Genomic DNA, 60,948 nt, shown 5'->3' on the forward strand with positions numbered 1-60,948 from the left:
TAGCCAGATCCTAATTGGTATGTCAAATGTTATGTTCCTTTTGATGGCATAGATGTCCCTTCTTGCCTGGTCTCTCAGATCATTCACAGCTTTGTGGAAGTTACTTGTGGCCATGATGTTTAGGCTGAGGTATGTGTTCTAGGTCAATGGTGTCTAGATGGAATTTGTATTTGTGGTCCAGGCAACTGGACCTTTATTGGAAGGTCCAGAATCTGTGCAGAAGATCTAGGTGCTGCTGTAGGCCCTCCTTGGTTGGGGAGAGAAGCACCAGATCAGAAAGCAGTAGACATCAGATTCTAGGAGGGTGAGGACGGGTGCTGCAGAATGTTATAGTGCCCTCGCCAATTCACTGATATATATGTTGAAGAGGGTGGGGCTTAAGCTGCATCCCTGTCTCATCCCACAGCCCTGTGGAAAGAAATGTGTGATTTTGTGCCAATTTTAACCAAACACTTGTTGTTTGTGTACATGGATTGTATAACATTGTATGTTTTTCCCCAACACCACTTTCCATCAATTTGTATATCAGACCCTCATGCCAAATTGAGTCAAAAGCTTTTTTGAAATCAACAAAGCATGAGAAGACTTTTCCTTTGTTTTGGTTTGTGTGTTTGTCAATTAGGGTGTGCAAGGGGACTATGTGGTCTGTCGAATGGTAATTTTTTACATTTGCTCAGTACATTGTTTTCACTGAGGAAATGTACAAGTCTGCTGTTAATGACAATGCAGAGGATTTTCCAAAGGTTGCTGTTGGTGCATATTCCATGGTAGTTATTGGGGTCAAATTTGTCTAAAATTCTGTGGATTGGGGTGATCAGTCCTTGGTTCCAAATATTAGGGAAGATGCCAGAGATAAGGAGGATGTTAAAGAGTTAAAGTATAGCCAGTTGCAATTTGTCGTCTGTATATTTTATCATTTCATTGAGGATACCATCAACACCGCAGGCCTTTTTGGATTGGTGCGTTTGTATTTTGTCTTGTAGTTCATTCAATGTAATTGGATAATCCAGTGGGTTCTCGTAGTCTTTAATTGTTTATTCTAAGATTTGTATTTGATCATGTATATGTTTTTGATGTTCTTTGTTATAAGGCCAAAAAGATTGGAGAAGTGGTTTATCCATACATATCTGTTTTGGATAGACAACTCTTTGTATTTGTTTAGTGTGTTCCAATTTTCCCAGAAGTGGTTAGATTCTATGGATTCTTCAATTACATTTAGCTGATTTCTGACCTGCTGTTCCTTCTTTTTCCATAGTGTATTTCTGTATTGTTTTAGTGATTCACCATAATGATGGCGTAGGCTCAGGTTTTCTGGGTCTCTGTTTTTGGTTGGATAGGTTTCTCAATTTCTTTCTTAGGTTTGTCACGTTCTGACCTTAGTTCCTTTGTTTTGTCTTTGTTTTAGTATGGTCAGGGTGTGAGTTGGGGTGGGCAGTCTGTTTGTGTTTCTATGTTGGTTTTTGAGTTTGGCCTGGTATGGTTCTCAATCAGAGGCAGGTGTCGTTAGTTGTCTCTGATTGAGAATCATACTTAGGTAGTCTTTTTCCACCTGTGTGGTGGGTGCTTATTTTCTGTTTTGTGGTATTCACTAGACAGGACTGTTTCGTTTGTTCGTTCTGCCTATTTGTCGTTTTGTTTAGTGTTCAGTTTTGATTATATTAAAAATCATGAACACTTACCACGCTGCACCTTGGTCCTCACCTTATTCCACCGACGACGGCCATTACAAGGTTTTTGCATTCTTTATCAAACCATTTGTCATTGTTGTTAATTTTCATAGGTTGTCTACTTGAAGTTTTTAGATTTGATAAGGAAGCTGAGAGGTCAAATATACGGTTTAGGTGTTCTACAGCCAAGTTTACACCTTCACTATTAAATTGAAAGACTTTGTCCAGGAAGTTGTCTAAAAGGGATTGAGTTTGTTGCCTAATAGTTTTTTGATAGGTTTCCACACTACTTTCCTTCCATCTATAGCATTTCTTAGTATTATTCAGTTCCTTTGGCTTTGATGCCTCGTGATTGAGTATTGCTCTGTTCAAGTAGACTGTGATTTGATAGGGGTGTCAGTGGGCTGACTGTGAACGCTCTGAGAGACTCTGGGTTGAGGTCAGTGATAAAGTAGTCTACAGTACTACTGCCAAATATGAGCTACAGGTGTACCTACCATAGGAGTCCCCTCAAAGCCTATCATTGACTATGTACATACCCAGAATGCAACAGAGCTGCAGGAGCTGTGACCCGTTTTTGTTGGTTATGTTGTCGTAGTTGTGCCTAGGGGGACATATTGGGGGAGATGCTGTCACCTCCATGTAGGTGTTGGTCCCCCTGTGCGCTGAGGGTGTCAGGTTCTTGTCCAGTTCTGGCATTTAAGTTGCCACAGACTAGTACATATCCCTGAGCCTGGAAAATAATGATTTCCCCCTCTAGGATGGAGAAGCTGTCTTCTTTAAAGTATGGGGATTCTGGTGGTGGGATATAGGCAGCACACAGGTGGACATTTTTCTCTGTTGAGATTATTTCTTTTTGAATTTCTATCCAAATATAAATTGTTCCTGTTTTGATTAATTTAATAGAGTGAGTTAGGTCTGCTCTATATCAAATTAGCATACCCCCTGAGTCCCTTCCCTGTTTCACACATGGTAGTTTGGTGGACGGGACTACCATCTCTCTGTAACCTAGAGGGCAACCAGTCAGTCCATCTCCTCGATAAACATGTTTCTTGTAGGATGACAATGTCTGTATTTCTGATTTCTTTGAAGTCCAGGTTCCTGCTCTTTAGGCCAAAGGCAGATGACCTCAGGCCTTGGATATTCCAGAGATAGTGAAGGCTTTGTGTTCCATAAAGTGTCCAAAGTTAGTCATGTGGTTTGGCCTCAGACCAGAAAGTGTGAGCAGAGCCTCTCTCTCTCACTCCCGATCATTCTCTTTTTACATTCAATTCAAGGGGCTTTATTGGCATGGGAAACATATGTTAACATTGCCAAGGCAAGTGAAGTAGATAATATACAAAAGTGAAATAAACAAGTTCCAAAAGAATAAAGACATTATAAATGTCATATTATGTTAAATACAGTTAAATACATATTAAATATTAAATACAGTGTTGTAACGATGTGCAAATGGTTAAAGTACAAAAGGGAAAATAAATAAACACATATGGGTTGTATTTACAATGGTGTTTGTTCTTCACTGGTTTCCCTTTTCTTGTGGCAACAGGTCACACATCTTACTGCTGTGATGGCACTGTGGTATTTCATCCAGTAGATATGGGAGTTTATCAAAATTGGGTTTGTTTTCGAATTCTTTGTGGATCTGTGTAATCTGAAAGAAATATGTCTCTATGGTCATACATTTGGCAGGAGGTTAGGAAGTGAGCTCAGTTTCCACCTCATTTTGTGGGCAGTGTGCACATAGCCGGCCTTCTATTGAGATCCAGGTCTGCCTAATGCGGCCTTTCTCAATAGCAAGGCTATGTTCACTGAGTCTGTACATAGTCAAAGCTTTCCTTAAGTTTGGGTCAGTCACAGTGGTCAGTTATTCTGCCACTGTGTACTCTCTGTTTAGGGTCAAATAGCATTCTAGTTTGGCAGGGGAGGTCTGTCTAGTATTTCTCTCTCTAGCTCTCAATCATTCTCTCTCTGTGTTGGCAGGGGAGGATAAGAGAGTGGAGGAGATAGTGAATTTTTCATACTCTAGATCAGGGGTCGACAAATATATATTGTTTTTGTATTTTGCTAATTATTATAATTATGTTCCTGTCCTCTGACCATCCACTCTGACACGGCTAAATCTAGTTGCCTACCCCTGCTCGAGATACAGCTAATATGTGTGGGATGGTGACTTTTCCTGTCCCACTTGGGCCTCATTTTGTCTGCATTTCCTTTCTATTGAGCTCTCTGCCTTTTTCACTTTGTCTGTACTGTCTGCTGCAACCACTTGCAGGTGCTTTGTGGGGTGTGACACTGTTGAAAAGTCACTAAAGAGTTAAATGATGATGTGCCATCCATCACTGTTTATGGACTCTCTCTATGGCGCTGTGGAGAGTCTCTCTCTCTACTCTGCTGTAACACAACATTCTGTCCCTCCCTATACCCTGGCTGGGCTGTGTGTGTGCATACACCTGCATTTTTGTGTGTGTCCAGACTCCCAGACTGTGTTCAATGAGCCTTCAGTATACTATGCCCTGATACTGTATTCCACTGCAGTAATATTTCACATTTTTGCTGTAACATTATTTTCTCTATCATATTCCTTTCAGCTAGCTTCCTTACATCAACAATCTTTGTACCTCGTTTATTCTGTCTCTAGATTTCTCTCACACACCCCTCCCACTGGAAGACCCGCTCACATTTCTCTTTGTGTCACCTTTCCACATGGAAGAACAATCGCTCTGACTATGTTCTCTATCCTCGCCTCTCCTCTCTTCTCTGACACACTCTCAGATCCTAAAGGAATCTCGCTGCCTGAGCCAAATGCACCGCAAACATGTCAGACGGTGTTTGCGTTTTTCCTCTTGTCTGTCCCTCTGTCCGTCTGTCTGTCTGGACATTTTCTAGGTCAGCGTATCAACAGAATCCAAGTTGCAGTCGTATGTAGTAAAGGCAAAATTGCGATGCAAAATGATCAGTATCTGGCTAATAGTGGGGCCTCAAGGAAGGAAATGAGCCGGTGTGTTAGAAATCCTCAAACCGATTTCTGGTCTCAGTCCACCCCTGTATAGGTTTGCTTGAATCTTGCTGAAGCAGGAAGGGAGTGAAAGATACATTTTCCTTAACGTTTGCAGAGAGCGGATTAGGCTGTCTAGAACTGAGCCGGATTGACAGGTAGCCGGATTGACAAGACGGCCTTACATCAGGTATGTAAGGCTGTCTTTTCCACAGTCAGAGGATCAGATACCCTGTGTCTTCAGGTTAGGAAGGGTTCACAGGGGTCATATCACCCTGACTTTAACTCACACCGCATGTTTTCTCCATGTTCTTCAAACAGCTTGTTTTCTTGCTAAGTAATTTAGTTGATCTCTGATCTGAGAAGGCTGTATAGATGAAAGCCCTGAGAATGAAAGAACAAAATAAAAAAATTAGTAAGGAAGAAGGGGAAGGAAGACAGCAGAGTGAGAGTCTTGGAACAGGGCTACGTGAGAAGAGTAGAGGAGACACCCACACCCATCAGCTGTAGGCACACTTCTAAGATGCACTTCTAGCTTCTCAAACCTTGGCAGGAAGTGGCACCAGCCCAGCCGCAGCATCCTTTATGAATGTCACACCCTCTGAGAGGAAAATGAGTACGTTGCAAAGGAGACAGGGGGTTGGAACAGGAGGGGGGAGAAGAAAAATCACTTTGATGGATTACGCTCCTCGTGGGACAACCTTGTAACGTTTTTGGACGGCCACCCAACTCTTCCAGATCCTCGATTTTTGTGATGATTCCCTCCTTTTTTTCTTTCCTTTTGTCATCTCCTACATGCCTTGGCTGGGAAGACTGTGACTGTGCTGATATCTGATGATATAGCGCTCATAGAAATGAATTACTACGAGTGATTAAGAGGGGAGACTTGGTCCTACCACAAATGTTGTCTTTGGGGGCTACCTAATTGTCTTTGCCAAATAAATGATGGCCAAAGATGCATGGACCAGCGATTGTTAATGGAGTCTCAGGCTGCATCCCAGAAGGCACCCCATTCCATACATTGCACACTACCTTTGACCAGAACCCTATGGGCCCTGGTCAAAAGTAGTGCACTATATACGGATTAGGGTGCAATTTGTGATGCTGCCTTAGCGTTGCCGTGGCATAGAGGGATGACTCCATTGTGACTGGCGCCCCAGCACACACAGATGGTGCCGCTTGTTCACGGCGAGCCGCCAGTTGTTGATTGGCGTGTTAAAGGCACCTGCGAAATTAAACTGACAAATAAATTCCCATTGGCTGCAAAATAGAAAATTTGAGTTTTTGAACGATTGCTTAGTTATGTTAGCCTGTGTTCCCGGCAGTTTTCACGTTCAAGGATAATTTGGAGTTAAAGGCTAAGACATTTGTGACTGACCGCCTTGATTCATAGCAGCAAAATTAGAAACTGTGTTTTTTACATTGGATAAAAGTAGAGACTCGGAGCTAGAAAATGGTATATCCTACACTGCATTTGAGGAATAATAGTAAAGTAATTCTGCTTTGAAAGTTGATAAACTTGTAACCCTACTTTTGAGAAAGTGGCCCTTAAATGTTTTGGTACAGCTACTTGAGAGCTCTTCTTTGTTAACACCCATTCATCATCGTTCACACCCTCTTAAGCCTTGGCTCCACCCATCTCTTTAAGGATTCACATGTGAGGCCATGTGGTAAACACGCTATGTCAAATAAAATCTAAGTTTATTTGTCATGTGCACAGGATACAGAAGGTGTAAACGGTACAGTGAAGAGGTTACTTGCATAGTATTGGCTGTGCCGGATTAATTGATAAGACATGCTATTCTCTAAAATACATTCTCCGTAATTAATATCACCTGATTGAGCTAATCATGTAAATGTAATTAACTAGAGAGTCGGGTACCACAAAATCATATTTATAGAGCTGTTATCTTCTGAATAAACTCTTAAAGACCTAGTAATGTTTTACATCAATAGCAGTCAACATTAATCTTCATCTTACTTCAGTCTCATAATCTGAAAGATGTAAATTCTTGGTTATCTGCAAGAACCCTGGCTAACCATTTGAATCAGCAATACAACATTGGGTTTAATTATTTATTTACTAAATACCTAACTAATCACACGGAATTCACATACACACAATTAATCATAACTTGATTACAAATTACGTCATAAAGGAAAACGTCCCTAGCGGGCGGAACAGATAGGACAGCTTGTTACACAAAGGAAAAGGGGCTGGGTTGAGTGAAAGAGCGGGAGACTGAGGAACAAAGGGAAAAAGCTGTGCTATCGTAAATACAGTATCTTATGCATTCTAAATTACCGCCCATTTGGAAAAGGAAAATGCAATAAATATTTACTCTGAGCTGCGCTTCAGTAGGTTGGTGGTAGATGGAAGACCGCGTTGCCAAACCGAGTCCTTTGTCCTTTGAAGAATGTCTCTGGTGGTCAATTGGATATGTTGTAGTAACGTCGTTGTGTGGTAGATGGGATACTCTGTCTTTTCCTTCCTAATCTGCGTTTGCAGCTGCGGTCGCTAACTCAACGGCTAGGAGGTATCACTTCTGTCGTGAATAAGAGTTCAAAAGTTCATACCATTCACAACCAAAGCTCATGCAGATGTTGGCTTCGTTCTGTAGTTATTATCTGAACCATTCTGACATAGGACCGTCATCCTACCTCATCTGAACAGGAAGTTCTATTGTCGTCAAGGCTTTATATAGGAAGGGAGAAGAGGGTGTGATTGAAAAGTTTTATAGCCCATGTCCCTTCACAGAGGTGGGCCACTGAGTGAGCAGCCCTAACTTGTGAAAACCCACATCTCACATTTTAGAAGCTAAAATCACATTTCATCCCTACACAAATAATTTCATATTCAAACATTTAAATTGAACAACAATTCCATGTGAATCCGATAACTCTGATGTGTAGACTTTCCACTGTGGAGTTTGTCATCTTGTCATTGATGAGAATGTCTCAGATGACAACCGAACTGACATCATATTCATTAAGTACCACCGCAACAGTTCAATTGTTCGGATTACCAGAATCTAGTTCATTTCCCCCACCTACTGAAGTTCCCAGAATCTCTATGTTAACCAAGGGTTTTTTAAATGTAACCTCAGTAGGGTAGAGAGAAGAAAAAAGGGGGGAAGAGGTATTTATGACTGCCATAAACCTATCCCCCAGGCCAATGTCATGGCAGTATCAATATCAAAAACAGAAAGTGTGTTTTATCATTATTAGATGAGACACACTTTTCTAAATTGATGGGTCATGTGAAAATGGGTCATGTGAAAATGCCATAACCACCTCCCAGCCACATCTAGTTAAGGTTCCTGGCTTTTTCTGTACGACATACGCCTAGTTTCCTGAAACAAGTCACTTATGAGGCATTTCAGTTAGAGTTAGTTTATGCTATTTTTTGTTAAAGGTAGACAGCAATGTGACCACTGTTTACTGTGTTGCTAATGTTTTAAATATCACTAACCTCAGTCAAAAAAGCAGTTGGGGTGTTTTAGGCCAAAGTAGATTTCAAGTATAAAGCAAATTTCACTAGATGCTTTTACATTCCAGGAGGGTACCTCACCTCATTCACCACCATTGTTATCACACACACATCAGCCATTCTGTGTTGACCAACTCGCTGTAATAAAAGTTGGAGCACTGAGGCCATGTTATCTCACCCTTGGGAAAGGTAGTTAACTTCACTTTCTCTATGAGCATTGCAGGGGAATATATAATTACGATAGGGATCGTCTATCTTTAGATCTTTCGCAAACATATATGGGGCGGCAGGGTAGCCTAGTGGTTAGAGCGTTGGACTAGTAACCGGAAGGTTGCAAGTTCAAAATCCCCGAGCTGACAAGGTACAAATCTGTCGTTCTGCCCCTGAACAGGCAGTTAACCCACTGTTCCTAGGCTGTCATTGAAAATAAGAATTTGTTCTTAACTGACTTTCCTAGTTAAATAAAAAGGTAAAATATGAGCTTTGTGTGGCCCTGATTGAAAGTGCCTGCTACTAGGCAAACAGAAGTGATCTAACTGTTTTCTCACTTTCCCAACATCCATCAGTCATCAACCTCTAGGAGTTGGTGTCAGTGCTTTAGGCCCCTAAGGGCTGGTCCAGCCAGGGACAGTTTTGTTACGCCTGTAATAGTTAGAGTGAGATTTAGGAGTAGGGAGACCTGATACCAAATCAGTGTTAGGATAGAGTCAAACATCAGTTATGTGCGGGGTTATGCATGTGTGTCCGTGTGCACGTGTGTTTGTTTACAGATTGAGTGCTGAGCCCACAGTAAAGACATATTTTACTCTCAGTTTCTCGCTCTTCATCTGTCTTCCTATCTCTTTCTCGCTCTTCATCTCTCTGTCTTCCTATCTCTTTCTCGCTCTTCATCTCTCTGTCTTCCTATCTCTTTCTCGCTCTTCATCTCTCTGTCTTCCTATCTCTTTCTCGCTCTTCATCTCTCTGTCTTCCTATCTCTTTCCCGCTCTTCATCTCTCTGTCTTCCTATCTCTTTCTCGCTCTTCATCTCTCTGTCTTCCTATCTCTTTCTCGCTCTTCATCTCTCTGTCTTCCTATCTCTTTCTCGCTGTCTTTTTTCCCTTTCTCTCTCCCTTTTCTCTCTGTTTCACGCCGAGGTCCTGGAACTATGCTTTTCATTCATTTGTTCTGCCTATCTCACACATGGGGTGGACCATTGAGACTATCTGGCAGCTCTCTGAACAGCAGGCAAGCTGTCAGGTTTCAAAGGAGCCCAGATGTTGAGAATCGCAGTTGAATTCTATGAAGATGTTCACATTCCTTAATTAAACCTTTGATTTTTTTTTTGTGTTAATCTTTAACTAGATCGATTGATGTTTTAACAGTTTTTATAGGTCCGTGTATTCAGTTTGGCTGTTTTTCCCCTCTTTCCTTTAGTGTAATAACTCAATTTTATCCAACAGTCATATTTTTGTCCTCAACTGGCTAAATGTCTCGTCAACTCAAATAGCCTTTGGTCGTTAGAGTTGCATACTGTACATACTGTTGCCCTTGGATTGAGTCGCTGGCTATGTCCTGTATATGTCTACCAAGGATGAAATGGGTGTGCCACTTTAATGCTTCTCTCTGGAACCTTTCTCTGCCTTTAACATTTAGGAATCTTTTACAATACATTTCATTACCATTTTGGTTATGACATGAATGTTCCCGAAACGTTGTGTGAACATTTTTCTGGAAGGCAAAACTGCAATCATACCAATACAAAACAACAGCATTTAGTCCATCTCGGAACTCATGGCTCATGGTCTGTTCTGGAAATTAAAGCAGCATTAACAGCATTTTGGAGACCAGAACCAATTCATTTCCGAGAGTATTCGGCTTGAATTTTAACATTTGTTCTTGGAACATTCTTAGCCCCCCAAATAACATATTTAATTATATATTTGCTGGCTGCCCAATTATATTGCATCAGCCATCACCATTTGGGTGCCGGACAGAGCCAGCCATCTCCTTCAGCCTCTCTTTTTCACGGCTGGATGTCATCCTCACTCAGCAACTGGGCTGAGATGTGGCGGTGTTGAATTATTGATGCTGGTGATAACTATTGTGCTCTAATTGCATGTCATTACCACAGTGGCACTGTCTTCATGTCCCCATAATGATATTAAAGATTCATAATTGTGTAGTTATTAGCTTAGCTTTATTATGCACAACACTAAATCCTTCTAATTAGCCATACATGGCAAGCGCTGTCCTCCAATTGGGCTGCTGTTGATTCATTATTTTTCTTCATTGAATAGAGAGACAGGAAAGTTGGAAGAGGGTTTGTGTTAGAAGGGCGTGGGCCAGATTTGAACCCGTGCCGACGTGGTTTATGCGCTTTGAAGGCAGTGGCCCTAACCACTAGACCACCCCCAGACCAACGTTATGAGATTGCTGTTGGGGAGAAGCCCTCGGACGACGAAGGTTTTCATTCTGAAAATCGGACTATTTCTGGTAATAAGGAAGCACGTTTTATTTAGCTTTTTTTCTGGATGTTTCATGCACATTATGTTTTAGCATCTGTATAATCGGTAGTGTCAATTTATGACAACAATAACTTGGGTAAGGGAAGACGAGTGGGTTTTAGACTCACATACTAAGGTACTAAGAATAGATATTGAGTCATGAGTCACAGTTACCAGAGTGTGTTCTTGAGAGTGGCCAGTTGCTAAGTCTGTAAATAGTTATTGTACAGCCGTAGACATTTTTGATCACAGTGTGGTGAAGTTAGGGAGTAGATATTGCTGAATTACATCCAGCCTTGGTTTCTCAGTGTGAAGACTGCAGTCTCGTGGGCACTGCTTTGCTGGTATTTTTAAATGTGGTACTATAGTAACCCTATGCCACCCCCCCCACCCCCCCCCTCTTACTCTAATATTGGCTATTGTCTCTCGCTATTTCCAACTTCCTGTTTTCGTCTCTCTCTCAATATCTCCCTCATGTCTTCCCATCCTCTCTATCTCCTCATTTACTCCTCATTCTTTCTCATTCCCTTTCTCCTCCTTGTCTCATTTCTACTTCGACTCTACCTCCCTCCCCTTTCTCCATCTACCTCTCAATATCTATCTTCTTTTACCTCCTCTCCTTCCCCCACTCTCTCCCTCTATCTCTCACTGTACCTCTCTCACCCTCCCTCTCTCCTTCACTCCCCCTTCCTCTCCTGCTCCCTGTGTGTTGTTCTTCCTCCCATCCCTCAGCAACATTTGTCTCTGTTGAAAGAGGAATGAAAAGAGAGCGGTAAGGAGAGAGAGGCCCAGGCGATCAGCCCTCCTCCCCCCGGCCAGAACCAGAGAGCCAGAGCCAAGTCCAAGGCCAGCCATTAATTACCCCTACTTATTAGCAGGAGGGGAAAACTAGCCTTTAGAGAGGGGAAAGACCAGGGAGAGAGAGAGTGTGAGGGTGTGTGTGGCGAGGTGGGATCAGGGCAAGGCCAAGCATCCTAAAACGACCCTTTAGGGTGGGGCGGGGCAGGTCAAAAACTCCTTGAATGGCCCCCAGAGAGTGAAGCATGGCCAGGGAGGAGCCTTTCTTAGGAAGGGGAAATAGAGTGAAAAGGTTAGAGGGTACAGCCAAGTCCTTCTCTAGCTGCCTTGAATAGTGAAGTGGGATAGATAATCTACCGATCAGCTAGTGAGAAAAGGGATGTAGGGTAGAAGAGTGTCATGTGCTCTCATACCTATCATAGCTTCCTGCCTGTAGTCCTGTAAACATTATGGTCATCATCAAGGACAGTTCAGTCTCTCTGCTCTCATATTTGTTGGCACATAGACCTCACATGCTTACACTCTGTCCAGGCAGGCTTCCAAGAGAACCCGTTGAACTCATCTGGATGAAATGTGACGAGAGCTGTTAGTCAGCTTAGTCTCCATTGTAGCCATTGTATGTATCCCAAATGGCACCCTATTCCCTATATAGTGCACTACTTTTGACCAGTCTTGTCATAGGATGCCATTTGGGAAGCAGGCACTAGCTTTGCCCCTCAGGTCCAAGAAAATATAGCCAAGGCTGTTGGAATATAAGGATCTCATTTCATATGACACACTTATATAGGCCTCTTTTTAATTTTGAAGCTCATAGGACTGTAAAATAAAACATTTAATTCATTAAACAAGCACCATTTTGTATTGTTTAGCTCCAGGTAGCTATAAATGAACTATTAAAATAAGTGCCAGGAAGTACCTGTTTCCCTATCTGTTACCTGGGCAACAGGGACTTAAAATCAAACATAAGCATTCTATCATATGGCTGCTTATTAAGCCATATGAAAGAGTATTCAGGTCAGTGCATTGTTACCAAGTTTTAGAGCTTGTGACAGTGTTTCTCCTTTATCTCAGAAAATGAAAACCATTCCAAAAAAAATGTGTTCTCTTCATTTCCCTCTCTTTCTCCATTATTAAGATGCATATCATCTGGTGTCATTCTGTTCTGTCTGTGAACTGCACTCTCTGTTCTCTCTTCTATTTGCTATCTCTCCTCTGAGTTCCTCCTATGTGCCCTGGTCAAAAGTAGTGCACTATAAAGGGAATACCGTGCCACTTGGAATGCAAATATTCCACCAGAATCTTAATTACAATTCCTCCATTAAGTTTATTTCAGAATGCCAGTTAAAATAATATAATTCAACACCTGTCCTTCCTCAGATCAGGAAACTCTGTAAAATAGCAACAGAGTTCAGTTCACTATGTTCTTCCATTATCCAGCTAAAGGTTTCATTCTCTCACAAGCTAACAAGACAAAAGTGTGCTGTGTGGTAGCTAGCTGAATTTTTTCTCTCTCTCATAAGCTTGAGTTCACTTGAACCCTTTGTCATAAAACTGTTTGAAGTTGACATAACCTAGCTCCAGTTGTCATAAGCAGACATTTTAAAGGATGTCTGTCTATGTCAACATATCTGACACATTCATGACAGATGCAGCACTACAGCTGGCTAACAAGCTATGCAGAGCTAGCCTGCTTTCCACTTGCATGCAACATAATAGGGTTAGGTATATCGTTTGATATACACTATATGGCCAAAGGTATGTGGACACCCCTTAAAATTAGTGGATTTGGCTATTCCAGCCAAACCCGTTAACAGGTGTATAAAATCGAGCACACAGCCAAGCAATCTCCATTGACAAACAATGGCAATAGAATGGCCTTACAGTTACTTTCAATGTGTCATAGAATGCCACCTTTCCAAGTCAGTTCATCAAATTTCTGCACTGCTAGAGCTGCCTCGGTCAACTGTAACGGCTGTTATTGTGAAGTGGAAATGTCAAGAAGCAACAATGACTCAGCCGTGAAGTGGTAGGCCACACAAGCTCACAGAACGGAACCGCCAAGTGCTGAAGCGCGTAGCAGGTAAAAACCGTCTGTCCTCGGTTGCAACACTCACTACCGAGTTCCAAACTGTCTCTGGAAGCAACTTCAGCACAAGAACTGTGGAAACGTATTCTCTGGAGTGATGCATCACACTTCACCATCTGGCAGTCCGACGGACAAATTCGGGTTTGGTGGATGCAAGGAGAATGCTACATGCCCCAATTTATAGTGCCAACTGTAAAGTCTGGTGGAGGAATAATGGTCTTGGGCTGTTTTTCATGTTTCGGGCTAAGCCCCTTCGTTCCAGTGAAGGGAAATCTTAACACTACAGCATACAATGACATTCTAGAAGATTCTGTGCTTCCAACTTTGTGGCAACAGCTTGGGGAAGGCCCTTTGTTTAGTTTTTTTTAATTTTACACCGTTTTCTCCCCGATTTCGTGGTATCCAATTGTTTTAGTAGCTACTATCTTGTCTCATCGCTACAACTCCCGTACGGGCTCGGGAGAGACGAAGGTTAAGTCATGCGTCCTCCGATACACAACCCAACCAAGCCGCACTGCTTCTTAACACAGTGCACATCCAACCCGGAAGCCAGCCGCACCAATGTGTCGGAGGAAACACCGTGCACTTGGCAACCTTGGTTAGCGCGCACTGCGCGTGGCCCGCCACAGGAGTCGCTGGTGCGCGATGAGACAAGGATATCTCTACCGGCCAACCCCTCCCTAACCCGGACGACGCTAGGCCAATTGTGCGTCGCCCCACGGACCTCCCGGTCGCGGCCGGTTACGACAGAGCCTGGAGAAGGCCCTTTTTTCTGTTTCAGCATGACAATACCCCCATGCACAGAGTGAGGTCCCTACAGAAATGGTTTGTTGAGATCAGTGTGGAAGAATTTGACTGCCTTGCAAAGAGCCTTGACCTCAACCACATCGAACACCTTTGGGATGAATTGGAATGCTGACTGCGAGCCAGGCCTAATCGCCCAACATCAGTGCTAACTAATGCTCTTGTGGCTGAATGGAAGCAAGTCCCTGCAGCAATGTTCCAATATCTAATGGAAAGCCTTCCCAGAAGAGTTGAGGCTGTTATAGCAGCAAAAGGTGACCAACTCCATATTGATGCCCATGATTTTGGAATGAGATGTTTGACGAGCAGGTGTCCACACTTTTGGTTATGTAGTGTACCAACGTCAGCGATCGTGACAGTCAATTACATATCTTATGTCATGAGTGGGTTCAAGCAAGGTACCTAGATAAATGGCATATACTATTATATTATATATGTATTATCAGATGCTTTTATACCAAGTGACTTGACAGTCATGCATGCATACATTTTACGTAGATCCATGACTACATGGAACTGTATTCCATGTCAAGTAACTCAAGCAAGCATTCAAATCCAATTTAAAAACATAAACTACACCTTATGGAACAGCGCAGCCTGTAAAGAGATGCAAACACAGGCACACGCACATTGTAATGTTGTAATATTGGCAGCAGCTAATGGGTATCCTCAATAAATACAAATGCCAGGATAGTGGGAATCGAACACACTATCACCATGATCTACCAACTGAGCTACAGAGAAACAGATAGGATCATTTAGTTAAGTTTTGAGTTGTATAGTTCTACCATAGTAATAATGTTGCATTAGCTACTTTTACACTCTTGTCTTTTCAGGAGATTTGAAGTGGGTGTCCTCAAGTGGACCTTGCTAGTGTTGCAGCATTTTAGAGCATTGTGATTTGAATCAGTGAAATTTGGCTGGTGTTAACGTAATCAGAGGTCCTCTAATTTGTAAGAGAGTTGGCTGGTGTTAATGTAATCAGAGGTCCTCTAATTTGTAAGAGAGTTGGCTGGTGTTAACGTAATCAGAGGTCCTCTAATTTGTAAGAGAGTTGGCTGGTGTTAACGTAATCAGACGTCCTCTAATTTGTAAGAGAGTTAGCTGGTGTTAACGTAATCAGAGGTCCTCTAATTTGTAAGAGAGTTGGCTGGTGTTAGCGTCGCACCATGCCAAGACCCAATCAGACGGTCTCCTTAACCCCCAGAGGAGATGAAAAGACTAAAGTCAGTCGCTTAGCTTAAACACCTCCACTATATTGTGACCAAACTGATCTGGAGTCAGTCATTCAGCACGCCGAACATCTCCATTACACCTGAACACCTTTACTCCACTGATTTCGTTATAAATGGCACCCTATTCCCTATATAGTGCACTACATCTTACCAGAGCCCCATTGGACACCCCTGAAGTCAGTTGCTTAGACTGGTTAACCTTTTACAACTGCACTTCTTTCTGCTCATTGTTGAACTGCATTTGAATGTTAAACGCATGACATGTCTGATGTGAAATAGACAACTATAACCTTTCTCATTACCATTGTTGGTGTTAGCATTCTCCCACTTCCCTTGACCCCCTCCCCAGGATTAGGGGTCCTTCAGTGCCCCATGAGGGATAAATAGAGCTCAGTTCCTGGGTGTGCTGTTGCAGGTGACTGGCAGGCTTCCGAAAGGCCCCCTGCTTTATTTGATTAGGCCTGGCTCACCCTGGGTCTGTATTTTCATTTGCCTGTTGCTGTGTGTTTAAGAATAGCGTTCGGTCCCCGCTGCCCTCCCCTCCTGATTCTGCTGCCTCTGGGAGAGCGCGTGGGATAACAAGTCGTCATGACAACCAGGGTTGCATGGAAGGCCCACTCCACCTCTCACTGACTTTGCAGTTTCTGTCCTGGTGGATTTCTCTTTTCGCTCAGTGATTATTTCTGTCTGCGATTCAATGTTTTGTTTCTCGTACATGTGCACCTCCCCCTCTAAAAGGGACAAAGCTGTACCAAATGTTACATGTGTTGAGTCGCCGAGGGAGGGCGAGATGAAGTGCTTTCAAATGGGACTCGTATTTCACTCCCTTTATAATTTATGGAGGCACTGGGTTGAGGATAGTGTGGTAACATGGGATATACTGGTATGAATCATAATCAACCTAGGGGACAAATCAATGACTTCAACATGTTTTGGTTGTGTCGAGAGCAGATTCTCATCGTGGGTTTGATGTTGTCACAGTATCTTAAGGATCACAGATGAACACATCTCAGGTCTTGTTGGAGGTCATTTACACTTTGTTCTAATGTTCAAGGCCTTGTCAATGCTTCCGTGTGGTGTGTTAGGTCTGCATTTCCATTTTGTCTTAGACAGTGCCTTGATTGCTGTGGGTTTGTTGAGAACATTTCTAACGTACGATCCGAAAAGGTGCTACCTCTTTGAGTTTGTATTGCACTGCAGTATACTCGGTCTTATGAGACATCGGTTTGTATTGTAGGATATGATGATATAGTTTTGATCTTGCAATTGGAGCCGCCTTGGAGTATATCTTAAACTACAACCTGTCTGCTAATCACAAAGTACAGCTGCCCCCACCCCTGCCATCAATGGTGGGACAGGAGGTTTGGCACCCTACGCAACTTCCTTTTAAGACGCTTATAAATCTCACCTTGCAGATAGGTCAAGATTTTGGCCAAGTTCATAAATCTAGGGGCCTTGGTTAAAAGGCTTGTGAGTCAACTGGGAGATGGACATTCCCTCATCTTCCACTGCCTTCACATCCCCTGGCTTCCCTTCCCCAGCGTTCCCTTGCCTTCCCAATCCCCACAACAGTCTCAAGTCCCATGAGCCTGTACAGCGGGCACGGCTAAAGAGCAAGAGAGAGAGAGGCTTGTGGGTGAAACAGGCAATCGATAAATCAATATGTTTTGCGCCACTAAGCCAGGGTGAACTCACACTCTCTCCCACATACACTTAACACAGTCCCACACAACCATCACCCACACACTGTGGCCCCTGTCAAAATACATGTTGTTGTTTTAGGGCTTCTCTTTTCATTCTATTACCCATTTTGGATCATTAAGCCATTGATTTTTGTTTCACTGGGTAAGTCGTGTGCGGGACCCCCAGGGAGAGAGCTGGAAAAACCCATCTGAGAAGCAGCCCCAGCAGGACATTCTCTGAGTCTGACAGGCCAGTCCCATGGGCCATCAAAGGCTTCTTCTCTACCAGGATGAAGAGATTGGGAATATGTCCATAATGGCACCATATTCCCTATGAAGTGCACTACTTCTGACCAACGTCCTATGAAAAAGAGAAATCCAGAGAAAATGTTCCGTTGGCCTTAAGCCAGATACATGGTTAGGTTAGATACTGTATATAGCAACAAAGATGGACGCACATAATTTAAAGAACCTGACTTGTAACCTACTGTTAGTCATAAGAATAATACAATGCCTGAAAATAAATACAACTACCTTTTATAACTGATTTAAGTTATTCATAGAGTATGAAACAGTAACAGTTGCTCAACAAAAATGTATGCCAAATACTGAGATTAAGTCTGGTTCCCAAATGGTACTTTGGTCCATATAGTGCACCTCTTTTGGCAAAAATAGTGTACGTGTAACCGATGTGAAATGGCTAGCTAGTTAGCCGTGGTGCGCGCTAACAGCGTTTCAATCGGTGACTTCACTCTCTCTGAGACCTTGAAGTAGTGGTTCCCCTTGCTCTGCAATGGCCATGGCTTTTGTGGCGCGATGGGTAATGATGCTTCGAGGGTGGCTGTTGTTGATGTGTGCAGAGGATCCCTGGTTCGGGGTGAGGAGAGGGACGGGAGCTATACTGTTACACACGGTAAAGGTGAGTCATTTGGGATGCAGACAATGCGTTATTATTCAAGGAGAAGTTATACTACGTCCTCCTAAAGCACCTTACGATCAGCTGTGTATGTAATCCTCACACTGGGCATCAGCTATGTAAGTAATCCTCACACTGGGCATCAGCAATGTAAGTAATCCTCACACTGGGCATCAGCTATGTAAGTAATCCTCACACTGGGTATCAGCTATGTAAGTAATCCTGACACTCACACTGATTACTTACAGCTATGTAAGTAATCCTCACACTGGGAATCAGCTATGTAAGTAATCCTCACACTGGGAATCAGCTATGTAAGTAATCCTCACACTGGGCACCAGCTATGTAAGTCAAATCAACTCAAATCGCATTGGTTACATACACATGGTTAGCAGATGTTATTGCAAGTGTAGCGAAATGCTTGTGCTTCTAGTTCTGACCGGGCAGCAATATCCACAGACGATGCAATCTCAACCACACTGCACACTGCCCTAACCCATCTGGACAAGAGGAATACCTATGTGAGAATGGTGTTCATCGACTACAGCTCGGCATTTAACACCATAGTGCCCTCCAAGCTCGTCATCAAGCTCGAGACCCTGGGTCTCGACCCCGCCCTGTGCAACTGGGTACTGGACTTCCTGACGGGCCACCCCAGGTGGTGAGGGTAGGCAACAACATCACCACCCCGCTGATCCTCAACACTGGGGCCCCACAAGGGTGCGTTCTGAGCCCTCTCATGTACTCCCTGTTCACCCACGACTGCGTGGCCACGCACGCCTCCAACTCAATCATCAAGTTTGCGGACGACACAACAGTGGTAGGCTTGATTACCAACAACGACGAGACTGCCTACAGGGAGGAAGGAGGTGAGGGCCCTCGGAGTGTGGTGTCAGGAAAATAACCTCACACTCAACGTCAACAAAACTAAGGAGATGATTGTGGACTTCAGGAAACAGCAGAGGGAACACCCCCCTATCCACATCGATGGAACAGTAGTGGAGAGGGTAGTAAGTTTTAAGTTCCTCGGCGTACACATCACAGACAAACTGAATTGGTCTACCCGCACAGACAGCATCGTGAAGAAGGCGCAGCAGCGCCTCTTCAACCTCGGAAGAAATTCGGCTTGTCACCAAAAGCACTCACAAACTTCTACAGATGCACAATCGAGAGCATCCTGTCAGGCTGTATCACCGCCTGGTACGGCAACTGCTCCGCCCACAACCGTAAGGCTCTCCAGAGGGTAGTGATGTCTGCACAACGCATCACCGGGGGCAAACTACCTGCCCTCCAGGACACCTACACCACCCGAAGGCCATAAAGATTATCAAGGACAACAACCACCCGAGCCACTGCCTGTTCACCCCGCTATCATCCAGAAGGCGAGGTCAGTACAGGTGCATCAAAGCTGGGACCGAGAGACTGAAAAACAGCTTCTATCTCAAGGCCATCAGAGGCCTAACATTGAGTGGCTGCTGCCAACACACTGACTCAACTCCAGCCACTCTAATAATGGGAAATTATGGGAAATTATGTAAAATATATCACTAGCCACTTTAAACAATGCTACCTAATATAATGTTTACATACCCTACATTATCCATCTCATATGTATACGTATATACTGTACTCTATATCATCTACTGCATCTTTATGTAATACATGTATCACTAGCCACTTTAACTATGCCACTTTGTTTACATACTCATCTCATATGTATATACTGCACTCAATACCATCTACTGTAGCTTGCCTATGCCGCTCTGTACCATCACTCATTCATATATCTTTATGTACATATTCTTTATCCCCTTACACTTGTGTCTATAAGGTAGTAGTTTTGGAATTGTTAGCTAGATTACTTGTTGGTTATTACTGCATTGTCGGAACTAGAAGCACAAGCATTTCGCTACACTCGCATTAACATCTGCTAACCATGTGTATGTGACAAATAAAATTTGATTTAATTTGATATGAATATCTAACATGTAATCTAACAATTCCACAATAACTACCTAATACACACGAATCTAAGTAATCCTCACTCTGGGCACCAGCTATGTACAGTTGAAGTCGGAAGTTTACATACACCTTAGCCAAATACATTTAAACTCAGTTTTTCACAATTCCTGACAGTTAATCCTAGTAAAAATTCCCTGTTTTAGGTCAGGTAGGATCACCACTTTCTTTTAAGAATGTGAAATGTCAGAATAATAGTAGAGAATGATTTATTTCAAATGTTATTTCTTTCATCATATTCAAATCAAATCAAAGTCTATTTGTTCCATGCGCTGAATTCAACCTTACAGTGAAATGCTTACTTACAGGCTAACCAATAGCGCAAAAAAAGGTATTAGGTGAGTAATAGGTAGGTAAAGACATAAAACAACAGTAAAAATACAGGCTATATACAATAGCGAGGCTATAAAAGTAGCGAGGCTACATACAGACACCGGTTAGTCAGACTGATTGAGGTAGTATGTACATGTAGATATGGTTAAAGTGACAATGCATATATGATGAACAGAGAGTGTCAGTAGCGTAAAAGAGGGGTTGGCGGGTGGTGGGTGGTGGGACACAATGCAGATAGACCGGTTAGCCAATGTTGGTCGGCCTAATTGAGGTGGTATGTACATGAATGTATAGTTAATGTGACTATGCATATATGATAAACAGAGTAGCAGCAGCGTAAAAAGAGGGTTTGGAAGGGGGCACACAATTCCCAGTGGGTCAGAAGTTTACATACACTCAATTAGTATTTGGTAGCATTGCCTTTAAATTGTTTAATTTCAAACGTTTCGAGTAGCCTTCCACATGCTTCCCACAATACGTTGGGTGAAATGTGGCCCATTCCTCCTGACAGCGCTGGTGTAACTGAGTCAGGTTTGTAGGCCTCCTTGCTCGCACACGCTTTTTCAGTTCTGCCCACAAATTTTCTATAGGATTGAGGTGAGTGCTTTGTGATGGCCGCTGCAATACCTTGACTTTGTTGTTCTTAAGCCATTTTGCCACAACTTTGGAATTATGCTTGGGGTCATTGTCCATTTGGAAGACTCATTTCCAACCAAGCTTTAACTTCCTGACTGATGTCTTGAGATCTTGCTTCAATATATCCACATCATTTTTATTCCTCATGATGTCATCTATTTTTTGAAGAGCACCAGTCCCTCCTGCAGCAAATCACACCCCCACAACATGATGCTGCTACCCTCGTGCTTCACGGTTGGGATGGTGTTCTTCGGCTTGCAAGCCTCCCCCTTTTTCCTCCAAACATTACACTGGTCATTATGGCCAAACAGTTCTATTTTTGTTTCATCAGACCAGAGGACATTTTTCCAAAAAGTACGATCTTTGTCCCCATGTGCAGTTGCAAAACGTAGTCTGGCTTTTTATGGCAGTTTTGGAGCAGTGGCTTCTTCCTTGCTGAGGGGCCTTTCAGGTTATGTCGATAAAGGACTTGTTTTACTGTGGATATAGATGCATTTGTACCTGTTTCCTTCAGCATCCTCACAAGGTCCTTTGCTGTTCTTCTGGGATTGATTTGCCCTTTTCGCACCAAAGTACCTTCATCTCTAGGCGACAGAACGCGTCTCCTTCCTGAGCGGTTTGACGGCTGCGTGGTCCCATGGTGTTTATACTTGCGTACTATTGTTTGTACAGATGAATGTAGTACCTTCAGGCATTTGGAAATTGCTCCCAAGGATGAACCAGACTTGTGGAGGTCAACTTTTTTTTTTCCTGAGCTCTTTCTTCTATCTTTTCTTTTGATTCATTCATGATGTCAAGCAAATAGGCACTGAGTTTGAAGTTAGGCCTTGAAATGCATCCCCAAGTACACCTCCAATTGATTAAAATTATGTCAAATGTAAGTAATTCTCACACGGGGTACCAAACAATGGAGGAGATTGTGATTATTTAGTTATATTTTCTCAAGTCTTACAGTATAACCACCTTGAGCAGAAAATAATGTTTATCTGACTTTGCTATGTATTTGTTAGCATTTACAATGGAGTAAGTCGATAGTTCAGTTAAGGGAATGCAAGAATGTCTAACATATTGGAATTAGTAGTATAAGTCAGAGTGAGAGAAGGTTTGAACCTTGACTTTTCCCAGGGTTCATTATAAATGCACCGGACCGGACCAATCCTGGAGATTTGCGTTCTGATAACGTTCCCTCCTTCTGTAGACATGCTAGACGTTGTAGAGATATTGACGGATGCAATTTAAGGGTCCTATGAGCCTTGGTAAAACGTAGTACACTATATAGAGAATAGGGTGCTATTTTGGACACACACTAAGATAATTTTCTCCCTTTCGTTTCCTTTCTTTGGCTGGCCTCGCCACGTCCTCCGAAGGTGTCCACAAACTAAGTCCAAGTCAATTTAGTAAATTAAGATGCAGGGAGGGAAGTGGTGGCGGGCCTGCTAACGTTACATCCTACCTCGGGGGGGACAGACATATTTCAGCTTTGTTCAGGGCAAATTAAGAGCCGCCGGTTTAATTTCAGCGGTGCCAGCGTCCTCCTCTGTCTCTTTTCTTTCTCATTCTCTGTCTCAGGTATTGCATTTGGAATGATTGAAGTTTTAAAATGATTCTAATCATTCTTATGTGGGACTGAGAAGACAGTGGTGTGCTGCTCATTAAGGAGCCCTGTTGTTAGAGGGGTGAATAGCTGAAGCAGTGGAATTGAATAAAGGCAGGAATGTGGGAAGTGGAAAAAGAGCAGATGAGAGATAGAGAAGTGTGATTGACAGATGCACTTGTCTGTCCTTGACACTTTCCAAGGGTGGAGGACCTTTTCTAAGGGAACAACAAAGTTCCACACTCTTAAAGAAAGTCTCTGTGAGTTGCTTTCAACACAGACTAAATTACAGTGATTCAATTGCAAAAGTATTATGGTAATGAGAGTGTTTGATGTGTGGGAGAGGGAAATTTCTCACCTATAGTTATCCTCTGAAGTTTGAGCGGATGGTGATGGCTTACTGAAAGAATCACTGTTGTTTCTTAGTCAAAGCATTACAGGCAGATTTGTCAGTATGACACTTCCCTCCTCCTCCATGTTCTGTATTAAATCAGCCAGGGAGAGAGAAGGGTGAGAGCAGTCATGAGTCTGTGTCTGGGCTGTCTGTGTGCAGGTGTTTGTGTATGTCTCAGGATGCTTGGTTTTAGTGAGGAGTTTGAGAAGTGTATTATCATGTGTGTCTGATCTCTTTGTTGCATACTGTTGCGTGTGTGCACGCACTTAATCATGACTGTGTGCATGTGTGTATCTATGCATAATTGTGTTTACTCCAGCCAGAGAGAAGGAAGTTCCCTGCTATAGAGATTACTTACAGCCGTAAATTGTCCCTACGGTCCTAGGCCTCAGATCTGCCCTCCCTTTCTAAAAGTAACACTTCAGCATTCTGTCTCCAGGACTGGAGGAAGGGGGGGGGATAGGGAGAGAGAAGGAGACGGAGAGGGAGAAAGAAAAAGAGCGAGAGAGAGCAAAGAGGAGAGGGAGAGAAAGATAAGTCAGTCTAAATTATAGAACTATGCATCCCCCCACTCTCCTGAGGTGCCGATGGTCCAGGGTCAGGGAGTTAAGAGAGAGATGGAGGTTGAACATTACATAACTCTTGCAGGCATTACTCTGTCATTCTTGACATGGATGGCACCTTATTGGTAGATTAAGTTTATAAATTGCCTGTGGGACTGTGGATGCACATTGATAATTCAAATGGAACTGTTAACAGGCATTACCCAGGGATTGTGGTGAATAACTCGGCATCCAGGATTCCAAAAACCTGTTAAAATACCTGTTTTGCTATTACATATCTTTAAATGTTGATCATTTAGCAGACTATCTTATCCAGAGTGACTTTTACAGGAACAATTAGGGTTAAGTGCCTTGCTCAAGGGCACATAAACCGATTTTTCACCTATTCGGCTTTGAACCACTGACCTTTCGGTTACTGGCCCAACGCTCTAAACCTCTAGGCTTCCTGCCGCCCACACACTACAACCCCGACACACAGTTGTCTCTCTCTCTGTCTCTGGATGTTAGAGTGAGAGAATGGAGGGTGTGGTACTGGACTGTCAGTCACCATGCCCTTGTACTGCTCCTCACACTACCACAGAGAGGAGACAGGAGAGAAAGAGGGAGGATGTGTATGTGCTTGTGTGTGTGTGAGAGAGAGCGAGAGACTGAGAAAATGTGAAGTGTTTGTGTGTGTGTGTGCAGGGAATGCTTTGGATGACAACACAATACAGAAATACCCAAATTAACTAAAGCCCACTCTCTCTACCTCAGTGACCACTAGACAGAGGAAAAAGAGAGGGAGGGAGGAAGAGAGATTTTGCCAAGTTCCAAATCTGACAGCTTTTGAACTTGTTTTTCATTTCTTATTCATTAGATAAGTAAAAGCAAATCCAGTGATGGCACGCTGCTGCTGCTGTAGCTTGATTTATGTCCACTTCTGGGGAAAGAAAGGAGAATTTATGGCTTTCTCGTGTCACCTAATCTAAGCTGCAAAGCCTATGCATTCTGTTGCAGTGGGTTTAGAAAGAGGCTCTGGAAATACTCAACACCCTCTCCCTCTTTTTCTCTCTCACACACAGGCACACGTGCACATAAACACCTCTTTTTGCCCTTAACCTTTTGCCCACCAATTTCCCTTCTGTCTTATTCTCTGTCTGCTCTCCTTCTCCCTCCTTCTTCTCCCCCTCCCTGTCCTCCTCCCTCTTCTCCTCCCTCTCCTCCTCCTCCTCCTCCCTCTCCTCAACCTATCCCTCCTCCCTTTCTTTCTCCCTCTCCTCCTCCTTCTCCCTTCTTACTCCCTCTCCTTCTTCTCCTCCCTCTTCCTCTCCTCCCTGTCCTCCTTCCTCTCCTCCTACCTCTCCCTCTCATTCTCCCTCTCCTTCTTCTCCTCTCTCACCTTCTTTCCCTCTCCTTCTCCTTCCTCATCTTCTCTTCCTCCCTCTCCTTATCCTCCCGATGCCTCTCCTCCTCCCTCCCCCTCTCCTTCTCCTCCTCACCCCCTCATCTCCCTGTCCTCCCTCTCCCTCTCCTCCTCCCTCTCCCTCTCCTCCTCCCTCTCCCTCTCCTCCTCCCTCTCCTCCTCCCTCTCCTCCTCCCTCTCCTCCTTCTCCTCCTCCCTCTCCTTCCTTCTCCTCCTCCCTCTCCTTCCTTCTCCTCCTCCCTCTCCTTCTTCCCTTCTCCTCCTCCCTCTCCCTTCTTCTCCCTCCTCCCCTCTCCTTCTTCTCCTCACCTCCTCCCTCTCCTTCTTCTCCTTCTTCTCCTCCCTCTCCTTCTTCTCCTTCTTCTCCTCCCCCTCCTTCTTCTCCTTCTTCTCCTCCCCCTCCTTCTTCTCCTCGCCTCCTCCCTCTCCTTCTTCTCCTCGCCTCCTCCCTCTCCTTCTTCTCCTCGCCTCCTCCCCCTCATCCTACCTCTCCTTCACCCTCTTCTTCTTCTCCCTCTCCACCACTTTCTGCCTTTCTTATATAGACCCTCTCTTTTTATAGTGTCTCCTATAATCACCATGTAAACGTCAGAGGCTGTTGATTGCCTGCATACTGTATGTCTAATTATATAGCGATCAGTGTGTGTGTTCATGTGCCTGTGTTTCATCAGATCATGGATTACATACGATATATCAACAGCTTGCATAAGAGCAATCCATGTGTGTTGCAGAGTTATTCTCAACAAACAACACATCTGTACGTTCTATTATTATCTAACTGTAATATGATACTGGTTGCATTTCAAATGTGTTGTTGTCACAAACTCTGATGCATTTTTTGTCAGACAGACAAAATTAAAGGCAAATGTACTGTATATTTAAAAAAAATGTATATTTTGTATGTATATTTATTTGGATGGTCCCCTGTAAATGGTCTCTAGTTGCTTAAACTATCGACAAACTGTAACTTGAAAAGAAAGAGAGATGACATAAACAGGACAAGAGATAGAGATAGATTGGTGTGAAACAGTTGAAAGAAAGGATGTGGGAAGAGGAGTGAAGACTAGTCTGTAGCCTGCTAAACACATAGCTGATGGAGACAAAGAGAAATCAGCCACAGAAGACGTGATTGCTTGAGATTTTCCCAAAGTCTTTTTTTCTGCCCAGCATTTGAAACTGCTTGTGCCTTGACAACCAGTATTATTTCATGTGAGTCCTTTTAAGATGAATGTATTCTAGAAAGAGGGAAGGACTGTCAAGGAAATTAATTGTGAAGGATTGCAGGCTGTGAACTCTAAATAATTTAAACATACAATGCAGATGTTTTTATCTCAATATCAAATAATTTATTGATAACAATTATGTAACTTACTGTGATTGTTTTCAATTAAAATAGTCAAAAAGAAACTAAATAGCTTCTTAGCAAAGATAATAATTTTGCTAGGACTGTCTGAGGAAAACTGTAAACTAGTTGTTATTGGCAGAGAGGTTTTGAAACTCTTTCTTATTGGTCTGTTAACAAATTTACCACATGGTGATGTCAACAGGCAGGTCAAAACTCCATCCCACCATAACAGCCTGGAATTTTAGGTGGTCTTTTCAAACAGGCTCTTTCACTGAAAGGGCATTATCATCATTTGCACAATTTCACAGTATTATTCCAACCTGTGGAAATATATATAAAACACAGGAAAATAAGGTTTTGACAGCACTGGGCCTTTAAGAAAAAGAAAATGACCATGGGTCTTTTTTTAAAAATTGATCAGGCGGAAAACCGAATGCTAAAAATCTTAATTATAAAGTGTGTGTGTGTGTGTGCGTGTGTGTGTGTACCCTGAACAGCACGGCTTCTTATCAGTGATGCAGCGTCTGACCATATCACAGTTAGAGTAGCCGACTGGTTGCAGGAGTCGCCAAGAGAAGCACAGATTGTGCCAATTCATCTTGATGGTTTTTTATTTAGCATTTGTTTTGCTTCCTCCCATGTGACTGACTTGCTACTCAATACATGGCCAAACAACTCGGTCTTGAAGAATTGTTCTCTCCTCTCCCATATGTATGAGATGTGAAAGAAAAGGACTTGTCCTGTCTTACTATAGTGAGGAGGGGTGTGAGAGGAAGGGAGAATTGTTAACACTTTACTTTACAATCCTGGCACAGATAGTAGTTAGAAAACAACAGTAACAATTGATACTTTCTGGCTGTTTTTATTTATTTCTTAGTCAATTCAATTGGTAAATTGCCACCACAGTGTGTGTGGTATCTGTGAGGTTTGGAGTTAAACAGAGCAAAAATACACATTTGTTTTGATGGCCAATACAATTATGTTATGTTAAAGCATCAAATGGTAGTTATTAGTAATAGTAATGTCATAACATTATGCAATTTCTAAGTAAACACCAGTTAAATTGAAGACTGTAACAAAAGACTACTGCTACTATCTGAGGAAGGAATATGAAAGTAAAGCAAGTCTCATTCTCACTAAGAATTTCAAGCAGTGCTCTCTCATTTTGTTGAGGAAATGACCTCTCCTCCAGTGTTAGACTTTCTCCTCAATGTGATTCACTTTTATCTTATTGCTATGATTAAAACACAGTTGTCTGTGTGTCAGTGGAGGCTCCTCAGAAAAGGAAGGGGAGGACCATCCTACTCAGTGAATTTAAAAAAATTAAAAAGTGAAATATTTAAAAAGTTAACATTTTTAGATAAAACTATACTAAATACCTGATTAAAAAAACACTGTTTTGCAATGAATTCTGATCATGGATGCTGATTGTGAAACAGCAGAGGGAGCACGCCCCTATCCACATCGACGAGACCGCAGTGGATAACGTGTTCATCGGCGTAAACATCACTGACAATCTGAAATGGTCCAACCATACAGACAGTGTCGTGAAGACGGCGCAACAGCACCTCTTCAACCTCAGGAGGCTGAAGACATTTGGCTTGGCCCCTAAGACCCTCACAAACTTTTACAGATGCACAATTGAGAGCTTCCTGTCGGGCTGTATCACCGCCTGGTACTGCAACTGCACCGCCTGCAACCGCAGGGCTCTCCAAAGGTTGGTGCGGTATGCCCAACACATCTCCGGGAGCACACTGACTGCTGTAGGACACCTACAGCACCCGATGTCACAGGAAGGCCAAAAAGATCAACAAGTACATCAACCACCTGAGCCACAGCCTGTTCAACAGTCAATCTGACTGTTAAATAGCCATCACTAACAGGCTACCACCCGGTTACTCAACCCTACACCTTAGAGGCTGCTGCCCTATGTACATAGACATGGAATCACTGCCCACTTTAATAATGGAACACTAGTCACTTTAGTAATGTTTACATACTGCTTATGCATGTATTTACTGTATTCTATTCTACCTTATTGTGGTCAATGCCACTCTGACATTGCTCGTCCTAATATTTATATATTTCTTAATTCCATTCTTTTACTTTTAGATTTGTGTATTGTTGTGAATTGTTAGATACTACTGCACTGTTGGAGCTAGGAACAGAAGCATTTAATTGAAATAACATCTGCCAGATACGTGTATGTGACCAATAACATATTATTTTATTGAGGTCTACTGAGGCTTCAACAGCCCCCTCTAGGCTAGCACCATGGTGTAGCCAGAGGAAAGCTATTTTCCGTCCTCCTCTGGAACATTGACTTCAATACAAAACCTGGTTCTCACCCCCTTCCAAAGACTTACAAAGTTATTATGACGACTTCCGGAGGACGTCCTCCAACCTATCAGAGCTCTTGCATTGTGAACTAACATCTTGTCCATCCAATCAAAGTGTCAGTGAATGAATCTATTACTGAAAGCACAAGCTACAGCTAGCTTACACTGTAGTGCATAAAGTATGCTGAGTAGTTGACTCAAAGCGCGAGAAAGACAATAGTTGAAATATTTTGAACAAATTATTTTCTTCAAAACATTAAGGACAAGCAGCTGAGAGAGCTAGCTGTATTTCATTTTTTTTCTTAGTTTACTTTTCACTTACTTTAAGCTAATGCAGCTAATTTAGCCTACTCAACAGCCTGACTAAACCAGAGAGGAATGCTTTTTATGTTAAATGACTAAGGCTATCCAACACGGCAACTTTTCCAAGTCAAGGTAAGCTTTCGGTTTTATTAATTTATTGCCATCGGGCCCTCCGGTGAGACTGCTAAACTGCTTTCTGTACACTGTACTGCGTGATTGTACACATGGATTGCATTATGGGTACTAACGCGTTAGTTCTAGTTTGTTGACTAACTTTAATATGGTCACAGGGATGTAGGTTGTGTAGTGGTTTGGCTTAGAGAGATTTTTGCACCTGGTCATAGACAGCAAAGGGGAAAAAGTGAGAGGAGGAGAGCGCAAATATACGAGAAGCAAAGTAATGATGCAGTATGTGCCTGTGCGGTGATCACGGATGTATTCATTCCACCGATTATGTTGCAAAACACCACTCTGAATTTATCCAATAGAAACTTTTGTTTTAGACTAATGTTTACACCCGATATCAGCTAGATGCAGGTAAGAGTGAACAAGGCGGTATTGAATGTGTCTGTCACCTTGATTACTCCTATTTGTCTTTCAACTTGTGCGCGCGCCTATGTTATAAACTTTCATTTCTTGGTTAGGTTGTAGCAAAATCCGAGTATCATGTAGCCTTAACCTATCGATGTTACATTGAACGTGTGTGTGTTTGTGTGAGAGGAGAGGGAGACTGGGGAGAGCTGGAACGATGTGCCACATAGGGGAAAGAGGGAGAGAAGTGTCTGTGTGTGTGTGCGCGCAACACCAGCGGACTGATTGTATCTCATGTGTTCTGCAAGGCCAAACTAACAGAGCTGCTGCAGCACTGGAGCAACAATGGGCTGAGCTCTGTGTGTGTAGCAGGAGGAGGAGCATGTTCCCGGGCAAGGTGTTGTTGGTGTGTGTGTGTTTGTGTGTGTGTGTGATGACTGAAGCATAGAATTCTCAACTCACAAGAAAACACTACGAAGTCTGTTTCTCACTAAGATACCGTGGGTGGATGTGCAAATGTGTATGAGTGCCTGAGTGTATGTTTGTACATGCGTGTGAATGTGGGTGCATTTAATGGTGCTCCTTTGTGTGAATTTGAGGTGGAGATAGTATTTTCTGTCTCAGGGAAGTGTATAATGGGGAGGTAGAGAGTTGTAGGCTGTTGTGCTTGATGCATAATGTTGCTCAATGCTACCATCTAGCTGTGACTTCTGTTAGTCCCACTTATTTCTCTGTCACTCCTAGCCCTTTTTCTCTCTTTGCTCTCTCTCTCTCTCGTTGTCTTTCACTCTCCACCACCCTTTCCCAATAGCCCTCTCTCCACACCTCCCTCTCTCTTTCACCCTCTATCTCTCTCTTTCACTCTCTATCTCTCTCAATATCAGCAGCCAGAGTGATATAAATAATGCATCAAAACACATTAAAAACATTTACTGGTGATGAATGAGGAGGGAGAATGGGGGACTGGGCCTTAAAAGAAGGAGTGTTATAGTGCATTGGGAGATTTAGCAGACCTGGACCTTTTACACTGAGGAAGAGATGGTAAAAAGACAGTAATGTACCAAAGTGTTCCCCTAATATTGTCAGCCTCCAGTAGTTTACTGGTCGTTTACTTTAGAGCAAAACATGGCTTTATTGAGCTCCATCTCATCCAGAGTGCTGCCTAGTCCACTAACCACTGATTTCATTCATTAAGGTGTAGCACTCAGCAGTCTTTTGGTTAGTCTGTACATTGTAAATGCAACAAAGTGGAAGAATTGCAGAACCATGAAGCATACATCCTTTCATACACTACCTGATACACACACACACACACACACTTCTTTCCCCTATGTGGCACATCGTTCAAGCTCTCCCCAGTCTCCCTCTCCTTCTTGCTCTCACTCCCCCCCTTCTCTGCTTCCTTCTCCCTCCCTCACTCCCTCTCTCCCCTCTCTCTATTACTCCCCCCTTCCCTCCCCCTCTCTCCCCTTCCCTCCTGGCAGTGTGGCGATTGGCATTATTAAAAATTGATTGGCAGCGAGCATTTTGTGGCTTGCATGTATTACTGAGCTGGAGAGCAGTGGGAAAGCAGCCAGAATTGACAGACAGGCAGTGGAGGAATGGAAGGATGACTGTAAAGGAGGAAGGAAATGAGGGGTGAAAAGTAAGAGTGTAAAGGAGGAATGAAATTAGAAGTGCAAAGGAGGAGTGTAAAGGAGGAATAAAATAATGGGTGTAAACTAGGAATAAAATGAGGAATGGAACGGAGGAGTGTAGGGGGAATGGAAAGAGGAATGGAAAAGGTGACAAGGCCTTATATGAGAACTGGGTGTCTAGATTAGATGGACAGAGAGACAAGCAGACAGGCAGAAAGTTAGACATAGTCAGAATTATTCAAATGTACAGGTCTCTGTAATGAGGCCCGGGTGAACTGCAATGTACTTGAACAGAGCTTGCACACATCCTCTCCCTTTCTCTTTCCATCCTTCATCCCTCTCTCTAAATTACTGAACCTGTACTATCAACTCTCAAAGGTTGTCCTTCTCTCCCAACCTACACAATTACATCTCAAAACATATTTACAAGTATTGTTACTTATTTGCCAACGCTGTCAATGACATTTAGGAAATGGTGTGCAGCTTTATCTTCTTGTTAGGTAAGCAATCCTAACATCTCCCTCTCTCTCTCTTCTCTGTCTTCTCGTCCTTACTTTCTTTCTTTCTCTTTCCCTCCTCCCCTCTCTATTCTCAATCTCTCTCTCTCTCCCTCTCCAGATGAACAGGCCTATCCAGGTGAAGCCTGCGGACAGCGAGAGTCGAGGAGGTAGTGCTCCACTTCTTTAAACATAGTTGCCGACCGTCCCACATCACTGGCACCATTACCCCTCTCTGGCCTAGACAAGCACACACGCAAATCAGAGGAGGCTGGTGGTAGGAGCCATAGGAGGATGGACTCATTGTAATGGCTGGAATGGAATAAAAGGAACAGTATCAAACACATTAAACATTTGTAAATCACATGCTTGACTCTATTCCGTTTCAGACATTACAATGAGCCTGTCCTCCTCCTATAGCTCCTCTCCTCTTTAGATGTTTGTCTTATTCTTTTTTTTTCATGCATAACATATTTAGTTGTGAATTAATCATACACAAGTTTGAGAGTTTTGAATAGCATCAGCTAGAGAGAGTGAAGGGGTCAGTCAACTATGGCGTTTTAAAAGTCAATCATTATCTCAGTAACTTTCATTTTCTTAAAAGGACTCACACACAAACACATACGGTACACACACACATGGGCCACTGATTAACCAGTTCAAGATAACATTCTTCCAGTGCAGCGAGAATTTTTGTTTTTGTTTCATACTGTAACATATTTCTGCCTGCAACATAACATGAATAAACATTGTTGTATGAGAGAGAGAGAAAAATAGAGAATGGCGGAGGAGAGGAGAGTGGGAGAAGAAGAGAGAAAAATAGAGTGTGAGGGAACCATTTTTAGAAAGAGAGATAAAGAGGTAGAGCAAATGAGGAGAGCGAGGGAGAAAGAGAGAGAGTTACTGAGGGATTGCATGACTTCCTCCCTGTTTATTCTGGTCCTCTAACTGTGATTGATGGAGCTGGGGAGACAAGAGAGAAACAATCAGTGGATGAGCTGGAGAAGGATTCTTACTTCTCTTCCTTTACCTCTCTCCATCCCTCCTGTTTCCCACCTCTCTCCCTCGCTCTTCCTCTCCCTCTCCACCTCCCTTTCCTCTACCTCTACACACCCCCCTGTTTCTCTTAGTGCCTCATTCTCAAATCCAGTCCTTGCTCCCACTGCTAGTTTTCATTCTTCCCCACTAACCAGGAACTGATTCAGACCTGGGAACACAGGCCTCTCAGTTTAGGACAATGTAGTGAATGAAGCCCTTATTTAAATGGTGGTGTTACATTAGTGACCGGTTTCCTGAGCACAGATTAAGTCTAGTCCTGGATTAATACATTCTTTAAATGCAGATTCTCCATTGAGAGTTGTTTTTAATCCAGGAGTTGGGTTCATCTGTGTCAGGGAAACTGGCCCTAAGTGAAACTCTCATCATACATTGGTTTCTATTAATTTAATTTCCAGCTGAATATTTCTGTTTGTTGTGTTACAAGTTGTTTCTCGAAGAGAGAAGTGAGAATTAATGGTGCCATCCCATGAGAACTGTGAAGGCTTCGGCCTTTAAGGAGTTTGTGTGTGTGTGTGCAACTTTTACGCCACTACATTCCTAAAAAGAATATGTACTTTTTACTCCCATTTATTTCCCCTGAACTAAAAGTATATTTCGAAGGATCAGAAAGGACAGCAATATGGTCAAATTCACTACCTACATGTGTGTGAATTTGCCAACCTACAGTACCAGTCAAAAGTTTGGTCACACCTACTCATTCATGGGTTTTTTGTTATTTTTTTAAACAATTTTCTACATTGTAGAATAATAGTTAAGGCATTACATAATGAAATAACACATGGAATCATCTAGTTACCAAAAAAATGTTAAACAAATCAAAATATATTTTATATTTGAAATTCTTCAAAGTAGCCATCCTTTGCCGTGACGACAGTTTTGCACACTCTTGGCATTTTCTCAATCAGCTTCACCTGGAATGCTTTTCGAACACGTCTTGAAGGAGTTCCCACATATGCTGAGCACAAGTTGGCTACTGATCCTTTCCTCTGCGGTCACCCCCACACCATCACACCTCCTCCTACATGCTTCATGGTGGGAACCACACATGCGGAGATCATCCATTCACCTACTCTGCGTCTGACAAAGGGATGGTGGTTGGAACCAAAAATCTCAAATTTGGATTCATCAGACCAAAGGGCAGATTTCCACTGGTCTAATGTCCATTGCTCGTGTTTCTTGGCCCAAGCAAGTCTATTCTCATTGGTATGGTTTCTTTGCAGCAATTCGACCATGAAGGCTTGATTCACGCAGTCTCCTCTGAACAGTTGCATTTATTTGGGCTTTAATCTGAGGTGCAGTTAACTCTAATGAACTTATCCTCTGCAGCAGAGGTAACTCTGGGTCTTCCTTTCTTTTTGCGGTCCTCATGAGAACCAGTTTTATCAAAGCACTTGATGGTTTTTGCAACTGCACTTAAAGGAACTTTCAAAGTTCTTGACATTTTCCAGATTGACTGACCATGTCTTAAAGTAATGATGAACTATCATTTCTATTTGTATATTTGAGCTGTTCTTTCCATAATATGGACTTGGTCTTTTACCAAATAGGGTTATCTTCTGTATAGCACCCCTACCTTGTCACAACACAACTGATTGTCTCAAACTCATTAAGAAGGAAAGAAATTCCACAAATGAACTTTTAACAAGGCACACCAGTTAATTGAAATGCATTCCAGGTGACTACCTCATAAAGCTGTTTGAGAGAATGCCAAGAGTGTGCAAAGCTGTCATCAAGCGAAGGATGTCTACTTTGAAGAATATTTGTTTAAAGAATATTTGTTTAACACTTTTTTGGTTACTACATGATTCCATATGTGTTATTTCATATTTTTAATGTCTTCACTAAAAACGAAAAACCCTGAACTGAGTAGGTGTGTCCAAACTCTTGACTGGTACTGTAGGTTGGCATTTATTGTCATGAATCTTGCCCTGGAGGCAGCTCTGCACAGTGATCACTTCCTGGCATATCCACACAGGGCCGGCGGCAGAATTAATCAGTTGGAGAAGCATGTGATTTCTTTAGGCGGGCACGTTTTTTTCCCAGGGACCTACTATAATTGTTTTAATGGATGTTATAGTGAAGACCATAGGTCGGCTCGTGAGTTTGAAGTTTGGGGAAGCTTACAATTTATCCTAGCATTTCTACCGATCTGCGTGCCAGTTATGATTATTTTTATATGATCATTTTAATTTCATTTTAATAAAGTTTTTGTTTCTCAAAATTATTGTCAAGTGGTTAATCATAAAAAGCGGAATTTTAAAGATAAAATTCAACTAATGCTAGACCACCAGTCTCTGCCATATGGACACATTGATACACCGTGATCCAATGGCAACCAAAGAAATTAGCGCATATAACTTACATCGTCAACTAAGTAAAATACATGGGCCTAACGCCTACAAATAAAAACAGTAAAAAATATCATGATGAGAATTCATGAATTTCTCTACTCCACTTGTCTGCCCCCCTTTCTATCTGTCTTGACTTGAGCTATCGCTAGTGAAGTGCAACATAAGCTACCAAACCAATTGGATCCTCACCAAAGCTGTCACTCGCTAACTTGCAACATTGTATCAACTAGCCTATTCCGGGCCCTCAGTTCACAAACTGGAGACCTGGTGATTATCGAGGCTGGGAAAGTGTTGGAAAGATTTCCCAAAGACTGTGAGGAACTATTATTATTCGCAATTATGTTTAAAAAACAGTCTTTTTTGTATTTCTGCGAAGCTCAGCTTATTATTGGTGGACGTGGTGAGTTAAGACAATCAGAAATCAGACATCCCATGTGGGCACTCCTACATTTGCGCCCAGCCTAGGCCTCCAAAGGGTGCTCAGGCGTGCTCTCCCTTATTAAAGTTATCAGAATAGGTAAACCATGCTCACATGGATCAGTCCAACAAAAGACAATGAACAAATTGACAAAACTCATAAATGATGGCTATGAAACAATCCAATGCTTGTTTCTCACAAGTGTAGCCGGTTGTGAACTCTGCAAACACTGTTTTACTGTAATTAATACATGCATTAATGGTACATTTACTAGGCCTACTGGTGACATATGTAATGGGGAATTTATAAAAAATGAACAATCAAAGGCCAAACAATTCACACAATGAATGCAAAATAGTTTTCGGGAGACAGCTGAGAGCATTCTGGAGAGATGCTTATCTTTGCCACACACCCCTCCCCTTCTTGTTTCAACATTCTAAATTATACTCAAGATACATTATCTTCACACATATTTTAGAAGCCTTTCAATGACAGTCGCAAGTGAATAATCTGCTAGGCCTATTGCCACGCAGACTGCCCAAATTGCAGGCTTACCAATAAAATAGTCATAGGCATATGCACCTGTGATTTGAAACAATCTACAGATATTTTTTTTTAAGAAGCTAATGATCCTCTGTGACTAAGTCATGCTCTCTGGTGTAGGATTTATAATGATTTTTTTTAGACAGGAGTAATATCATATAATTTTGGCAAAACATAATTTTACTTAAGGGGAAGGGAAGCCAGCATCCGAACAGTGCACTGTGCACCCGCCAACTTTCCTTCCCAATTTGCAAGTGCAGAGATCTGTATACACAGTGGCGGAACTAGAGTTTTCTACATGGGGTGGCCAGGGGGTGGCCATGGCTACTTCAGGGGTCCATAGACCATGACAGAACATTTGTGTGTAACCCTAACCTGGCATCTAAGGAGCATGAATGAATCCTATGATTACTGATTAGAGGTAGAAGTGATAATTCACTTAACCCGGAGTTCTTCAGTGTGGCAGAGAGTGTGGTCCAAAAGGGAAGAATTCTTAAACATACTATGAATAGTCAGTGTCTCTACCTCAGAGCTGCAGCTCAATTTCTCTCTCGTGGGTCACTCTGTTTTCATGAATATATAATCTGGGTCTATAAGTGTTGAACATCCAAAATATTTTCAGAAAATAAAGCTCATGCTCCAAGGAGATAAGATACATTGCATAGTTTATTTACAACAAAAAAATAATTTACAAAAAAACACACTGCAATTTGACATACCAGGTATCAAGTAGAATTGGACTTGAACATTTTTAATAATTTTGGTGCCCATCAATATTACAAACTTGCAGTATCATATTTATGCTCATATATATTATGTTAACTAACAGCAAATACATTTTTTGGAATTGGCCTAATCAAGACCAAATTAAATCTGTGTGACATGATAACCTTTGGATTTATCATTTTAGAATGTCAGTGTACTAGCTAGTACATAGTGCAGGTTTTAATCATGACCAGAGGGACCGCCAAATTATCCTAGGTAGATTTAAAACAGCATAATTCTGCGGTTCTGGTGAGAACTGGCTAAATGTTTCACAAAGTCATCCATGTTGAGGGAGCGTGCCCTCCTTGACTCAACACTGAGGATTCCGAGGTGACTTAACCTGTCATCAACCATTGTTGTCCTAAGGTGGGTTTTAATCCATTTTAAATAGCTCATGGAAGACCTCTTTATAAGGTTCTAGAAACACAACAAAGTCAAGGACTGTCCCTTCCACTTTTCTCTCTCCTATCAAGAAGCCGCTTGGTTTCATGAACCTCATGTTTGAGGTCCTCTAAATCTGACTCAAATGTCTGAGCAAAGGCAAAAAGAGGCTCCTCATTCAAGAATGTTGTACTCTTTGGGTTGAGAGACTGGACCCCTTGCATTATCTCGCAATTCCTATTTGAAAAATGCCTCGTTGCAGCCCAGCTGTGAGACTCAAGCACCTGATAAAAGATGGCTCTTTGGAAGCTCTCACCATCACTTCGGTCACTATATTTTGTCCTACAGTGCTCATTATCAATGAGTCGTGAAATCTTAAGCTTGTTTTAGGCTGTCTTTTACACACTGTTTGTACACTTGTTTTGCAGTGCTCTGCAATCTCTTCAACCTCCTTCCATAGTTCTCCAAAGTAACCCTCACTTCTGTAGTCCTGTGATGTGTCTGTAAGGGCACCTATAGCCCTTGCTAGGTTAAGAGAGCTTGATTGGAGCATGTCAGAAAGACATTTGGCGTCACCAAGCACTTTACAAAAGGTAACCAAAAGCTTTATGACATGTAAATCTATCTGAGAAAGAAGGCCCCTTGCCTCCACTGATCTATCACCACTATTTTCAAGTGTGATATCCTGTGCACTCTCAGAACTGCTGGAAGCCTGTACCTCAGATTACGGCATGCCATGTATCTGCATGCCCATCTTATATCCGTAAGTCTCTGTAGTTCCCTGGGCTGCTGCTGTGGATACAGCTCTTTCTGAACTGCAAGCCACTTGAGATGAACGTACAATGTTATACAGCTTCTGCAGGAGAGCAAAAAAGTTAACTGCCTCAGGCACTGATTTTACAGCATCGACAAGAACCAAATTCAAACAATGTGCATTACAGTGCACATAAAATGCAAATCTTGCACTGTTTTAAATCCGTGCAGACACACTATAATGCTTTCCGCTCATGCCCCACAATATTTTTTCAAGGCAATCAATTATCGTTTTTGTGAGACCTGCTGCATCTAAGCTTTCAGCTGACTGAAAGTGTAAAAAGCTTCCGTGGATGGCCCCGTTGTAATAGTACCTCACATCTAAAGACGTGTTATTTATTTGTATTTATTTTTTATACACATTTCGCTTATCATGGATAGATTTTGGCGAGAGTGGGCCCTCTCGCTTCGCCTCTTCCTCTCTGCTGGAACAATCTCACCGGAGAAAGCATCCGAGCGAGCAAAACAGAACCCCTCTGTCTTGCTAAATGTAATCCATGTATCTGATGCCGTCGGGACAGAAATAGTATGACATGCCATACTGTTTCTGACAGAATCAGATACATGGTATACATATACACATACTGTTTTTGTCCAGACAGAATCAGATACATGGTATACATATACACATACTGTTTTTGTCCAGACAGAATCAGATACATGGTATACATATACACATACTATTTTGCTCACTCAGAGGCTTTATCTGAAATTGATACGCATGTCTGTTTAGCAGGTCTCGGTCAAATAAATGATCAATATTTTCTTTTGACGGGCAAGGACGTACGTTAGCCCATAACGTCGACCTGGTAGCCACAGTAATAAAATCTGATTTTTATAACCCTAACCTTAACCCTAACCTTATCCACAATGTTAAACCCATATGCCTAACCCTAACCTTAAATTAAGACCAAAAAGCTGATTTTTACAACACATACAATTTTGACTTTACAGCTAGCCCATCTAGCAAAAATAGCTTAGTTCCTCCGCCAGTGCAAGATTCATGAGAATAAATGTAAACCTGCTCAATATAATGCGTTGTCATCCCTACTGACTCTGATCTGACGGACTCACTAAACACAAAGACTGTGTTTATAAATCATGTCTGAGCCTTGGTGTGTGTCCGTACATAAAAATACAAGACAATTGTGCCATCTGGTTTATGTAATATAAGGAATATGATGTATTGCATTTACTTTGAACTTTTTCTTAAGCATGACAATTGAGTACTTTTTCCACCACTGTACTTAAATACATTTAAAACCAGATACTTTTACTCGGGTATTAATAGTATGATAATGGAGTACTTTTCCCTCCACTCTGTGTGTGTGTGTGTGTGGGGAGGGGGGGGGGCATGTGCGTGTGTGTGTGTCCTCCACCCCTGATCTCCGGGCCACACTTGTTAACATTCCCCCCTGTGCAAGGCCAGAGCCGAGATTAGTCTTGTTGACTCGGCAAGGACAGCCTGTCAGGGAGAGCAGCCCCTTTACACACACTCACTCACACACTCTCTCACACACACACACACACACACACACACAAATCCATGCACACTTGAACACATTCACAGACCCACTCACACTCAAACAAACCTCACACAGGCCCTCACACACACGTGCACACACACATACCTGTTCATGACCAGTTCCTCTTTGTTTCAGAAGACAGAAAACTCTTTGTGGGCATGCTCAACAAGCAGCAGTCTGAAGACGATGTGCGATGTCTCTTCGAGTCCTTCGGCAGCATTGAAGAGTGCACCATCCTTAGAGGTCCTGATGGAAACAGTAAAGGTCAGTGTCTGTGGTTCCAGCTTCTCATCATTTTGTTATGTTCATCCTCACGCCATATCATTAAAGACGTGTATTTATTTATCTATTTATTTGTATTTATTTGAGTTTGAACAATTGACACCTTGAATTAGAATCCTTGAATCCTTTCTGGCATTTATCTTTAGATGTGCAATAGCTTATGTCTGGCTAACAGTGATCCTAAAAGCTTTACCATCCTCTTCATCAGGCTCGAGGTGAAGTTTCCCCTAGGTACAGATCTAGGATCAGCTTCCCCTCCCCCAATCCTAACATGAACCATTTGTGGGAAAAATGCCAAACTGACCCAAGATCGGCGTCTAGGGGTAACTTCACCGTACACCCTTCATCAGTGCGCTTTATTGGCAGGCTTCAGTAGTAAACCTCATTAGCTTCTTCAGTGCCGATTCATTGCTTCACTTCATTATCAGTGGGCTGACACTAATCAATAGGCTCCATCACAACTAAGCCCAATAATTACTGTATGCTTGATCATTCACAGTCATCAGTAAGCCTCATCAGTGAGCTCCTTCAGTGAGTTGAATGGGAACGATGGCATGGGGGATGCCGAATATTTGCTGTGAGCTTGATCATCTAGACTCATCACTAGGTTTAATCGATAGTAACGCTTCAGTGGTAGTAAGGGTTACACTGTAAGTATAAGCATCATCGTTAGGCTTCATCAGTTAACCTCTAATGAAAGCGGGTTTGAATGATGTGGATATTAAACGTCTATTCCACGTTGGTTAAAAATGTAATTTCATTGAAATGACTTGGAAACAACATTGATTCAACCAGTGTGTGCCCCGTGGGTAGTGACTGACTGTCTGACTGACTGTCTTTTCTGTCTCTTTCTCACTATCTGCTTCTCTCTTTTTCTCTCTGTTTCTCTCTCTGTTTCTCTCTCTCTCTCTCTCTCTCTCTCTCTCAGGTTGTGCGTTTGTAAAGTACTCCTCTCACGCTGAAGCTCAGGCAGCTATCAGTGCACTACACGGCAGCCAGACAATGCCTGTGAGTTCAGTATTCAATATGGTGAGTGTATCAGCTAGTGTGTATACTTTGTATTGTGTGTGTGTATGTGTTAACATATGTACTCCTTTGCTCTCTCTGTGTGTGTGTGTGTGTGTGTGTATGTGTGTGTGTGTGTGTGTGTGTGTGTGTGTGTGTGTGTGTGTGTGTGTGTGTGTGTGTGTGTGTGTGTGTGTGTGTGTGTGTGTGTGTGTGTGTGTGTGTGTGTGTGTGTGTGTGTGTGTGTGCACGCATGCTTACCTGCGTGTGTGTGGCAGGGTGCATCCTCAAGTCTGGTGGTGAAGTTTGCCGACACAGATAAGGAGCGCACCATCCGGCGCATGCAGCAGATGGCTGGTCAGATGGGTATTTTCAACCCCATGGCCCTGCAGTTTGGGGCCTACGGGGCCTATGCACAGGTAGGACACACCAGGGGAGAATGACTTCCCCCTCTCATTGAAGCCATGGATATTCAAGGCCGACCACGGTACTGCAGGCATAGTTAGCAGAAAACGGGAAATCCCATTACAGTGAATGGAAAAAGTGGAAATCTTCGTGGTCAATTTTAGTGTAAATGAAAAAATGTTTAGAAGACAATCATGGTACCAATAATTGCATCTAATACACCAGATGTATGTCCTTGAACTAAGTATTTTTTTTATTGCATACAGAAGTTATAAGGATCATTTTGTTGCTAATGGCAACCTGCAGTACCCCGGTAGGCCTTCAACTTGAATTACTTAATGAGTGGGGGTAGCACCAATGTTCGCTCTAAGCTGCCCACGTGAGCGGGCGCAGTAGCCCGAGACTGCCATGCAGCTCCCCGGGACAGCCACGCAGAATAAATATCAGCCTACACTCAACACACTCACTCAACTTTCTAGAGCAGTGTTCAGCAACCGGTCAATATTGCCCAGCATTTCTGTAAAGGGGGCCTCCTGAGTGGCGCAGAGGTCTAAGGCACTGCACAGTGCTAGCTCCGTCACTACAGATCCTGGTTCAATCCCAGGCTGTTTCGCAGCCGGCCGCGCCCGGGAGACCCATGAAGCAGCGCACAATTGGCCGAGCATCATCCGGGTTAGGGGAGGGTTTGGCCAGCCGGTATGTCCTTGTCCCATTGTGCTTTAGTGACTCCTGCGGTGGGCCGGCCGCATGCATGCTGACACGCCAGGTGTACAGTGTTTCCTCCGACACATTGGTGCAGCTGGATTCCGAGTTAAGCGAGCAGTGTGTCAAGAAGCAGTGTGGCTTGGCAGGGTCGTATTTCGGAGCACGCACATCTATTGACCTTCGCCTCTCCCGAGTCCGTAAAGGGATTTGCAGCAATGGGACAAGACTGTAATTACCAATTGGGGAGGAAAAGGAATAAAAATAATAATAATAATTTTAAAAAAACATTTCTGTAAAAACCCAATGATTTTTATTTTTATTTGTCTCGGCCTGACGGCGGTAGGTGCACCCATTTCAACTGCCCTGCGCCCCGGGGAGGTGAACTGTTGCCTTTTTTAACCATTTCATGTGTCTGAAGGTATTTACTCTGCTTTCCCGGCGGGAGAGCAAATCAAGTAGCTGCAGTGACCGTGTCTCCAGTAACGGAGCAGGCATAAAAGAAAGCTAGAGCAAAGTTTATAGTGTGAGATTTCAAAACATTTAAAACCAGACTAGAGAGAGACTGTCAATGAATACAGCAAAGAGCTACTGTTTTTATGACTGAGTTCATGTTTAAGTTCTTACTCAGCACTGTCAACACTTTGTATTCAACACTTTTAGAATCCATAAAATGTGCGTTCTTCCTATTTCCCCTCAGTGCTACAACAAGCACTGCAGCAGTAATGATTGAGGAGGAAAGTGTATCTATAGGCTTGCGTTGTTGTCATTATTAGCAGCTTGGGTCTTTTTAATATTCAGGAATATTTCACTTTCTCTGTTCAAACAGAGAGTGACAACATGAATTTGTGTATGAGGCTGACATAATGAGGTGCGACTCAAGTTTCGCCATAAGCTGGGAGACAGTGTCCCTTTTTGGTCAGTGTCAATGAGAGCTGAGGGATGAGCGGAGGGATGTTGAGAGGCGGCACCTCAGTCTGCTGCTGTCTTCTTCCGCTGAGACTGACCATCAGATGTAGGCAACATCAGTTCAGTAAAATTAAAATGAAATGATTTAACTCTATACTCACTTTGCTGTGCCTTACAAGTGATACAACAATGGCTCTATTACTGGTGTGATCATATAGCCTATCTCAAATGGCCTGAACAACAATAGATTGGCAGGGCAATTCAAGTAAAGCCAATATGCGGTGATAATGTATTGGGCCTATAGCTTACTGGACAAACCTCATTGCTACAGTACTGTTTTTAATTGGTTAATGTTGCATAGGCTTACATTTTTTAAGTCAGGTTAAAAAAAATCTGAGCGGTAGATCTCAGCTTGCATTTTGACTCAGAAAATGTTGGCGACCACTGTTCTAGATTTTGCCCTGTTAACACTATAAACGTTTCCCTTTACTGTGTCAATTTCGATCGAATCAACTCAACATTTGCACTTTAAATGCAACATTGTAGGCAGAAAGCATCAGAGTAGGATTCTATTGCATTGGCACAAACAACTCTGCCCGTACTCTACACAGACCGGTGTGGCATAACCAATCAGAGCTGCAGTAGGCCTATATGCAAATAGACCATTGCCGTATATGGATCTGTGCCATTTGCTTTGAACTGGACTGTGTTTACAGTACGAGCGGTCGTGAGTAGATGCGCTTCTTTTGAGATCAAAGTCAGAGCTATATGTAGCCACATGCACATTTGTTCACATCCTTTGCTAGTTAGTGAGTTATTAGCCCAGTTATAGATAATTTGTAGTCAGCGATAGGGGAGTGATTGATTCATACAAGAGCACAAAACGTGTACATTTCTAGACAGCTTTGAAAAGCGAGTCAGGTGAAGAGTTCATTTTTTTCTTAAAGGGGCAGTGATGTTTTTTGAGACAGGCTTGAATATGCTAAGGGTAGCATAATTTGTCTGATTCTCTGTTATAATGGAATGGGAATAATAATGTATTTTATTTTGTAAAGTGTTTTTTTGCATCAAGCAACACAACAACATTTTCAGTCACCTCCATGTCTGAAGGACCATTGTATGAACAGGTTAATGTCAAGCCCTGCATGTTTTTGTCAAGCGTTTCATGGAATGTACATTGAACACCACACTTTGGCTGCTACTGTAGGCTAAATGATAGAAGAGCTATTTCCATGTTAAAATGTTATAGGATGCATGTTCTCCATTGTTTTTGGTAGGCATACGTTATGATCAAATAGCCACCATAGCCTATTTGGCCACTGTTAAAACTATAACTTAAAGTGTGTACAGTCTCAGTGTTCACAGTAAATGCGCGCTGTGAAAACGAGACCTGAAATTTACTCAGTGATTAAATATTTTGGAGGGAACATTGGGCAGCACTGAACTAGCCTGCAACATCCCTTCCTGGATAAGCTCAATCTGCGCATATTATGTCTCCATGAGACGCCATTTGGCTTCAATGTGCTACTGAGTTTCACATAGGAATGAATGGTGTCACGTGATCGATGGCTGTGTCCATTCATATATACAGTCATTTACACACACACACACAAGTACGCACACACTCACACATGCACACACACACTCACACATGCACACACACACAAACACAAAATAGAATATGAGCTGAAATATTTTAAAAAGTTACAATTGTGCAGAATAAGAAAGTCACACTCTCCATCCCTCTCTCCTGAGTGGCAGGGCGGTCTAAGGCACTGCATCTCAGTGCTAGAGCCATCACTACAGACCCCGATTCCCATGGGGTGGCGCACAATTGTCCCAGCGTCATCTGGGTTAGGGTTTGACCGGGTTAGGCTGTCATTGCAAATACGAATTTGTTCTTGACTGACTTGGCTAGTTAAATAAAGGTTAAATAAAAAAGAAATAAAAAATATCTCCCTATCTCCCCCTCACTCCATCTCTCCATGCAGGTGCAGCAGCAGCAGGCAGCATTGATGGCGTCAGTAGGGCAGGGGGGCTACCTCAGCCCCATGGCAGCCTTCGCCGCCGCACAGATGCAGCACATGGCCACCATCAACGGCCTCCCAGGGGGGCACATGACCCCCACGTCAGGTGAGGCCAGGGGTCAAGGGTTCAACTTTTCCACCTGTAAGGCAATCATATTAAGATATTATCAGCTGTCGGGTGTGGGGGGGGACTTAGTTGTCAGTAAAAAACACCCTCAGTGGTCAGTTGTCAGACCAAACTTGTCAGTTAACTGGCCTTACAACTGACAATGTCCCTTGCTCATCTCTTTATTTATTTCTCTCTGCCAGGTGGCAGTACCCCCCCTGGTATTGGCGCACCCACAGTGACCAGTATCCCCTCGCCCATCAGTGTGAATGGTTTCGCTGGCATGCCCCCCCATCAGACCAATGGGCAGCCCACTGCCGAAGCTGTGTATACCAACGGGATACACTCCTATCCTGGTAAGCCACCTCAAACCACCCATCCACCTACCACAAACATTCAGCACCACACACACTGCAGAGAACACATACTTGCTGACAAAATAACACACACTCGCTGTGATACACGAGTAGGGCAGCCCCGAAGTGACTCTTCATTTCACTGTATAAAGAATTTATTCTGTGTAGCCTTAGGAATTCAGCATTCTCTGTGCTGATCTTGCCAACCCCCATTGTCTCACCACTGAGAAGCAGATGATGTAGGTATCGCTCCACAGCTAGTCAGGAACAAATAAAAGAAAGAACAATGAATCTAACACCCTTTAATAAGCATCTGAGTTGTTTGGATTCAACATCTGAGTTGTTGACCAATAGTAATTACTCTAAAGTTAACCTTCAATCAGACATCAGACCTACAGGATGTAACCTCTGCTTCTCAGAGTTAAGACAATGGGGGTTGGCAAGATCAACACAGAGAATGTTGAATTCCTAAGACAACACAGAGGAAATTCTTGCATTCAGTGAAAAGAAGAGTCACTTCGGCAGCTGCCCTACACACATTCACTACAATGTGCACTGGGCTTAACACATGCAGAGTAGAACGCAGACTCACCACAAAGCATGCAAGGTGCATGATTGACATATACAGTAGGCCTACATGCATTACATGGATCGAACAAGAGCCATGTATATTATATGTTACATATTACCCAATATTACACATTTACCTGAATCTTTGAATTCCCAAAGACTGATGTAACTACCGTGAAACTTAAATTAATTGCCCAGGCTTTTATTTGCTTAAATCAGGCACTTATTGGAGACAGACTTCTATTTGAGCCAGGCGTCTATTTCCTTAATACACACAGCTTTTGCTAATTTGCAGTTAATTGTTTATTTCCAACATTCACTTCCAGCATTTTAAGCAATTTCTTCATTTCCTGCACTGTGGAATCATTTACACACTGTGTCAAGTTTATTTTGTCTTAGCATCCCTCTATAAAAAAAAATTCCTTGACAGAATAATTATTCTCCTCTTTTTATTGTGCATTTTTGTCAGTTCTTACTTTTGCCACTAGAAGGCAATCGGGCATTTTCTGGGGTCTGTACTATCGAAGTTGTTAACTGCTTTTGTGCTTGCCAGTTAGCTGGTACTGATGGGAAGTTTGGGTCTTTTTTTAAAACTCAATCTTTTGACTAATTTTCTTCATTTGAGTCAGTAATTCCCAGAGCAGACAGGGCCCCTTACCTGCTGACAATGAACTGAAAACTTGAAAAAGTCATGATTCTACAAGCCTCTTGTTCACATGTTGTCTTTCCACATAGGGGGCTTATTAGAAGCGGTCATTTGTGACTGAGACTTGTAAACGTGTGCTTTAAACAATTAACATTTGTTTATTGCTAGGCATACAAATAAGATTATTTCTTGATACATTTGAAGCGAGGTCCAGTTGTGACCGCAACTAGACTAGAATGCAAACGACTCTTGACAGAATGCCTTGCTTGACTGCCACGAGGGTGATAAACAGAATGCCGTTTGCGAACTGCAGCCCCGCAAACAATTTTTTCTCGAGTTTGTTGAGCAGAAGCTGTGTATGTTTTGGTTCTAAAAAGCTGTGTGCATCATAACATTTAAAAATCTATTAATTGCATACATTTTTCCACCATGTGATCAATTATCAGTTCTAAAAGTGTATTTTTCTTATTTATGCTCATGATCTATTTTCCTACGCTCATATGACAGATAGTTCACGGTCAGACTCGGAGCACGTCTCTGGAGTCGCTGAGCCTGAGAAGTGTGTGTTAATACTGCTGCAGGACTCATTGTGGCCAGCACTAGTACAGGTCAAATGAACATCAAAAATGAAGGAGTCACTGATTCATGACTCTTGAGTCAGTAAAAATACTTATTCAAAAATAGCTTATCGTTCGCAAGCTGCACATCACTATTAGCTAGCAGTTCTCAACTGTTAGCAGCCAATGGCTAGACGATTCTTACTGGTGATAGAAATATATGATTTACATCATTTTTTCGAGTCATTACTGAATTATGTAATGTAAAAAATCAAACATTAAACCATGTAAACAATTCATTTAGACCCGTCGTTTATTTGAAACAGACGTTTATTTGCCGAAATGTGTGCCATTGCCCGGCTATTAGAAGGGACAGGGGGCTTTTTGAGACTGCGTTTAATTTAATCTTTTACACGGTTCTAACATGTAATGATGATGTGGCTGTGGTGCAAATCTGTGACTGAGGGTAACTTGTGCAGCAGGTCTATTTTGCCCCAAACATTTCCCATCCTTTCGGAGGGGCATGATGTTGGATTCTATTCAGGAGGGCTGGCTGTATTGAAAAACAGGTTTCTGTAGTCATCTTACAAAAGGACAAAGAAACGAACAGCTGTGTTATGAATGGTAAGAAAGGTGTTTATAAAAGGTTATAAAGGTTGCTGATGTACAGTATGCGCTTGCATCATGTTCCAATGTTAGCCAGTATGTGTGTCAACGTCCTTGGGTTTGTGAATAGTGGAGGAAATGCTTCTTTCTCCAATCTCTTTCCAGTGTTGCAGGAGGTGGTTTTTAGAGAGGACTCTGAGAAAAACGGTTTGGCTCAGCGGAGTTGTTTTGGAGTTCAGGGTGGCTGCTTCCTCTCTTCTCTCTCTGAAGGTACCCATTCACCCCATCCTCAAGCCTTTCTCCCCCTGTGTGTGTGTGTGTGTGTGTGTCTGTGTGTGTGGTGCTTCATGGTGGAAATGTGGGTGTTTACATGCATGTGTGTGACAGTGTGGTTCTGATGAGTGTGTGTAGTAGCATGGTATTGGTGTTGGTTATTATTGAGGTGTAATATTTCCAATTCACTGTGTGTCTGTAACATGTTTTGGTCCAAAAATGTGCACCACACAAGAATGTCCTATAGTGCCAGGAGTTCTTGTGCGGAGGGGGTGGATCTACATGAATCTTGGCGTGTTATAGTGGTCAATCTGGTCACTAAAACTGTTCAAATTGGTGTCTGTATGTGTGGAAATATAGCCAGTCCCAGACTGTCCTTTTTGCCCAGTTGTTTGAGAGAAAATGGTGAGAGATTAAGTTAAATTGCCATTCACGCTCAAACAAAGCACACAGTGACTCCTTCATATCTCCCTCTCTAACCGTTTCATATCACCCTCTCTAACCGTTTCATATCTCCCTCTCTAACCGTTTCATATCTCCTCTCTAACCGTTTCATATCTCCCTCTCTAACCGTTTCATATCTCCCTCTCTAACCGTTTCATATCTCCCTCTCTAACCGTTTCATATCTCTCTCTCTCTTTCCCTCCTTTTTTCATTGCCTCTTCCCATTCTTACTGTTTTTTCCTAATCTTCTTGTCCTTTCACTCTCTCTCTCCTTCTCTTCGACTCAACAGCTCAGAGTCCCACTGCAGCAGATCACCTACAGCAGGCTTACACAGGAGTCCAGCAGTATGCAGGTATGTCACTCTCACATGGTGTGTGTGTATGCATAATCTGATATGTAGGTGTGTGTGTGTAAAAACATTAGTCTTAGCGTCTTATCAAATACATTTGTGTGTGCATAAGTGGGTATGAGTGGGTGTGTAGGTGTGTGTGCTCGGCTCTCCAGCCTTTGAGTATAATCTGATCTGCTTATGTATGTGTGTGTCTTAGCAGCCTACCCTGCTGCATATGGCCAGATCAGCCAGGCCTTTCCCCAGCCTCCTCCCATCATCCCACAGCAGCAGAGAGAAGGTGAGGCACACACACAGACCAACCCTGGTCTATGCCAATCTGATCAAAGTGTTAAAGTGGCTGGTATTTTTTTGCTTGTCTCCAGGCTCATACAGTACTAGCAAATCAACTGTCCCTTTCATAGCTCTTCCATGCAGTATGCCTCAATGTTACATGAGGGGTGCACCTCAATAGCTTCCTTTCTTTGTCACCAGCAGCACCGGCGATTTAACATGTAGATACTTTGGGAAACAGCCAATGTTCTGTGTTTTCTTTTGTCCTGGAAGAAAGCAAGTGAGAGAGATGCATAACGGTAGACTTGCTGTAATCAGCCAATGTGGAGGGAGAACTCATTGACCTGTGTGCTGGATGACATAGGCTTGGGACTCTGGCTCCCCCCTGTGGAGTGTAGATGAAACATATGGGAATCATTTTGCGTCCCAAATGGCACCCTATTCCCTTTATAGTGCACTACTTTTGACCAGAGCCCCCTATGGGGCATCATCTGACTCCAGAACTTGTTCTACATAGTCTTTCTGATATCATATTATGTACCAGTTTACTTGCATCATCATGTTGATTGGTCTTCCCCCCTTTATACCACCACCTCTCTCACTCCTTTGCTATAACCCCCTCTCTCTCCCACCCCATCCCACCCCTTTCCTCTCTCTCTCTCCCCTGCCGCAACCCCTCTCTCCTCTCCTTTCTCTCCCCGATGCCACCCCACCCTCTCTCCTTTCCTTTGTCTCCCCGATGCCACCGTTCCCCTCCTCTCTTTCCCCCTCCCCTCTCCTTTCTCTCCACCATCCCATCCTTCCTCTCTCTCTCTCTCTCTCTCTCTCTCTGTGCAGGGCCGGAGGGCTGTAACCTGTTCATCTACCACCTCCCTCAGGAGTTTGGGGATGGCGAGCTGATGCAGATGTTCCTGCCTTTCGGTAATGTCATCTCCTCCAAAGTGTTTGTGGATCGGGCGACAAACCAAAGTAAATGCTTTGGTGGGTAAAAATGATAAAACACCTGTAAAGATGATTTATTCTTCATTATTATCCGTATTATTATTCTTTCACATTCTTTTTTAGAAAACATTGAAAAGAGACATTGTAAATTATATAGTTGCTTGAAAATTCAGGGCCCAGGCGCGAGTGAATATGTCTTACGGGTCTTCTGTTAGATACAGTGCCCTGAAAAAGTATTTGCCCCCTTTGTTTTTTTTCTATTTTTGAATATTTCTGACACAATGTTATCAGCTCTTCAGCAAAAACCTAATATTAGATAAAGGAAACGTGAGTGAACGAATAACACAAAAATGCCATTTCTGTCATTTATGGATGACATGGGTCCCGTTATCTCTGGCGAAAACCAAACACTGCATTCCACAGTAAGAACCTCATATCAATGACCTAGCATGGTGGTGGTGGCAGTGTGATGGTTTAGGGACATTGGATGACTTGAAGGAACCATGAATTATGCTCTGTATCAAAATTCTACAGGAGAATGTCAGGCCAGACATGAGTTAAAGCTGAAGCGCAGCTGGGTCCTACAGCAAGACAATGATCCAAAAAACACAAGCAAGTCTACATCAGAATGGCTGAAAAGCATTACATTTCAACCCAATTGAGATGTTGTGGCAGGACCTGAAACGAGCAGTTTATGCTCGATAACCCACAAATGTCGCTGAGTTAAAGCAGTTCTGCATGGAAGAGTGGGACAAAATTCATCCACAGCGATGTGAGGAATTGATCAATAATTACAGGAAGCATTTGGTTGCAGTCATTGAAGCTAAAGGTGTCACAACCAATTAAAGAGTGTAAGATGGCAATTACTTTTTCCACATAGAGGCATTAGGTGTTGCATAACTTTGTTAATTAAATGTAAAAAAAAATATGTATCACATTTTTGTGTTATTTGTTCACTCAGGTTCTCTTTATCTAATATTAGGTTTTGGTTGAAGATCTGATAACATCCAGTGTCAATATCAAAAATAGAGAACATCAGAAAGGGGGCAAATACTTTCTCATGGCACTGTAAATGCAATGGATTTAGGGGTAGGAAACACCTGTAACTGCATCATAAAGCGATCCTTATGCTCATTAGTATGACAGAGCAGATGTTATAAGTTGTCATAATGGTTTATGTCAGGTTATGACAACATATGATACATGACATGGCTTTAATAATTTAGACTAGAGCGTCAACAAGCTGAGAAACGAGGCATGGTCATAACACTTTCTATGAATATCCTCTTCATAATACCTTATAAACACATTTCTAATGCCATACTGTATGAGGTATGCATAATGCAATACAGTATGCATTATGAAGAGGGTATCCATAGGAAGTGTTAATGGTTAGTTGGCATATCACTGAACGCTACCAGGAATGTATTGCAGCATAAACGGACGTATCATGACTGCTGTTATATGCTAATGATAGGTTTATGACAATTAAATTACGTGGAGTTCTAGCAGTGTTAACCCTTAAACACTCTCTCTATGGTGATACCCATGACAGGACTAGCGAAACACATTCATTGAGTAGGCTCCACCATAGATTTACAACATCTGGAATGGACATTGTACTATTTAGTGTAACATAGCCTATGAATAATTTTCATGGGTCTTTTAACAGAGGCAGAATTAAATAGATATTTATTATTTCACCGAGAGGTGATGTTTTGCAGATTGAGTCATAAATATTGCAGATAAAAACTAAAGTTCCGTTTCGACGAGTGATGTCTGTTCTATATGTTCTAATTCTATGGTTAATACCCTTGAGTTGAGTGACCTAGTGTTGTGTTTCTATTGCATGCCGTTAGGCTTGTTAATGATTATTTGATGTTGTGTCAAACTGTGTCTAATGTATAGTAACTTTAACATGCATTATATGTTAAGTCCACACGATGGTATTGTAAGAGAATTGTAAATTAAGTGATACCACATGTTTTTAAAGTGTTGTAAACTGAGATTTAAAAAAATGTATTCTGATAATCTGAATGGCTATGGCAGGAAATGTGCTATATTGATTGTATGATGCAGTACAGTATTCATTCAAGTTAATGTATGTGTGTGTTACAAATGTGGCAAAATGAAGAAATCATGTAATCGACTTGAAATCTGAAGTAGCTTTGATCTGACCACTCCACTCATCCTGTATTCCATTTTCCTTTCCATCTCATGCTACCCTTTCATAAACCTCCCAACTGTCACTCATACGGTCCTTTCTTTGGTCTTGCACTTATCTAACTCCATCCCTCTTCTCTCTCACGCTATATATATATTTCCATCTTCTGGTCTCTCCATCTCTTTCTGCGACCCATCCCCCAGGATTTGTGAGCTTTGACAACCCAGGTAGTGCCCAGGCTGCCATCCAGTCAATGAACGGCTTTCAGATCGGCATGAAGAGACTCAAGGTGCAGCTCAAGAGGCCGAAGGACGCCAACCGCCCCTACTAGCCACTCCTAGCCACCCCTGCCCTGGGGGATATAAGGCAGATGCTGCACACAGGGAAACACAGGTGAGCAGTCGTCCGCAATTAGACCCCCTAAATTATATAATACAGTGCCTTCAGAAAGTATTCACACCCCTTGACTTTTTACAGGTTTTGTGTTACAGCCTGAATTTAAAATAGATTACATTGAGATTGTGTGTCACTGGCCTATACACAATACCCCATAATGTCAAAGTGGAATTGTTTTTTCAAAATTATATATTTTTTATTACAATGAAAAGCTGAAATGTCTTGAGTCAATAAGTATTCAACCCCTTTGTTATGTCAAGCCTAAATGAGTTCAATAATACAAATGTGCTTAACAAGTCACATTATAAGTTGCAAACTCTAACTCAGTTGCCGGAGAGGAAGGAAACTGCTCAGGGATTTCACCACGAGGCCAATGGTGATTTTAAAACAGTTAAGAGTTTGTCTGAGATAGAAAACTTAGGATTGAGCAACAACATTGCAGTTACTTCACAATACTAACCTAATTGACAGAATGAAAAGAAGGTAGCTTGTGCAGAATAAAATAATTTCAAAACATGCATCCTGTTTGCAATAAGCCACTCAAGTAAAACTGCAAAAAAAAGTGGTGAAGAAATTACCTTTATCTCCTGAATACAAAGCATTATGTTTGGGGCAAATCCAAAACAATACATTACTGAGTACCACTCCTTATTTTCAAGCATAGTGGTGGCTGCATCATGTTATGGGTATGCTTGCAATCATTAAGGACTGGGGAGTTTTTCAGAATAAAAAATAAACAGAATGGAGCTAAGCACAGGCAAAATCCTAGAGGAAAACCTGGTTCAGTCTGCTTTTCAACAGACACTGGGAGACAAATTCACCTTTCAGCAGGACAATAACCTAAAACACATGGACAAATATACATTGCAGTTGCTTACCAAGATGACATTGAATGTTCCTGAGTGGCCTAGTTACAGTTTTAACTTGAAATCATCTTGAAAATCTATGGCAAAACTTGAAAACAAAAATGATCAACAACCAAATGTATAGAGGAATAAGTCAAGGGTATGAATACTTTATGAAGGCATAGAATATTTAACATGTGTATATTTAAATTAATTAGCATATACAGTATATAATATTTGTTGATATATATAGTACATTTCAATTGATTTAATTACATATATACAGTTCAAACAAATTAGAATATATTTGATTTGACTGTGAAAATATGTTTTGCTGGGGCATATAGAGCAATCTCAAATCAAATCAAATCAAATTGTATTAGTCACAAACTTACAGTGAAATGCTTACCTACGAGCCCCTAACCAACAATGCAGTTAAAAAAATACAGATAAGAATAAGAAATAAAAGTAAAAAGTAATTAAAGGGCAGCAGAAAAATAGCGAGACTATATACAGGGGGGTACCGGTAAAGAGTCAATGTGCGGGGGCACCGGTTAGTTGAGGTAATATTTGGGTAGAGTTATTAAAGTGACTATGCATAGATCTGATTTTACTGTTAGCAATGAGTAAAGGACAGTATTCTCAATTTTCCAGGTTTTTGTTGAGCTGGAACATATGTTGATTACATGAACAACGCCATTGAACTGATGGATCACCGGGACACAGGTATTCTTTGAGACTGGTATGAAACTGGATCAGATACTGGGCTGAACATGAACAAATAGATGACCAAGTAACAGAAAATTCTGTTGGATGTACCTTTTGGACCTCAGAGAAAACTCCTGCAAGCCTGGGTAGCTCCGGGGCTCTAACTGTCTTTATTGCCTCCCCTCCTCTCTCTCTACCTAACCACACCTGAACGACAGCTACCTTACAGGACCACAAGTGAGGAATTATTTAAAAAAAAACACGGAACAGAGATGGAGGAAACATGGATAATAAGAGTTCCAAGAATTAAACAAACTTTGAAAATACTTTATGGGGGAATGCCATAGGATATCTCTATGTAAATGTGTTTGGGTATGGGGAAACAACTTTTTAAAGAACAATTTTACAGGACTAGAAACAAATGAAAAAATATGTTTCTCGGAAGAAAGGGAACTTTGTAGGGAAAGCGATATTTCATCTTTAGCTTGGAGTGCCTGTCTGTTTCCAGGGGACACCGTTGGCAAGGAGAGCCAGAGCAACGGTCTCCAGGGAGTCTTACCTGTCATTCCTTAGTTGTTTTAGGGACCAAAAGACCAAACATTTTTATTGCTGAGGACTTGTAGCTCTATTAATATACTCAGACCACTGTATCTCTTTTAAATCACTGTTAACCGATTAAAGAGTTGCATTTAAAAGGTGTACAGTGTGTGTGTATATATATATATATATATATACACACACACACACACATATATATATACATACACACAATACATGTATACATACATATATATTGCTGATATGCTTTTTGAATACAGCCAAAACTATTTCCGATGCCGATGGGGTCGCTCACTTCACTAGTTTACAATTAACTATTCAAAATGTTAATTTTTTCCCCCCTTCTCATTTTCTCTTGATGAAATGGAGAGTGCATGGGAAGGTTTGTTCCATATTGCAGCCTTACCTTTTCTAACATGAAATCCTAACCTCATAGTTAAAACAACATAATAATGTTTTGAAATATATGAACTTGTTTATATTTGCAGTACATATACAGTACCAGTCAAAAGTTTGGACACACCTACTCACTGTAGGGTTTTTCTTTATTCTTACTATTTTCTACATTGGAGAATAATAGTGATGACATCAAAACTATGAAATAACACATTTGGAATCAAGTAGTAACCAAATATGTTATATTTGAGATTCTTCAAAGTGATGACAGCTTTGCACACTTGGCATTCTCTCAACCAGCTTCATGAGGTAGTCACCTGAAATATATTTCAATTAACTGGTGTGCCTTGTTAAGTCAATTTGTGGAATTTCATTCCTTCTTAATGCGTTGAGCCAATCAGTTGTGTTGTGACAAGGTAGGGGTGGTATACAGAAGATAGCCCAAGTCCATATTATGGCAAGAACAGCTCAAATAAGCAAAGAGAAACAAAAGTCCATCATTACTTTAAGACATGAAGGTCAGTCAATTCAGGAAAAGTCAAGGACTTTCAAAGTTTCTTCAAGTGCAGATGCAAAAACCATCATGCACTATAATGAAACTGTCTCTCATGAGGACAGCCCCAGGAAAGTGAGGATAAGTTCATTAGAGTTAATTGCACCTCAGATTGCAGCCCAAATAAATGCTTCACAGAGTTCAAGTTACAGACATATCTCAACATCAGCTGTTCAGAGGAATGTGTGTGAATCAGGCCTTCATAGTCAAATTGCTGCAAAGAAACCACTACTAAAGGACACCAATAAAAAGAAGAGACTTGCTTGGGCCAAGAAACACGAGCAATGGACATTAGACGGGTGGAAATCTGTCCTTTGGTCTGATTTTTGGTTCCAACCGCCATGTCTTTGTGAGACACAGAGTAGTTGAACGGATGATTGCGGCATGTGTGGTTCCCACTGTGAAGCATGGAGGAGGTGTGATGGTTTGGGGGTGCTTTGCTGGTGACACTGTCAGTAATTTATTTAAAATTCAAGGCACACTTAACCAGCATGGCTACAGCAGTCTGCAGCGATATACCATCCCATCTGGTTTTTCACTTAGTGGGACTATCATTTGTTTTTCAACAGGACAATGACCGAAAACACACCTCCAGGTTGTATAAGGGCTATTTGACCAAGAAGGAGAATGGAGTGCTGCATCAGATGATCTGGCCTCCACAATCACTGACCAGCAACCCAATTGAGTGAACAGTGAAAGAAAAGCAGACATGTTCTCAGCATGTGGGAACTCATTCAAGACAGTTGGAAAAGCATTCCTCATGGAGCTCGTTGAGAGAATGCCAAGAGTGTGCAAAGCTGTCATCAAGGAAAAGGGTGGCTACTTTGAAGAATATAAAATATACAGTGGGGCAAAAAAGTAATTAGTCAGCCACCAATTGTGCAAGTTCTCCCACTTAAAAAGATGAGAGAGGCCTGTAATTTTCATCATAGGTACACTTCAACTATGACAGACAAAATGAGAAAAAAAATACAGAAAATCACATTGTAGGATTTTTAATTTATTTATTTGCAAATTATGGTGGAAAATAAGTATTTGGTCAATAACAAAAGTTTATCTCAATACTTTGTTATATACCCTTTGTTAGCAATGACAGAGGTCAAACGTTTTCTGTCTTCACAAGTCTTCACAAGGTTTTCACACACTGTTGCTGGTATTTTGGCCCATTCCTCCATGCAGATCTCCTCTAGAGCAGTGATGTTTTGGGTCTGTTGCTGGGCAACACAGACTTTCAACTCCCTCCAAAGATTTTCTATGGGGTTGAGATCTGGAGACTGGCTAGGCCACTCCAGGACCTAGAAATGCTTCTTACGAAGCCACTCCTTCGTTGCTCGGGCGGTGTGTTTGGGATCATTGTCATGCTGAAAGACCCAGCCACGTTTCATCTTCAATGCCCTTGCTGATGGAAGGAGGTTTTCACTCAAAATCTCACGATACATGGCCCCATTCATTCTTTCCTTTACACGGATCAGTCGTCCTGGTCCCTTTGCAGAAAAACAGCCCCAAAGCATGATGTTTCCACCCCCATGCTTCACAGTAGGTATGGTGTTCTTTGGATGAAACTCAGCATTCTTTGTCCTCTAAACTCAACGAGTTGAGTTTTTACCAAAAAGTTATATTTTGGTTTCATCTGACCATATGACATTCTCCCAATCTTCTTCTGGATCATCCAAATGCTCTCTAGCAAACTTCAGACGGGCCTGGACGTGTACTGGCTTAAGCAGGGGGACACGTCTGGCACTGCAGGATTTGAGTCCCTGTCGGCGTAGTGTGTTACTGATGGTAGGCTTTTTTACTTTGGTCCCAGCTCTCTGCAGGTCATTCACTAGGTCCCCCCGTGTGGTTCTGGGATTTTTGCTCACCATTCTTGTGATCATTTTGACCCCACGGGGTGAGATCTTGCATGGAGCCCCAGATCGAGGGAGATTATCAGTGGTCTTGTATGTCTTCCATTTCCTAATAATTGCTCCCACAGTTGATTTCTTCAAACCAAGCTGCTTACCTATTGCAGATTCAGTCTTCCCAGCCTGGTGCAGGTCTACAATTTTGTTTCTGGTGTCCTATGACAGCTCTTTGGTCTTGGCCATAGTGGAGTTTGGAGTGTGACTGTTTGAGGTTGTGGACAGGTGTCTTTTATACTGATAACAAGTTCAAACAGGTGCCATTAATACAGGTAACGAGTGGAGGACAGAGGAGCCTCATAAAGAAGAAGTTACAGGTTTGTGAGAGCCAGAAATCTTGCTTGTTTGTAGGTGACCAAATACTTATTTTCCACCATAATTTGCAAATAAATTCATAAAAAATCCTACAATGTGATTTTATGGATTTTTTTCTTCTCATTTTGTCTGTCATAGTTGAAGTGTACCTATGATGAAAATTACAGGCCTCTCTCATCTTTTTAAGTGGGAGAACTTGTACAATTGGTGGCTGACTAAATACTTTTTTGCCCCACTGTATTTTGATTTGTGAAACACTTTTTTGGTTACTACAGGTGTATCCAAACTTTTGACTGGTACTGTATATGTTTAACACACAAAGCTAATGTATTCATATATATATATATATATATATATATATATATATATATATATATATATATATATATATATATATATATATATATATATATATATATATATATACACATATACACATATACACATATATACAGTATATATGGATAAAGATATTAATCAAAATAAGATATGTATTTATATGCACATATTTTATGTATGTGTGTCTGTATATAGAACGGCTATTGACTATGTTGTAATTTTTTTGTAGATTTTAGCTGGAGTTTGAAACACTGCTGTGCTTAGGATGAGGCGCAAATCTGGCAGCTCCCAAAACTGCAGTCATTCCTCTCTCTGAAAATCTATACATGCTGATACACACGTATTCCTAAATATATGTGTGAAGCACAGGAGGATGGTGGCACCTTAATTGGGGAGGATGGGCTCATGGTAATGGCTGGAGCAGAATCAGTGGAATGGTATCAAATACATGGTTTCCATGTGTTTGATGCCATTTCATTCCTCCGTTCCAGCCATTATTATGAGCTGTCCTCCCTTCAGCAGCCTCCACTGGTGTGAATATTCACATATTTAGGTGTACATACTATTTGAAAATGCAAAAAAAGCCACTTCTCAGTAGCAGGCTGAAAGAGAAAATCAGGCTAAATTAATATTAGAGGTAAAGGACAAACATCTTCGACTCGATTCCAAACCTATCTTTTTAACTTCACAGTACACTACACAAACTTGAACATGTACAAACTAAGTGTGCTCTTTGAAACTTTAACCAAAATAAATTAATACCATGACCTTTTCGCTCTCTTAATTGCATTCAGTAAGTAAGTGCATATAGCGTATGGGCTATCACCACAGGTGTGCCTTGTCACCTGCAAAATCTGCCATCAAGCACTGTGCTCTCAAAACTAGGGTTGCAAAATTCTTGGAACTTTCAATACATTTCCTAGTTTTCCTGGAATAAGGAGGGAATAAGCAAGACATCCAGAATCCTCCAAACAGGATTTCTGGAAAACCAGGGAATTTATTGAATGTTCCAGGAATTTTGCAACCCTACTCATAACACTACTGCAAGCAGCCAATGCACTGCGATGATGTCAATACTGCAGTCACATCAGTCATGTCATTTCACATCTCCATAGAGAGCTTTAGCAGTAAAGCATGTCAAAGCTAACAAATCTTTCAGATGTTAAGACCATCAATGTCCTCTCAAACATCCACCATAAAGTACCATGAACTACAGTGCCTTGCGAAAGTATTCGGCCCCCTTGAACTTTGCGACCTTTTGCCACATTTCAGGCTTCAAACATAAAGATATAAAACTGTATTTTTTTGTGAAGAATCAACAACAAGTGGGACACAATCATGAAGTGGAACGACATTTATTGGATATTTCAAACTTTTTTAACAAATCAAAAACTGAAAAATTGGGCGTGCAAAATTATTCAGCCCCTTTACTTTCAGTGCAGCAAACTCTCTCCAGAAGTTCAGTGAGGATCTCTGAATGATCCAATGTTGACCTAAATGACTAATGATGATAAATACAATCCACCTGTGTGTAATCAAGTCTCCGTATAAATGCACCTGCACTGTGATAGTCTCAGAGGTCCGTTAAAAGCGCAGAGAGCATCATGAAGAACAAGGAACACACCAGGCAGGTCCGAGATACTGTTGTGAAGAAGTTTAAAGCCGGATTTGGATACAAAAAGATTTCCCAAGCTTTAAACATCCCAAGGAGCACTGTGCAAGCGATAATATTGAAATGGAAGGAGTATCAGACCACTGCAAATCTACCTAGACCTGGCCGTCCCTCTAAACTTTCAGCTCATACAAGGAGAAGACTGATCAGAGATGCAGCCAAGAGGCCCATGATCACTCTGGATGAACTGCAGAGATCTACAGCTGAGGTGGGAGACTCTGTCCATAGGACAACAATCAGTCGTATATTGCACAAATCTGGCCTTTATGGAAGACTGGCAAGAAGAAAGCCATTTCTTAAAGATATCCATAAAAAGTGTTGTTTAAAGTTTGCCACAAGCCACCTGGGAGACACACCAAACATGTGGAAGAAGGTGCTCTGGTCAGATGAAACCAAAATTTAACTTTTTGACAACAATGCAAAACGTTATGTTTGACGTAAAAGCAACACAGCTCATCACCCTGAACACACCATCCCCACTGTCAAACATGGTGGTGGCAGCATCATGGTTTGGGCCTGCTTTTCTTCAGCAGGGACAGGGAAGATGGTTAAAATTGATGGGAAGATGGATGGAGCCAAATACAGGACCATTCTGGAAGAAAACCTGATGGAGTCTGCAAAAGACCTGAGACTGGGACGGAGATTTGTCTTCCAACAAGACAATGATCCAAAACATAAAGCAAAATCTACAATGGAATGGTTCAAAAATAAACATATCCAGGTGTTAGAATGGCCAAGTCAAAGTCCAGACCTGAATCCAATCGAGAATCTGTGGAAAGAACTGAAAACTGCTGTTCACAAATGCTCTCCATCCAACCTCACTGAGCTCGAGCTGTTTTGCAAGGAGGAATGGGAAAACATTTCAGTCTCTCAATGTGCAAAACTGATAGAGACATACCCCAAGCGACTTACAGCTGTAATCGCAGCAAAAGGTGGCGCTACAAAGTATTAACTTAAGGGGGCTGAATAATTTTGCACGCCCAATTTTTCAGTTTTTGATTTGTTAAAAAAGTTTGAAATATCCAATAAATGTCGTT

The 60,948-nt window shown here is 42.0% G+C and overlaps 1 protein-coding gene across 1 annotated transcript; it reads left to right on the plus strand.

The window, feature by feature from the left end:
• The first annotated feature begins 31,876 nt into the window (after positions 1-31,876).
• Positions 31,877-55,284, plus strand: LOC112255303 (CUGBP Elav-like family member 4). The gene is made up of 12 exons (XM_042324600.1): positions 31,877-31,925; positions 39,747-39,875; positions 40,822-40,922; positions 41,177-41,317; positions 41,492-41,500; positions 44,912-45,047; positions 45,251-45,403; positions 48,790-48,852; positions 49,049-49,129; positions 49,960-50,103; positions 52,432-52,621; positions 54,124-55,284. Exons 1-11 carry the CDS (start codon positions 31,877-31,879, stop codon positions 52,557-52,559), a joined length of 1,134 nt encoding a protein of 377 aa, XP_042180534.1. The 3' UTR covers positions 52,560-52,621; positions 54,124-55,284.
• The last annotated feature ends 5,664 nt before the right edge of the window (positions 55,285-60,948 follow it).

The sequence above is a fragment of the Oncorhynchus tshawytscha genome, linkage group LG07 (assembly GCF_018296145.1).
Source record: "Oncorhynchus tshawytscha isolate Ot180627B linkage group LG07, Otsh_v2.0, whole genome shotgun sequence".
In the NCBI taxonomy this organism is placed as follows: Eukaryota; Metazoa; Chordata; class Actinopteri; order Salmoniformes; family Salmonidae; genus Oncorhynchus; species Oncorhynchus tshawytscha.

Excerpts from the sequence above, each read along its gene's own strand:
- LOC112255303 (XM_042324600.1), top strand. The coding sequence starts at position 31,877 with ATGAACAGGCCTATCCAGGTGAAGCCTGCGGACAGCGAGAGTCGAGGA. Across the intron at positions 31,926-39,746 it reads GGACAGCGAGAGTCGAGGAG|AAGACAGAAAACTCTTTGTG; the intron begins GTAGTGCTCCAC and ends TCTTTGTTTCAG. Across the intron at positions 39,876-40,821 it reads TCCTGATGGAAACAGTAAAG|GTTGTGCGTTTGTAAAGTAC; the intron begins GTCAGTGTCTGT and ends TCTCTCTCTCAG.